The sequence below is a fragment of the Vipera ursinii genome (assembly GCF_947247035.1).
Source record: "Vipera ursinii genome assembly, chromosome: 5".
NCBI classification, from domain to species: Eukaryota; Metazoa; Chordata; class Lepidosauria; order Squamata; family Viperidae; genus Vipera; species Vipera ursinii.
This window is the reverse complement of record NC_139518.1, coordinates 80,860,003-80,932,091: the sequence shown is the minus strand read 5'-3', so window position 1 is coordinate 80,932,091 and position 72,089 is coordinate 80,860,003. Positions and strand designations below refer to the sequence as shown.

The 72,089-nt window shown below is 40.8% G+C and overlaps 2 protein-coding genes across 2 annotated transcripts in view; one reads left to right on the top strand and one right to left on the bottom strand.

The window, feature by feature from the left end:
* The window catches only part of CDH23 (cadherin related 23), a 375,051-nt gene extending 332,587 nt beyond the window's left edge, over nt 1-42,464 (top strand). Inside the window, exons 39-60 of the mRNA XM_083364767.1 lie at nt 288-746; nt 3,883-3,999; nt 4,148-4,372; nt 5,553-5,722; nt 7,800-7,937; nt 10,246-10,365; nt 12,378-12,555; nt 14,330-14,541; nt 19,060-19,254; nt 19,984-20,094; nt 22,425-22,554; nt 23,978-24,241; nt 24,508-24,669; nt 27,673-27,929; nt 28,045-28,142; nt 29,969-30,089; nt 31,237-31,316; nt 32,182-32,222; nt 32,992-33,052; nt 35,986-36,115; nt 37,037-37,159; nt 41,410-42,464. Coding sequence (XP_083220893.1) covers nt 288-746; nt 3,883-3,999; nt 4,148-4,372; nt 5,553-5,722; nt 7,800-7,937; nt 10,246-10,365; nt 12,378-12,555; nt 14,330-14,541; nt 19,060-19,254; nt 19,984-20,094; nt 22,425-22,554; nt 23,978-24,241; nt 24,508-24,669; nt 27,673-27,929; nt 28,045-28,142; nt 29,969-30,089; nt 31,237-31,316; nt 32,182-32,222; nt 32,992-33,052; nt 35,986-36,115; nt 37,037-37,159; nt 41,410-41,739 — 3,722 coding nt within the window. The 3' untranslated portion in view covers nt 41,740-42,464. The remainder of the gene's footprint in view (nt 1-287; nt 747-3,882; nt 4,000-4,147; nt 4,373-5,552; nt 5,723-7,799; nt 7,938-10,245; nt 10,366-12,377; nt 12,556-14,329; nt 14,542-19,059; nt 19,255-19,983; nt 20,095-22,424; nt 22,555-23,977; nt 24,242-24,507; nt 24,670-27,672; nt 27,930-28,044; nt 28,143-29,968; nt 30,090-31,236; nt 31,317-32,181; nt 32,223-32,991; nt 33,053-35,985; nt 36,116-37,036; nt 37,160-41,409) is intronic.
* Nucleotides 42,465-45,832: 3,368 nt separating this feature from the next.
* Nucleotides 45,833-70,505, bottom strand: LOC310640818 (prosaposin-like). The gene is made up of 13 exons (XM_083363334.1): nt 70,238-70,505; nt 67,394-67,468; nt 66,759-66,884; nt 59,396-59,593; nt 58,568-58,720; nt 58,327-58,386; nt 52,969-53,082; nt 52,042-52,137; nt 50,868-51,051; nt 49,340-49,545; nt 48,736-48,816; nt 48,114-48,215; nt 45,833-46,644 (listed from the first exon to the last, which is right to left on the bottom strand). The coding sequence occupies exons 1-13, from the start codon at nt 70,256-70,258 to the stop codon at nt 46,609-46,611; spliced, it is 1,452 nt and encodes a 483-aa protein (XP_083219460.1). The 5' UTR covers nt 70,259-70,505; the 3' UTR covers nt 45,833-46,608.
* Between the last annotated feature and the right edge of the window lie 1,584 nt (nt 70,506-72,089).

The following is a 72,089-nucleotide window of genomic DNA, read 5'->3' as shown; positions in this document are numbered from 1 at the left end:
TTATGTTTTCCACATATCTTTTACAAATAACTTGTGGAAAAGAAAAAAAAAGTTATTGCAGCATCACAATGGTGCACATCTTGGTCTAATGAATTAAGTTTTACAACTTTCTTTGCATGATATTGGAGAACACTCACAGAAACGTAGGGCATTGCTGGAGATCAGCTGGGTTAAATTGGAGAACGTTGGAGGTTAAATGGACAAATTCAAAACGTTCACTTGTTTCTTCTGAAGTTCCAAATAACTGAACTATCCTCTCTGATAATACAGTCTGGGGTTCCCCCTAGGTTTTTCTGTGCTTCAGGTAATTGCAACTGATCTGGATAGCGGCCTCAATCAGCAGCTGACCTACCGGATAGAAAGTGGAGCTCAAGATAAGTTCTTGATCCATGCTCACACTGGGGTCATCAGCGTGGCCAACATAACCATAGACCGAGAAGAAAAGGACAACTACCGCTTGACAGTGGTTGCTACAGATCAAGGCACGCCGTCTCTCTCTGGCACCGCCACCGTGGGCATTCAGATTGACGATATCAATGACTCTCAGCCAGAGTTTCTCAATCCCATCCAGACTGTCAGTGTCCCTGAATCAGCTTCTATAGGCACCATTATCGCTGAAATGACAGCAGTTGACAAAGATCTCAACCCCCGGTTGGAATACTACCTCATTGAAATCCTAGCCAAAGATGATACCGATGCTCTCGTGCCTGATCAGCAAGGCGTTTTTTCAGTGGATTTTCGAACAGGTACCAGAGTCGGAAATACAGTAGATAACCACTGTGTACAGGATTTAACGAATACTGTCAAAAACAGCAGAAGAGGGGGGGGGAAACCTAGTGCTTTGTACCACATTAAAGCTGAAAATAATATTATTGGCCCAAAGTAGCAATTATGGTAAGCCGTGTATCAAATGTGCATTCCCAGATTTTAATATATCGGGGCTGAAGAAAACCAGCCACTTGCCTTTAAGGGTCAGTTTCCCTTGGAAAATGGGAGTGTTATCAGAACAACAAATGGCATGGGAGATGCTCTCCCAATATCTTCTACGTTGTTTTTTTTCTTTCCTTTTCATATTCTGCTCTTTTTTTTTTTTACTTTCTTATTCTCCCTTGCTTTCTTGGGCACTCCCAGACTCCAGTCTTTCCACTGTGCAAATCCTCTGATTGTACAATTTAAATGTAGCAGGGATTGAACTAATTCTTCTGACTATTTAAGACTCATAAAACACCCTAGGGCAGGGGTAGGCAACCTCGGCTCTTTTATGACTCGTGGACTTCAACTCCCAGAATTCCTGAGCCAGCCACGCTGAGGGGAAAGGGAGAGGTTTCCAAGCTGAGCCACGCTGGCTCGGGAATTCTGGGAGTTGAAGTCCACGAGTCATAAAAGAGCCGAGGTCGCCTACTCCTGGCCTAGGCCTAGGCCGCTTTATGACTCGTGGACTTCAACTCCCAGAATTCCTCAGCCAGCCACGCTGAGGGGAAAGGGAGAGGCTTCCAAGCTGAGCCACGCTGGCTCAGGAATTCTGGGAGTTGAAGTCCACCAGTCATAAAAGAGCCGAGGTTGCCTACCCCTGCCCTAGGAATTAGCATTGAAGTCTTTGTGACTTGAATATGATCACAGAGAACCAGCCAATGACCAAACAGAGCAAAGGACAAGGACAAAAATTGGCTATCTGCACTTCAGACCAACCCCTCAGTTTTACATGAAGACAATTTTCTTCTATCTCATGAGCCACCTGGGCTTCTACTGCCTCAATTTGGGGACAGAACATCAGTTTTCTCCCTTCCAGTGGCGTAGCGTGAGGGGTGCAGGGGGGGCTGGCCGCACCGGGCGCAACATCTGGGGGGGCACGCTCGCACTGAGCTGCTCAGGGAGCCCCAAGGGCTGCACAGAGTCGGCTTGGCTCCGTTCTTGAGCTGTTCTTTCTTGCAAAGCGAAACGAGTCCGGCAGGTGAGATGGGCGGCCACATAAACTAAATAAAATAAATAGAAGCGCCCAACTCTCCGCCCAGGCTCAGGCCAACCACAAGCGCCCGGCAGGCGCCCCGGCAGGCTTGGCCGAGCGAAGACGGACCGGCCGGCCGGCCGGCCTAGCTTCGTGCGCATGTGTGGCTTTATTTAGCGGGGCTCACGTGCGAGCTTGAATGCAGCGGCTCTTGCAGGTCGGAGCCCCGCCCAGCCGCCCTTGAGAGGGACCCGGAAGCATCCCGCATGCGCGCAACTCTTCTTGGAAAGTCTACGCCACTGCGGGGCACGTCTTTTCGGCGGTGCCGTGACATCACTTGCCTTGCCCCGGGTGCTGACAACCCACGATACGCCACTGCTCCCTTCCTACCTTTATGAAGAGGAAGGAAAGGAAAGGAAAGGAAAGGAAAGGAAAGGAAAGGAAAGGAAAGGAAAGGAAACCATAACAGTTCTATATTGAACTTTTTGATAGTCCTGCCATCACACCTCAGCTGATCCATAAGAGGTTCATTTTGATTAAATATCGTCACGTCTGGAAGAGCCCTCTGCGTTTTTCTATGCACTTTTGGTGGATAGTTGCTTTAACTAACTCTCTTTTTTGCTTTCCTTATGGCTCTCAGACCTGCAGGTTTGATTTCTGTGTTTCTGTGCCTATGCTCCGTGTTACCTTTGCCTCTCTGTTAACGCTCTGTTCATTTTCATCATCCTTCTCATCGTCATCATTCCTGGCTTAGTGCTGGTTTGTGTCTGGCTAGCAAACTATACCTTGTGCCATAGCCTTCACAGACTGAATGGTGACCGCCCTCAGAAGCACCTAAGCATCTAGGGAATGGGAGGGGCAAGCATTTTTAGGGTAAGTGACCTTTTGTCTTGTGTTTTGGTTTGCAGGGCAGTGTAGCAAAGCTCTCTACATCCAATGACGTGATTTTGTGATCTTCAAAATTTGCTCCTGGTTATTTGCTCACAATTCACGTATGATTTTTTTTGGGGGGGGGGGGAAATCATGATTTCCCCAAGCGATGAAAGTTCTATATAGGAATATTATTGTCCACAACTTTGCTAGGTGGCTTAGACCAGGGGTAGGCAATTTCGGCTCTTTTATGACTCATGGACTTCAACTCCCAGAATTCCTGAGTCAGCATAGCTGACTCAGGAATTCTGGGAGTTGAAGTCCATGAGTCATAAAAGAGCCGAGGTTGCCTACCCCTGGCTTAGACGGAGAAATAGTAATTTCTCAAAATCTTTTGCTAAATTTCACGGCTGAGCAGAGATTTCATGAAACTGTTCGCGGAGGGTAAATATAATGCTATTGTTCTTTTGAAGTTTGCAGTGGTTTAAGAAAAGAACATATGCATGCTGCTCAAACTCTCCATAAATGGAGCAGCGTAGGTAAATTGTAGCAATAAAGTTCATAAAAACAGAATATTAATCACGGGCCCTTAAAAGATACGCTAAAGCAAATGTATAGAATACAGCACCATCTTAGCTGACGATGGGAGTTCATTTGGAACCCCTGTTCTGAGGAAGCCCACTTTAATATTTTTGTACAGAGAGAAAAGCACATTTCATTAAAGCGCTGGAATCCATTTAGTTTAGAAATCAATCATCTTTCCCACAGATGCCCTTTCTCTCAGCTCACAGGTATGTTTTATTGTTTATAAATACTGCTTGTAAAAAGTCGTAGAATACAAAGACTTTTTAAATAAATAAATAAATAAATAGGGCACAGTAAGAATGGATATATGTAGAACAAAGTGTATTTTGTAAATGGCTTGCTAGTAATTCACTTAGGGAAAGATCCTTGAGGAGGAAAAAGAGATCAGGACGAACAATACACTCCTCAGCAATTCTCCGTAATTTTACATGCTACTGAATTTGGAAGTCTTTTTTTTCTCCTCTTCGTTTTGTACTTTTTAGGAGCGGTGAAAGTGAAGGCTACTCTAAACCGGGAACTGGTGGCCACTTACGATGTCACAATCTCTGTCTATGATAATGCTAGTGATGTGCTTGAGCGCTCAGTCAGTGTGCCAAATGGTGAGAAAGTTTCTACTTCAGATTAGATTAATGGTGATGTTATTTATTTATTTATTTATTATTTTTTAAAAATGAGATAGAGACAGCAAACTGGTTAATATTCATGTTTTCAATATTACTTGTACTTGTACTTCCCTCTCTCTCGCAGCCAAGCTGACAGTAAATGTTTTGGATGTCAATGATAACGCTCCTTGGTTCCGCCCTTACGGGGCAACATTTTTCACAGAACGGATAATAGAAGGAGCCACCCCAGGGACTACCTTAATATCTCTGTCGGCTGTAGATCCTGACAAAGGTGTTAATGGGCAGATCACCTATCAGTTGCTCAACCTCTCCCATGAGGGATATGTCCAGCTTGAAGACAGCTCGGCAGGTAAGACCTAAGGATGGTGGTTCTTCCCAGGATATTTTTAAGAGAAGAAAGAATACATGTAATGTAAGCCGCCCTGAGTCTTCGAAGAAGGGTGGGATATAAATGGAATTAAAATAAAAATAAATAAATGACTCTTCGTATGGAAATTTAAAATTAAATTACTTTAAAAACAAATGTGCTGATTTATTTCATATTTATTTTTGATAGTGCAGATGATCTCTTTCTTTGCAGAGACGGCCAGAATCATCATCCCCCCCTTTGTAAAAGTATTCAGAAGTTTTATTGACGGATGCTAAAATGGGCTGGAAAGTTAATTGGGGTCAGGTCTGGATTCGAGGGGTGGCATTTAGGAATCACTTGGCTATAGACTAGAGAGGGAACTTTTTTGAAAGAGTCATGAAAAAAGTTAGTGAGAAACCACTTCCCTATTGTTGTCAAGAAAACTGTACGACATATGAAATCACCAGAAATCAAGGAAAACTTCTTATGAAAGTAAAACGGAATGATGGAGGATCTTGAACAGCTAAGCTGCATCCTATTTCAATTCTGGCTTTTGTTCTTATCCAGCCATGCCACCTTTCTATTTTCATCAAATGTATTCTTGTGGAGTCAGACTTTCACAACTGAATATTTAGGCCAACCTTTTTTAAAAAATTTTTTTTAAAAAATGAGTACGCAAACATCTCCCAAACTCTAATCAAGGAGGCTACATCATTCGTTGCCTTCTTTTTTAGTTACAACCAAAAATTAAACTTTTGGAACCTGGACAATAATTAATTTTTGGTTCTTTTTTTTTTGGGGGGGGGGGTGAATATATAATCTTTGCATGGGTTTTATGATGTAGGAATATGTATAAAAGACATTAGCCTCCAATAAAATGAAGGTCAGTGGTTCATGATCATCTGTTTCCAGACACAGACTCCATTTCTGACATTAAATATGAGAATAATTTTCTGGTTTCCTTATCCCAAATAGTCCAGAATATTTATTTTAAAAATAATCCCAAGGGCCTTAACAGCATACAGTATTATGCTTTGATATTCTAGCAGCAGAACCTGGATATGTATAAAGTCCTTGTATCCTTTTAAGTATATTGTAGAAATAGAATGAGGGTATAGGACCTATTTCATAGAAGGATGATGGACAGTAACAATCTTCATGTTTGCCTGATCACTCTTAGGAAAAGTAATTTCAAACCGAACAGTTGACTATGAAGAGGTCCATTGGCTGAATTTTACTGTTCGGGCCTCAGACAATGGGACTCCACGGAGATCAGCTGAAATACCAGTTTATCTAGAAATTGTGGATATCAATGACAACAATCCCACGTTTAGCCAGCCATCTTACCAGGTGAATTAAAGCAAGAAATATTTATGAGAAAATAGGAGGAAGAGACAGACTCGGGGAAAGGGATATTGTATTCTTCTCGGTTGTTTTTCCTGTTTGAAATATTTTTCTTTTTGCAGCCCTGTGGTTGAAATGTAGGGTTGGATGATCAGGATTACACTAGGTATTTTGGCAGAGGGAGGGAGGGAGATTATCCAATATAATCAGTGAATGTGACGTATATCAAAAATAAGCAACGCGCAGTGGCTAAAATTTTATCATAGTTCTAGCATATTGCATTAATTATATTTTGCAGCATGGGTGAAACTGTTGTAAGAACTTAAAGGTACAAGAATTGACTTGCAACTCCAAATGTTTAGAACCCCCTTTGATGAGACAAAAGCTCTTGAGAAATGTAGTAGTAAGATGTAATGTTGAAACAACTTCCTTACTGTCTGTCCCCTCCATCTGGTGATCAGACTCATACTGTCTCTGAAGGACAATTGTTTTAATGGCCATATCTATTACGCTTTGATAAACTTGCGGTTATCTTCACAAGTTTGTTTCATCTCTTTAAAAGCAGTTTTTAAAGTTGGTAGTGTAGTACTTAGTACTGTAATTAGCAGATTAGCTGTTTGGTTGTGTGAATTATAGATTGAGTTTATCGTATCATTGTAATAATATTAGTTAAGACAATATATCACATCGTATTATTCATTTACATATCCACTGTTTTTCAAGTAGGAGGATTCATCTAAATCATTAGCTAAATGTGTAAGAACTTTATTTGAAACAATTAAAGCATGCTGACTGGGGGATTCTGGGAACTTAAGTCCATGCTTCTTAAAGTTACCAAGTTTGAAAATCATTGGTCCAAAGTAACATGACACAAAGAGCAAAAAGGGAAAGTGCAGAAGGCAAAGAAAAGCATTCTTGTAATGTTTATCTGAATCTGATAATGACATTTTTGGACTTCTTATTCCAAGTATTTAGGAAAAGAGGAACCCAAAATAAATTGTTGGTAAACAGTAATGAACAATTGTTATATATTTATTTATTTAGAGAATTTATATATAGAGAGAGTTACTGAAAATTTATAATTTTCAGTAACTCTAGATCAGACATGTCAAACACAAGGCCCGGGGGCCAGATCCGGCCCGCGAAGTGGTTTCATGTGGCCCGCGAACCCATCCTAGAAACAGGGAGGGAACGGCCCCCACTGCCTTGGCCCTGGCCCAGAGACCCTCCTTCTGCCAGAGACCCTCAGATCTGTGCCACCCCTGCCCAGGCCCCCATAGGCACCCTTGATGCGAACGATGTAGAGCTGGCCACACCCACCCAGTAGGCCATACGCACTCTAGCCACACCCACCCAGTAGGCCACGCCCACCCTGGCCCTACCCACCTGGCCCCTTGACGGCAACCGCAATGCTGATGCGGCCCTCAATGAAATTGAGTTTGACACCCCTGCTCTAGATGGCTTACAAAAAATTTAAAGGACCCCAATATACAAAGAATACAAACAACAACCTCCTGGTGACCACAAGAAAATCAAACTAGCCATTTGATGGGCTCCATCCCACTCTGGTTTCCCCAGGTCCTGTTGGCAAAACCAGATCTTTAGGGCCTTGCCTAATATCTGCAGAGATGGTGCTCCAAAAGGAGGGAGCCACAAAGTAGAAGGCCTTTCTTCTGCTTCTGCCAGGATTGGGGACTGCAACATTCCCTGCCACCCTGCTCTGATGAATCGGGTGGATGTAACCGGGAAGAGACAGTCCTTCAGATAACCTGGTCCCAAGCCATGGAGGGTTTTCAAGGTGACAACCAGCATCTTGAATTGCACCTCTAATTGTATATTAGAAGCAAGGCGAACTCTGAACAAGCTTGCTCCTCAGGATAGAGATCCTAGTTTTATTCACTCACTCTGCTGGATGAGAAGACTTCCAAAATGCCTTCCAACCCTACGATTTTATAGCCTGATCACGCGGGAAAGCTGCTTAACTTACGTAGTAATTGAGCAAATGAAAGAGTATGATGCACCTTTGTAATAATATGTACAACCACGTCTGACTAGTGTTTTCCTCTTCTTTTTTTTTTTACAGAAGCCTGTCTTTGAGGATGTTCCCTTAGGGACCATCATTTTGAGGGTTCGAGCCACTGATGCCGATTCTGGACGCTTTGCTCAAATACAGTATAGCCTAGGAGATGGAGAGGGGAAATTTGGAATTAACCCCAACACGGTATTAAGACCTTATAAATGTCCTGGACTAGAAAGATAATATTCTGGTCTCTACTTGTATCTTTATCCAACTTGTGCTAGGAGTATTGTTAGGCAACATGAAGCAATTAAAGAACAGCAAAAACATCTCTCTGGTTTGTCAGCTCCCAACTATCTACCGGTAGGTCAAGACTAGTATTTTTCACACATGGCAAATTTAAGATGTATGGACTTCAACTTCCAGAATTCCTCAGCCAGGGAAATTCTGGAAGTCTACACCAGACATGTCAAACACAAGGCCCGGGGGCCGGATCCAGCCCGCGAAGTGGTTTCATGTGGCCCGTGAAGCCATCCTGGAAACAGTGAGGGAATGGCCCCCACTGCCTTGGCCCTGGCCCAGAGACCCTCCTTCTGCCAGAGACCCTCAGATCTGTCCCACTCCTGCCCAGGCCCCCATAGGCACCCTTGATGCGAACGATGTAGAGCTGGCCATGCCCACCCAGTAGGCCATACACAGTCTAGCCATGCCCACCCAGTAAGCCACGCCCACCATGGCCATACCTACCTGGCCCCTTGAGGGCAACCGCAATGCTGATGCGGCCCTCAATGAAATTGAGTTTGACACCCCTGGTCTACACATTTCAAAGTTGCCAAGTTTGAAAAAGCACTGTTCTGGATGATATCACTCAGTAGTGTAGAGCATAGTAGAGTAAGAGTAATCTTACTCAGACTAACCTAGTGCTGAACAAACAGCCTTTTCTATCCCAAGCTTGCACTTGCAAGAGAAATTAAAATATTTGCCAGCTGCTGGGAGAACGAGGTTTTGACATATCGATTAGTAAATTTTCATTTTAACTTATATGATGGCTTTGTATTAACTATTACTTCCTATGACATTCCTATTTACCATTAATGTGAATACAGACTTGCCTTAAGCATTATTGTAAGAATAAATTACTATACCCCATATATATATATAACGAACAATGAAATCTCCATGCAGCAAACTGAAAACTCTAGCTAGCAGTTGTTAAGATCTGGTTCTAATATAATATTTTCCTTGGACAGAATTATTGTAAATGGAAAATGGTGAAAATATTTTTAATGTTTTTTTATAGATCTGACATAATGAACATGGGTATTTTTATGCAGAATCCATTTTCTAACTGCAGTTTTAAGGGCTACCCACTCTGCCACTGAAACCAATACTAAATTCTATTAATTATTTTATTAAGTAATAGTAATAATAACCAAGGTTTTAAGCTAAGGTGAACAAGATAGCGTAGATGTACCTTTGGTAATTATAAAAAAAAATATGAGGCAAGAAAATAGATTTTCTCCATCTTGCCTGCCATAGTGGTAATTAGAAACAAATTACTGACTTAGTGTTGCCAAAACATGCTTTAAATATATGTTAGCATTCCCATATCTTCCAGATATGTTTCAATTCACATCAGTTTCTAGAATATCACAAATAGAATAGAATAGAATAGAATAGAATAGAATAGAATAGAATAGAATAGAATAGAATAGAATAGAATAGAATAGAATAGAATAGAATAGAATAGAGCCGGAAGGGACCTTGGAGGTCTTCTAGTCCAGCCCCCCACTCAAGGAGTAGAACCTATACCATCTCAGACAAGTGACTGTCCAGTCTCTTCCTAAAAACCTCCAGTGATGGAGCGCCCACGATTTCTGAAGACAAGCCATTCCACTGGTTAATTGTCCTCACTGTTAGGAACTTTCTCCTTAATTCCAGATTGCTTCTCTCTTTGATCAGTTTCCAATCATTGGTTCTTGTCCTGCCCTCTTGTGCTTTGTAGAATAATTTGACCCCCCTCTTCTTTGTGGCAGCCTCTCAAATACTGGAATACTGCTATCATGTCACCCCTATTTCTTCTTCTCTTTAGGCTAGCCAAACCCAAGCCCTGCAGCCGTTCTTCGTATGTTTTAATCTCCAGGCCTTTGATCATCTTAGTTGCTCTTCTCTGAATTTTTTCCAAGGTCTCAACATCTTTTTTGGAGTTATGGTGACCAAAATTGGTTGCAGTATTCCAGGTGTGGACTCATTAGGGTTTTATAAAGCGGTACTAATACTTCATGTGTTCTTGATTCTATGCCTCTGTTTATATAAGCCAGGATTGTATTAACTTTTTTGGCTGCTGCTGCACATTGTTGGCTTATAGTCAAGCGATTGTCCACTAGGACTCCAAGGTCCCTCTCACAGTTACTGTTTTTGAGCCCAGCTGTGAAATTCTGAGAGTTCCCATCCGACATAGTTGTGTGATGTCATTTTCTGATAACTTTCTGAAGATTTTTGTGTGTTTCAGGGAGATATCTACATTCTATCAACCTTAGATCGAGAAAAGAGGGATCATTATACCTTAACTGCAGTAGCTAGAGATAACCCAGGGGATATTTCTAGTAATCGCCGAGAGAACTCTGTGCAGGTAACCAACTTGTAATAAGGAGAATTTGCTCTGTGTTTTCAAAATGCTAACAAGGTAGCCACTGTTCTCGTCAGATGGAGCTTTCCTTATACCTAATTATGACTACGTCATAAATCCCTCTTCAAATGATAAGTTTCTATATTCCATAGAACAATATGGAGAGGAAGAAGCACCAATATGTTGGTGAATGCATGGATACCCAGAGCAGAAAGGGGTGGAATTACAAAAATTAAATAAAGCAAGGGAAAGAGAAAGAAAGAGAAAGAAAGGGGCTCAGGGCAGTCACAGCAGGTTTGAAAACATCAACACGGTGCATGAAGTATGTGATGAAAGCGCTACCCTTTTTTATGCACATGTGTTATGTATGACACAGGTTAAAAAAGGCAGGACTTCAATTGTATGCTTGCATCTACCATATCTGACCTTACTTTGGAAGTTCCATTAGGGCAGGCTATAAATTTATACCAAATAACCAGAAGTTGTGGCATATAATTAATAACATAATAATATGCAGAAACTGCAAGCAAAGACAAGCAAGATGTAAAGAATATCATATTAATACCAAAAAACGTTTGTGTTCCTCTTACGTGATTTTGCTTGGCAGTGCTGATACTGTAATATAAAATATATCCATGGGGAAGCAGCACTTACAGGGAGTCCTCAACATATGACTCGTTGCTTAGTGACGTTATGATGGATCCCCAGAAAGGAATTTACAACCTATTTCTGAAGTTCCAACAGCTACCCCTCCCTCTTGTTCACACGATCCCACTTTGGGTGCTCGGCAACCGGCCCGGATTTATGGCTGTTTGCAGCATCCCTTACTCACAAGTTAGTGATTGATTATTATTTTTTTGCCAAAAACTGGGAGTTCACTTCCGGTTTTCAACAAAAATGCCCTGTAACAGAGGTAGGCAACCTTGGCTCTTTTATGACTCCTGCTGGCTCTGGAATTCTGGGAGTTGAAGTCCACAAGCCATAAAAAAGCCGAGGTTTCCTACTCCTGCTCTATAGGGAGCCATGGGTTTGCTTAACAGACCTCCAATTCACTAAACAACCCTGATGATTACCTTAAATTTGGTTTTATTGGGTTCATTGTTATGTATTTATTACATTTATGGTTTAATTCTTTTTTTTAAATTTTGTATTTTATGTTTTTTTAACTTTTTATTGTTGTGAGCCGCCCTGAGTCCTTATGGAGAAGGGCCGCATATAAATTTAATCAATTCAATTCAATTCAATGAGCGCTGCAAAAAAAGGTAATAAAATCTGTTTGGACATGTGATTACCCATTTTACAACTTACAACCTTAATGGGCAGGCTCCATTACAGTCGTAAGTCGAGGGACTACCTGTGTGACATTCCAGTACCACCCTTATCCCAATATAGACTTGTTTTTTTCCTGTGGAGAGTTGTAGTGTTGCAGAGAAAAAACTAATTATGTGCAAATAGTAGGCTGTCTGCAGAACCAGAATGCGGAGGACTTTTTGTCTCTTCCTGACACTCCTTCATTCTTTTTCTGCCAGGTCAATCTTCTTAATCAATCTCCTTACCAGCAGGGAGGGAGCAAAATTTATTTTGCCAGAGATTCAAATATATTGCTTCCAATACTTGCAAAGGACTTTTAAGGGTGCATGAAATGAAGCTGGAGGCACAAGGAATATTCTTTTACAACTTACAAAGAACCCCAACAATCTCACTCAATAAACAAAAAGTAATCCACTACAACCAGCATCTTGCATCAGCTTGGTATTTTCCAAATTTTGCAACTTTCAGTGTGCGGACTTCAATTCCCAGAATCCTTAGCAAAGGCTTACTGACTGTAGAATTAACACATGTGAATGTCTGGAGCTTATACATTTGGAAATTACCAAGTCTTAAAAGCACCGGTTAGTGGATGCAGTGTTGTTACACTATACTGAGAGGATGGCAATTCCATTTCAGTGTTGTCCTTCAATCTTCCCAAGGTCTTCTTTTCCTGTAATTTCTTTGTTGATTTGTGTTGATTTCAGGTGTTAATTACAGTTTTGGACATTAATGACTGCCGGCCCCAGTTTTCCAAAAAACAACATAGCACCAGCGTATATGAAAATGAACCAGTTGGGACCTCTGTCATCACAATGTCTGCTGTTGACCTTGACGAGGGAGACAATGGAGTGGTAACATTCAATATTGAAGGACCTGGAGTCGGTGTGTATCTCTAGTAACAGACAAAAGATCTGTCCAAAAAGATGATTGACAAATCATAGAAATCTTAATGGTTCAAAAACTAGTTGCATATTTTTCGCTTTATCAAAAGTAGTCCATTTTTAACTGCAGAGATACCAATCAGTGCACCCTAAGACATATCTGCATTGTGTGCTTATTAGTATTACTAATATAGATTTTAGTTTTATGATGCGTATGTTGCTTTCCTTTGCCACAATCCCTACTTTGCAAATAGGCTATTGAGTGTTGGTGGTAGGGCTTTCCAACAGATGCCCTTCTCTCCTACATTTACTAATTTACATTGACTAATTGTTTTCTAATGGAGCACAGATAAAATCCTGATACTGGTTTCATGCCCACTCATTGGCATGAAATGTAATAGTATTTCCCTACTAACTAACCAGTTGAAAGTGACTTGGTAAAGAAGAGCAAATTTCTTGCACTGTCTAGGACAGGAGTCAGCAACCTGAAACAGTGAAAGAGCCACTCGGAACCGGTTCCCTCACAAAAGGAAAAACTGGGAGCCGCAAAAAATGTGTGCACATGTACATACTTGCGCGCATGCGCAGAACAGGGTTTGACTGAAGAGTGGAGCCAAGGCGAGATATGCACCTACCCTGCATATTTGAATTGATTGTTTGAACTTTTTTAGTCCCACTTTTTTTGGGGGGGACTGCACATGGCAGGGGACTGGGAGCCGCAGGAGACGGCTGAAAGAGCCGCATGCGGCTCCGGAGCCGGGGGTTGCAGACCTGTGGTCTAGGATCTTGAAAGATAAACTTGGTTTGAAAACAAGATCTGATCTATAGAACTTGCAAATAGTCCTCTCCACTTGAAAACCCACATCTGTAGTTAGTCTTTAACATGGGTTGCCTTCTTTTCACTGTAACTAACTTAAAGCCTAATTACTTGTCAAGGAGGTATTTTTCTGGACCATGTTTGAATGTTGACAAACGAAATGCATTCAGAAATGTTAAAATGTTTAAATGTTAAAAATGTAGAATTGGTTTCCATTTTTTCCATATGAATAGTGGCAGATAGAGCAACACAAAGATTATTTCTACAAAACATACAGTATGATGGTCAATTAATTTCATTATGGGGATTCAGTGTATTGTTAGAATGGTTATTTGTGCAGCGACATTTAACATGAGTGCCTTGTTATATAGCATCATAGATGCTTTGTTTGCATAGTAATTCATTCTTTTTAACTCCAGGCTTCCAGCAATTTTTCTTGTTTATGTTGTGCCATTAATAACAAAAAAGGCCCCTGCAATCATTCACTGTGGTGCTTCCCTTGCAAGCAAACTGAGCCACTGAATCTGAAGCAGCCACAGTTCAGTCAGAGATCATGACTGAACATGCATCAATCACATTTGTACATCCACATGTACAAATATGTGGAAGTGTGGGTATGCACAGAGGACCTTGTATGGCAGAGGTCTTCAAACTTGGCCCTTTTATGACTTGTGGACTTCAACTCCCAGAATTCCTCAGCCAGGCACGCTGGCTGAGGAATTCTGGGAGTTGAGGTCCACAAGTCATCAAAGGGCCAAGTTTGAAAACCCTTGTTGTATGGTCTTCCAAGGATCCAAGCAAGATTTCAGATAGTCCCAGTTACTTCACAAAGCTGAGGAGCAGATCCAGAAGCTGTCTTTAAACTGCCTCATTGAAAAATTTGCACCACTGTACTATAAATCAGTTTTTGTAGATTTCATGCCGTATCAAAAGTGAGCCTTATCTCTTCTGTCTTCAGAGGCCTTCAGAATTCATAAAGATTCAGGACTTGTCACAACGCGCAGACGTCTACAGTCCTATGAGAGGTTCAACCTAACGGTGGTAGCTACTGACAAAGGAAGGCCACCGCTCTGGGGGACTACAATGTTACAACTGGATGTTATTGATATCAATGACAATCGACCAATATTTGTCCGCCCTCCCAATGGCACCATTCTGCATATTAAAGAGGTAAATCCTCATGTAGCTTTTCTCATACTTTTAATATAATATGCAGCAATCCAGAGCTAAGCTACTATAGTTATTTCCAGATAAGAACAAAAGCAATTTTCTTTGCCTTTCTCACCTTAACTGACCAAACAACCTAACTAGGCTCTTGGCTGTACGGAGAACCAGAAACAATACATGGGAATGAAAGACTTCTAGAAACTTAAAGAGGAAATGTCTTTCAGAATGAGACAATGTTAAAGCTTACTCTTCAAAACCCCATTTGTGTTGTGCCACATAACAACCTGACCAGACTGTCAAAACCTAACGAATTCTGTTCTTTGTGACAGAATCTGAGATAATAAATGAGTCCATCAGATGGCACCATACATACATACATACATACATAAAATGCATCTATATTTATGATGCTGTTCCATGATAGAACGAGCACTGATATGCAAAGCATTAAAGAGTAAAAACTAGCAATAAAAGAAATTAAGTCAAAAGAGAAAATGTAATTAAATTTAGTGTTCATGAACACCATTCAATATACCTCTTTATAAAGTCTCCATCCTTGCAAACAGCCTGTTTCCACCATACTCTGATGATTCTCTAATTTTCTGTCTTCTAGAAGTAAACTTGAAGCCTGTCTCTAGTCCAGGGGTCTTCAAACTTGGCCCTTTTATGACTTGTGGACTTCAATTCCCAGAATTCCTCAGCCAGACACGCTGGTTGAGGAATTCTGGGAGCTGAAGTCCACAAGTCATAAAAGGGCCAAGTTTGAAGTCCCTGCCTCTAGTCTTTCCTTTCACTCAATGGACTTGCTCTTTCTTAGTGTATTTGTTTTGCATTGATCTTCATTCTCTCTTTTGATTAAACCACCACAAAGTACTTCTATTGTGCTGGTCCCTTACTTTTGTACAAAATACACATTCCTTCAACTCCCATTCATTCTTGACCCTCCTTTTATTATCCATATTTTTAAATGCACCCTTGCATTTTACATTTCTCTTGACATGGCCAGCTCTTATTTCTGTATATCAAAGTGGGTAGAAGCATGTTGTTACGCATGATTTTTTTTGACACTCCATACAAGAGACTGCGTATTAAGCGTTATCTTTCTGCCAATACATGTACATCTTCCAATGCCTCCATTCATTTCTTTCTTTTGTACAAAGTACCGGTTAGCCAGGAGCTATTTCACTCTATTTTGGCAGTCACACACAACTATCTTGATCGTTTGTGTATTTCTTTTCCAATCTGTTTAACATTAGTTGAAAATCAACTGCAGCATGTCTTCATGTGAAAGTACACACTCTTTTATATCCCCACCTCTAAACTTCACCAGAAAGAAATTCTTTTTACATTTATTCCAAAATATATTGGACACTCAAGGGAATATCACATAGCCCCTACTCCTTGCTGAGTGAATGAACCATTCACTAAGCATTTCACTTATAAAGCTTTACTTCCACCAGACATTACTCTTTGGCACTAAGCAATTAACCTTCAATTTCATATTCATGTAAAACATTGCATAACTGACACCATTCGCCTTATGGATATGATTCCTTTAAATCAATAAATGTACAATAACTTTTCTTTTTCACGCTCAAATAATTCTCAATGCTCTACGGAAGAACAAAAGTCTATTTTGCACACTGTTGAGTGATATAAAGTCATTCTGTACATTCCAGCTACTGTTCACTGTCATCTCTTGAATTTTTTCATTTAGAATTCCGCTAAACACCTTTCCAGACACACCTCACAAACTCATCTTCTTGCATGAAGGTTGGTTCGTGGAACTGGACTTATTTTTCTTGTTAGTGTGAGATGTTTCACTAGTCATCCAAGCAGCTTCATCGGTCAGAGCAAGTTAGTTAAACGTCTGCCTGTATATAAGGGAACAGCTAGTTGTCTGCCAGCCATGTCAAATTCCATGCACATATCAGACAAGTTATACAGTCATTCCCTGCATAAACTCTACCCACATTTTAATAGTTCCCCTGTTCCATCATGTTCATCTGCATTTTTACCCTGGTTCTTCTTTTTTATTATTTGTCTAGCTAGCTAGCTAGCTCTCATATTTTATCACAATTGATTCTCAACAGCTTCCAAGTTATGAGCAATTAATTGAAACATATGTAATACAGTTCAGCTTAAAAAATTAAATCAGCATCATAAAATCGTAGCCCAATAATTCAACCTCTACTTCTTCACAGAGGCAGAAATAACAAAACATGGAAAAGTAGAAGATGGGAATGCTCTCTGAAAGAATTTCAATTTCTGATATACCTTGGGAAACCTTTCCAAAACATTGGCATCCTTCTGGCAACTAGCCTTTTCTCTACATTGACAATTTGCAATTTATCCTCATTTTTGCAAATGTTCATATTTGCACTTTTTCCCCTCATCCACAGCCTAATTCTTTTTCATACTTATTATCAGGGTAGCTCCACATATTTCTGTATATTATAATTATTTTCACTATGTCCCAACCAACTTCCATGTTATCTTTCCTTGTGTCCATTTTCTATTTCCATTTCCAAAACCATCTATTTTCTAAATAGACTCGTATTTCTCTTTTTCCAGTCTCTCTTCTTTCATTCTAACTTCTTTCTTGCTATACCCTAAATTCCATTCTTTTTTTATTAAAGAGTTTTACAAAAAAAAGATTTTACAATACATATCCCCAAAACCCATCCACCCCAAACCACCCCCCTTCCCCCCACTTCCCAGGGTTATAGATATAATAATCATATTCTAACTAAAAAATCTGTAATATAAAATTAACCAAATTCATAGTGTGCTTTAACTCCCCTTTAACATAAATACATACAAAGTACTAACACTAAAATTAATAACAATATCCCTCTAAAATCTACTCATAAGCTAAATGGAACTTTTTAGTCCCATATTTATTCTGAATATAATCTATCTATCTCCTCCAAACTGAAATATATCTTTCTTGTGAATGATCCTTCAAATAAGCAGAAATCTTAGACATTTCTGCAAGATTCGATACTTTAAACACCCATTCTTCTATAGTAGGCAAACTATCCTTCTTCCAGTATTGTCCCACCAGTACCTAAATTCCATTCTTGACATCACCAACAGGAAGTCTGGATAGCATTCAGAATCTCTCATCAGCCTTGCAGCCTTCACTAATTCTCTCAGTCTTTCAACATAATCCAATTAGCCATGCTTCTTGGTTTATTCTTTTTTTCCATGTGTATACATGAATTGCTTTATGCTTACTAACAAGCAGGCCTTTTTCTACCCACCAGTTACAATTCCCATTCCTCTCAAGAATGGTATATTTAAATACTTGAGTAATTTTTCAGCACTCTCTCTTCTTGTTCCCACCTATCCCTACATGTGACCCATTGGTACAATTTCCCACCCCCATTACATTCATTCAATATGTTGCCCAGATTTTCCCAAAACTGTTGCTTTGTACTTTCATTATCACCCATTCAGTAGAGTGTGTCATGCCCCAGTCACTAAATCAGTGGATTCCTACTTTCGTAGGCACCCACCCCAACCAAGAGGACACCAATTCTATATTCTAGCCTTTATATTCACAATTAAATCCATATCTTAACTTTCCAGTTTCTAGTTTCTCAACTCCACAAGAATAGATCTTATTCAGATCAGTTCAGCCTTCCCATCCATTCTCTTAGTTTCACAATAACTACCAGTCAGTTCTGGCACACTTGGGCTGGTACAACACAAGTACAACCAACACCCAATTGCCTAGTTTTAGCCCATGCCTGTTCTCACCGTCTAGAAGGTACATGGTGTGTACTGACACATTCAAGATACTCAGACGGCTCTGAGTTCCAAAACAGAATAGCTGCTCTATCCAGAGAAATACAATACGTAGTGTTCAATTTTAGCTAATGTTGCACCTCAACTTGTACTAGAATTGGTTAACACATTACTTTCAGTTATTAATCTCTTCACTTGTAGGAACATATATATTTATGCAGCAGTATGATTAGTGAGTTTTGAGCTGATGGAGTTTCCATTGTGGCAAGTTCTCAGAATCATCAGAAGGCCAAATATGTGAGCCTGCATTCCAATTAACCTGAAACCCAGCTTGTAAATAGACTATAAATATTGTCTACTTGGTGGGATGCAGGCAACAATGTGTTGGCTTTCAAGGTAGCCTCTCAATGAATGATTCTGAAATTTAGAACTTAGCACTGGTCTTTGGTGGCATTGGCTGGTCTACTGGCCAAAACTGACTGGTGTCATGTGTTTTTTTTTTACACAAGCAGAGAATCCATGGGTACAATTAAGGCGAGTAACTTATTCTACTATTTCTGTGTCTTATTCAGAAGGATTGTGGGAAAATCTTGATTGATTAAAGCCATGATCTATGTGGTGATGACATTTGGAAGTTTGTAACTTGGAATTCTCAGATCTGCATGCAGTGGTTGTTCATTAGGAGATGTGATTTTCCCATGTTCCCCTGAAGTGGCCTATATTTTAAACAGCTTTTTCTGTATACATGATCCTTGTATCCATAAACAGGAAATCCCCTTACGATCCAATGTGTATGAGGTATATGCTACTGACAAGGATGAGGGCCTCAATGGAGCTGTGCAGTACACCCTTCTCAAAACAGGTGCTGGAAATAAGGATTGGGAATATTTTACCATTGACGCAAACAGTGGGCTCATTCAGACAGCAATGAGACTGGACCGGGAGAAGCAAGCCATGTACAGTGTAAGTCACAAAGCAGAAATATTGTGACTTTCATAAGAATATGCTACATCAAGGGTCCCAACTCCCAGTCCGTGGACCGGTACTGGGCCACGGCATGCCAGCAATTGGGCTGCACAAACAAGCAACGCCCCATCCGTGGGATGCATGCCGCACACAAAACCACGCCCCCTCCGGTGGAAAAACTTCTCTCCATTTAATCGGTCCCTGGTGCCCCCAAAGGTTGGGGACCTCTGTGCTACATGATGATTTGTCCTTACCCAGGCAGGTGTAGAATGCTTTGTCCCACATTGCTCAGAAGTTTCTCAAAACTGAATAGTTAAATCAGCCCACCACATTCATGAATTAGCAAGTCAGATGTAGCCACAGATGAGACATTTCAGAGGACCAAGAAATTAATGAGTTCCCTTTCTTTTCAAGCACTGCACAAGAGTTGAACATGTGGGTTGAAAGAATGAAGTCAGCACCTTCCTACTCAATTTTTCCCCCCTGACCTACGAGAGAATCTCAACAGAACAGTTTTATTTTCTCTGCTCTGTTACTACTTTTCACCACTCAGTTCCTTTCTTGAAAAGTTAAGCAATCATTTTTCTTAGGCAATGGAGACATTCTTTAAGGTTGCAGACCCCTGGTGTAGCCAATAAAGGAATTCAATTGCCTGGGTTTGGAGCCTCTGCCTTTGCCACTGACAAGCCCCTTGTATGACTAGCCTTTCGTATGTTCTTCCCATAGTTAATCATCGTGGCGTGCGATCAAGGTCAACCAGCGTATGAGACCATGCAACCTCTCCAGGTAGCACTGGATGATATTGACGACAATGAACCTGTCTTCCTGAAGCCACCTGTAAGCAGGTCTATCTCTTCCCTTCTGGACTTCCCTGGAGCTGGGGCAGATTAGGATCCAAAGCAGAGCAAGTTCCAACATTTTTAAAAGAGTAGCTGGCCTGTTTCCTCCAAGATGCCCAAGGATTAACATTTACTTGGTCACTTATCTTTAGAAACAGATTCATTTGGAGAAAATGTTTACTGACTTCATTAATTGTAAAGGAAGTTTGTTGTCACTTTATGACTATTTCCAAGTCCTTAAACTAAAGCAGAAAAATAAAAATAAAATCTATTTTTCAGCATAGTAAGAGGAAGATTGTTTATATAAAAATAGTAGTATAAAACAAAGCCTTATTACTGTTCTGACCAATATATCACTAAATTTTATTCTATACTACACACCCAGAGTCGTCTTGAACTCTCAGTTGGGCAGCAAATGAATTTGATAAGGAAATGAATAAATGTTTTCACCTGGACTGCAGGTGAAACTAAAAACCTGCTAAGAATGGATTCCACAGATCCATGTGTACATAACTATGTACAAATGATGTTTCATAAAGGCCAAAAGAAATTAAACTTTTGTAAACTTCACTTACAAATGTTGCCAGTAACCATTGATATTGGTTCTACTGAATGTATTTTTATTGGTCAATGACCAAAATAGAGTTTTTCTCTGGTCTCAGAAAGATAACTAAAAAAGTAAGAGAAGAGACCTAGAGTGGTGCAGCAGTTTAGGTTTAGGATTTAAAGGTTAAAACTAGAGAGATTTGGGTTCTAAATGACCTCAGCCCTGGAATCTGCTCTGGGCCTGTCACTCTTTCTTAGCCCTCCAATCTCAAGGGTTGTTTTATGGTGGAAAATTGAAAGCAGAAACAGTATAGCTCCTTGAGCTCCTGTACATAAAGGCAGAACAACTTAAGAACAACTAATTATAATAGCAGGATCCCAAGAGAATGAAGATAAGACTTATGCTTCCTCTCCCAGCAATCTTATATATTTATGTCACGCCCTATGTAACTATGGAGCAGTGCGGTAGCTCAGCGGTTAAGACACTGAACATGTTTTATATTACGGAGTGGAAAAAGTGGATTGATTACATCCAGAACAAATATGGGACCAAAAAGTTTCATTTAGCATTTGAATAAGTTTTGATATGATAATAGTATTGCTTGTAGTCATTTTATATGAGCTAGAGTGCGATAGACTTAATAGTTTATTGTTGTTAGCATATGGTTGTTTATGATTGTTTTTACTTTTATACCTTGTATTTAGCTCTGGGAAGTCGGGGATGGGGAGGGGGGAAGGGGAGGGGGGAGGGTTAGGAAGGGCTGGGTAGGGGGTGGGGGGAGGGGTTGTTAAAGATAAAATGTATTGAAAAACTTTTCAATAAAAAAAAAGACACTGAACATGTTGGCTGGAAAGCCAGTAGCCCAGGTTTGAGACCTGGGCACCTTGCATCCAGGCAAGCTCCCATTCTCGCCTCAGCTCCTGCCAACCTAGCAGTTTGAAAGCATGCAAATGTGAGTAGATGAATAGGTACCACTTTGGCGGGAAGGTAACAGCACTTGACCTTATAGAAATGTGTTTAGACTGCGCTAAGTCAATGGCCTTGAAACGGAGATAAGCACCACCCCTATAATCAGCTACGACTAGCAAAGTAAAATACTTTTTTTAAACCTATATACCTATACCAGCTGTTCTGTACCAGCCTGCTACCAGCCCTGCAGAAAAGGCAACCCCTTTACAAACGGCAAGAGGCTGGAATTACGTCTGCCAAATTTATTACTACAAAAAACAAACAAGACACGAACCAAGATACCGGAGCTTTGAAACACTATCTGAGCGGTTGCTTTCAGCAAACCAGCCCTCCCCACACATTCCCTTTATAAAGAGTTCAGGGCATGGCCTCTCTCTGCCTCCTTCCGAGAAGCCCCATTGCCTTCCTCTGTTTACTCCTAATTGACTGCCTCCTGCGTCGGGCGTCCTTGAACAGGGCCAGCTGTGGGTCATCTTCATCCACGCTGTCAGGCTCACACAGCTGGGTCTCCGTGGTGACCAAGTGGGAGGGGCCTGCCTGAGGGCTATCATCAGCAAGATCTTCAACCCCCTCAGCAAGGTCTTCAACACCCCCCTCCTCCTCTGAGTCGTCCGACCCAACTGCCGAACCCACAGGCTGACCCTGAATCACAACACCAGCTCACAAAGTAACTTCATTGAAATTTATATTGCTTATGACTAGGGAGGGATTGTTTATTCTCATGAACATAATTCATATAACGTGCATAATGCATAACGTGATTTTTAAAAAGCTGTTGCCTTGTATCCCCCCCCTTTTTTTTACTCCTGCAGAAAGGGAGTCCCGTTTACCAGGTTCTTTCTGTACCTGAACACTCACGCCCGGGCACTGTGGTAGGGAATGTCACGGGCGCAGTGGATGCTGATGAGGGTGCCAATGCTATTGTGTATTACTTCGTTGCAGGTAGATTTCAGCTCTTCTCATCATCCTTCTTTGGATAGTTTTAACACTACATTCCCTGTTATCCTCATCACCTATAACCGTGGTGGCGAACCTATGGCACGCATGCCACAGGTGGCACGCAGAGCCCTCTCTGTGGTTACATGCGCTGTTGCCCCAGTCCTAGGCCTTCAGCTGGGTTTTATAAAACTTTTTCACTTCAGGCCTCCGCCGCCATGTGGGGAAAAAAAAGGTTCAACCAATCAATCAATTTCAACTTCTTGCGGGGAAAAAAAAGATCTCGCAAATTTGGAATTGAGTGTTTGAACTTTTTAGACCCACCCAGTCTGCCGTTACCATCGCAGCCACGCCCACCCAATTGGCCACACCCACCCAATGGGCCACACCCCCTGGCACCCGATGATACATAAGTGGGTTTGGGCTGCAGTTTGGGCACTCGGTCTGTAAAAGGTTCGCCATCACTGACCTATAATATGCATTTTGCCTTTTTAATGCGCTTTGTAAAAAATTACTGCTTAGGATAAAGAAGCAGTAGTGTTGAGATCCATCGGTCATTAACTGAGCAACGTACCTCTAGATGGCTTCTTAAGAAACGGAATTTACAAATGACTTGGTGTTTCACTTCCAAAAGTGAATCTAAACATTTCTCCTCAACAGCTGGTTAGCAGGGATAAATAAAGAAAGACACACTTGAACTCCTTTCCCTTTCCCCCTCCCCCTCCCTTTCACTTTCACTTTCCCTTCTTTCCCTTTCCCTTCTCAAATTAAAAAAACCCAACCCCACAACAACTCTGGGCAGAAATATTAAAAACCATTGAAAACTCTACAACCGAAAAAAATGACAGATCAAGGAGAGCAATAGAAACATAACCCTTAACCCCACCTATTCCCCAAAGGGTCCTGGCACCCTCCTTCATCCAGGACTTGGGAGAAGAGCTTGGTTAAATATATTTCTTGCTTAGATTTTTATTACAGTATAATTACCACCTCATAGGGGATGCGGTGGCTCAGAGGGTTAGGACGCTGAGCTTGTCGATCAGAAGGTCAGCAGTTTGGCGGGTCGAATCCCGAGTGCTGCGTAACAGAGTGAGCGCCTGTTACTCGTCCCAGCTTCTGCCAACCTAGCAGTTCGAAAGCACGTAAAAATGCAAGTAGAAAAATAGGGACCACTACGGTGGGAAGGTAACAACGTTCCGTGCACCTTTGGCGTCTAGTCATGCCGGCCACATGACCACGGAGACGTCCTCGGACAAACGCTGGCTCTTCAGCTTTGAAACGGTGATAAGCACCGGCCCCTAGAGTCGGAAACGACTAGCACGCATGTGCGGGGGAACCTTTACCTTTACCTTTTACCACCTCATAGTAAAACCCCATTTTGGAAAGCAACCAGTCTAAAGGAAACCTGACTAGTCTTCTCTTTCTTCAGCTGGGAACAGAGAGAACAATTTCCAACTCAGTCGGGAAGGGAAATTGCAGGTTCTTCGGGACTTGGACCGAGAGAAACAGGGTTTCTACTCCATCATTGTCAAAGCTTCCAGCAATCGAAACTGGAGCCCTCCTCAAGGTCGCCGAGCAGCTAGACTCCAGGCGATGGATCTCAGCACCGATAATACCCTGCAGGATGTCCGGATCTTTCTGTCTGACATTAACGATCAGCCTCCCCGGTTCACCAAATCAGAATACACAGCAGGTAGGGAGAAGTTCACTGTGGCCAGAAAATAGTCTCAAAGCTGACTCATTTTTCTGAATGACCTTGTGTGGGGAAGACATAAGGATGCTATCTCCTGTAACTGCAATGTTTCACTTCTATTGCAAAATAAAAGGCTAGCTTCAAGCCCCAATTTTATTTTATTTTTTAAAAAATTCTTTGGGTTTATTCCGAAGGCCCAGAGGTGAATGCACTATTTCCAAATGGGATTTGTTGGTCTTTGTCGTTTAATTTCCTTCTTCTGCTAGGGGTTGCAACGGATGCAAAAGTGGGTTCGGAGCTGATTAAACTTGTTGCACTGGACGCTGATATTGGAAACAACAGCCTAGTCTTGTACAGCATTCTGGGAATTCGCTACATCAAACAACACTCAAATGATTCTGACGAGGTGGCCAACATTTTCAGCATAGGTAAGGTTGGCAACAAGGTGCTCAGATATCAACTGAATAGTCTAGTTTACATTCCAGTTTGTTGCATGCATGAGACCTAGAATGCTAAATGGACGCAAGATCAAAGATCTACAATATTTTGAGGCTTTCTGTGACCCAGAGGTCCATTTCACAGTGATATTTCAGATGAAGAGTTAACAGTTGTTATATGGATAATGGCTTGCCTGAAAGGCATTATGGTCTAGGGCAGGGGTCGGCAACCTCGGCTCTTTTATGACTCGTGGACTTCAACTCCCAGAATTAAACCAAGTTTTCGAAGTTGCAAGGGTCCATCTGCTAAGATTTTACATGATCTGGCTAAATGTGTAGTGCAAACACAGCCTCCAATATTTGTCTCTGTTTCACAATTGTTTAAATAGATCTTGGTCAGACGAAAGATAAGGAAGTTGTGTTCAGTTCACTTCAGAATGAGGCAGCTAATTTCTTATTTTATTCATAATTATCAGCTCTCTTTGGATATCATTATTTTAAAATGCAACTGCTAGATTGTATACTTAATTTTTATCCCTTCTTTGAAAAGATATCCTGCTCTTAGAAAAGAATATCTAAAAGGTGGCTCATATTAGTGCTATAATGTGTTGATTCCAAATATGTTGGCAAATTCCGCTATGCCACCCCTCACCGCTGGGCTGCGGAACCGACCAGGTGGTTCCATCCCAGGCACCTAATGGATCTGGAACAGTTCCAGACGGCGCTTGGGTCTATACCTATCTCCCTCACTCACAGCCCAGCCGACGCCTTGGTGGATGCCTGGGAAAGGGCTGCCACCAAGGCGCTCGACCGTGTTGTACCCTTGCGACCCCTGACCTGGCGCAGATCCCGGTGGGCTCCATGGTTTTCTGTGGAGCTCTGGGAGATGAAGCGTAGGACACAGGGTCTAGAGAGCTGTTGGAGATCCAGCCAGTCTGAATCTGACCGATTGCGGTTAAGAAGTCTACGAGGTCTTATCTCTTGGCGATGATGACGGCAAAGTCTAACTACTTCGCTGCCCTCATCGCGTCCACAGATAATCGCCCGGCTGCCCTGTTTAGGGTGACTCGTTCCCTCCTTAATCAGGAGGTGAGGGAGGAGCCCTTGCAGGGGCGGGCCGAGGAGTTTAGCCATCATCTGACAGACAAAATCACTCAGATTCGGGCCGGTTTGGATTCTGACTGGGCAGAGACTGACGAGGTGGAATCGAGCGGTCTTGAGAATGTTATCTGGAGTGGATTCGATCCTGTGACCCCGGATGAGGGGGACAGGATCATGAGGAGACTGAGTTCCACCACGTGTTTATTGGACCCATGCCCCTCCTGGTTTGTGTATGCAGCTCGGGAGGAGACACGAGGCTGGTTCCAGGCAGTAATAACTGCTTCTTTGAGGGAGGGTACCTTCCCTGCCGCCTTGAAGGAGGTGGTGGTGAGGCCCCTCCTCAAGAAGCCTGCCCTGGATCCGGCTATTTTGAACAACTATCATCCGGTCTCCAACCTTCGCTTTCTTGCGAAGGTTGTTGAGAGCGTGGTGGCGCATCAGCTTCCTCTGTTCCTGGAGGAAACTGATTATCTTGACCCGTACCAATCGGGCTTTAGGCCCGGGTACAGCACGGAGACGGCATTGGTCGCACTGGTGAATGATCTCTGGCGGGCTAGGGACAGGGGTTGTTCCTCTGTCCTAGTCCTATTAGACCTCTCAGCGGCTTTTGATACTATCGACCATGGTATCCTACTGCAGCGTCTCAGGGGGTTGGGAGTGTGTGGGACTGTTTTACAGTGGTTCTCCTCCTACCTCCTGGGCTGCTCGCAGTCGGTGTTGACGGGAGGGCAGAGGTCCGCCCGAGGCCTCTCATTTGTGGAGTTCCTCAGGGGTTGGTCCTCTCTCCCCTCTTGTTCAACATCTATATGAAGCCGCTGGGTGAGCTCATTCGTGGTTTCAGGTTTTTTTTTTCAGCTTTTTCTTTCCACCCCGAATCAACCCAGTGATGCCCTCGACTTGATGTCCCATTGCCTGGAGGCGGTCCAGGTTTGGATGGGGAGAAACAGGCTTCAACTCAATCCCGCCAAGACTGAGTGGCTGTGCATACCGGCATCTCGGATTAACCAGTCTTTTTCATCGCTAACTATGGGGGGGTGAGTGTTACCCCCCGTTGATAGGGCCCACAACTTGGGTGTCCTCCTGGACTCACGGCTCAGTTTGGAAGATCATATAGGAGCCGTGGCCAGGGGGGCTTTTGCCCAGGTTCGCCTGGTGTGCCAGTTGCGGCCCTATCTGGACCGAGATGCCCTACGCACAGTCACTCATGCGCTCGTGACCTCCCAGATAGACTACTGCAATGCTCTCTACATGGGGCTGCCCTTGAGGACCACATGGAGGCTTCAGCTGGTGCAGAATGCAGCTGCGTGAGTTGTGATGGGAGTCTCCCGATACTCCCATGTAACACCTCTTCTCCGCGAGCTGCATTGGCTTCCAGTTGCCCTCCGTGTGAGATTCAAGGTGCTGGTGATGACCTATAAAGCCCTAAATGGAATGGGTCCGGATTATCTCAGGGAGCTCCTGCTGCCAGCATCAACTTCCCATTGTCCTGTGCGCTCCCACAGGGAGGGTCTCCTCAGGGTCCCGCCGGTCAGGGAATGACGACGGGCGATCCCCAGGGGGAGGGCGTTCTCTGTGGGAACGCCTGCCCTATGGAATCAATTGCCAGTGGAACTCCGGATCGCCCCCGACCTTTGTTCATTTTGCTGGGACCTAAAAACCTGGCTTTTTCAGTTAGCTGGCCTGGACTGAGGGGTTTTAAAGTTTTTAAATTCTAATTTTAAATTTTGGGGCTATTGATTTAATTTTATTTTAATTTTTATATTGTATTGTTTTAATTTTGCCCTGTAAACCACTCTGAGTCCTTCGGGAAAAGGGCGGTATATAAATTGAATTAAATAAATAAATAAATAAATAAATTCTAAACCTGGAGTCTATTGTTGACTTTTCTTAAAGGTAACACAGATGGAATTCTTCGAACTTTTGATCTGTTCACTGCTTACAACCCTGGCTACTTTGTGGTGGATGTCATGGCTTCCGATCTAGCTGGCCACAATGACACTACAGTTGTGGGCATTTATATACTGAGAGATGATCAACGGGTAAAAATCATAATCAATGAGATCCCTGATAAAGTACGGCAGTTTGAGGAGGAATTCATCAGCCTGTTGTCCAACATAACAGGGGCCATTGTCAATACAGATGATGTGCAGGTATGTTTTGTGTTAATGGAACACACGAATTTTCTAATAATTTGTGCTCTTGATCCTTGAGCTAAAGGAAAGCAAAATCTTTGCCAATTGTCTGGTTTTCATTTTCATCCTATAGTTCCATGTTGACAAAAAAGGCCGTGTGAATTTTGCCCAAACGGAATTGCTGATTCATGTGGTGAATCGGGAGACCAATAGGATACTTGATGTAGAACGGTAAGCATGTTGCCTTCCATCCTTCCGAGGTAGGTAAAATGAGGACCCAGATTGTTGGGGGCAATTAAGCTGACTTTGTAATAATGCCGCTTGGGGGTGTGTGTGAAAGCCCTAATAAGCAGGCATATACATAGAATGAAGGCTACTGCTAAGCTTGTAAGCCGCCCTGAGTCTTCGGAGAAGGGCGGGATATAAATGGAATTAAAAAATAAAAAAATATACATTGATAAACAGATCCCAAATTAGTTTAGCTTATGCCAACATGAGCAGACTCTTCTGATTGTAAGAAATATTTAATCAAATCACTTTTCAGGTCAGACAGTTACTTTTTAAAATTATTACCGCATTTCCCTGAAAGTAAGGCCTACCCCGAAAATAAGCCCTAGCTTGATTTTTGGGGGTGGGCCTAATATAAGCCCTACCCTCAAAATAAGCCCTAGTTTTGGGGTGAAATGCATGCCTAAAAATCAAGCTAGGGTGGAGGTGGAAGGGTGGAGCTAGTACTCGGCTGCAGAGGCCTTCTGGAAAGGCCTGACTGCAAAATACAGGCAGAGTTCCATTCCTACCTGCATAATGAAACTGCTCCTTCGGACGCAGAAGTGGACCAGCTGGGTGGGGCTGTCAGTGCCGGAGGTGACAAAAAAAAAGGCCCGGTCTTATTTTCAGGGAAACCCGGTATGCCTAGTTTAATAAAGAGAAGGACTAGGGGTGACATGATAGCAGTATTCCAATATCTCAGGGGTTGCCACAAAGAAGAGGGAGTCAAGCTATTCTCCAAATCACCTGAAGTTAGGACAAGAAGGAACAGATGGAAACTCATCAAGGAGAGAAGCAACCTAGAAATAAGATAAATTTCCTGACAATTAGAACAATTAATCAGTGGAACGACTTGCCTCCAGAAGTTTTGAATGTTCCAACACTGGAAGTTCTTAAGAAGAGATTGGACAATTATTTTTCTGAAATGGTTTAGGGTTGCCTGAGCAGAGGGTTGGACTAGAAGACTACAAGGCCCTTCCAACTCTTATTATTATTATTATTATTATTATTATTATTATTATTATTATTATTATTATTATTGTTGTTGTTGTTGTTGTTGTTGTTGTTGTTGTTAATATAACAACAACAATAATAATGGGTGCAATCCCAAAACAACTGGAGCACCACTTGAACACCATTGGCATTGACAAATTCGCCATTAGTCAATTGCAAAAGGCGGCCTTACTAGGAACTGCTTCCATCCTGGTATCTGTAATACCATCAAACATCCACATCTACCTATCCCATGCCCTTGGTAAGGACTCGATAGGTAGACAAAAATGCCAAATCCAGTCTGAACATCTGGCTGACTGTGCGATGATCAATAATGATGATGATGATGATGATGATGATGTTATTACTGTCTTCTGCACAAAATCTGTTCTCTTGATTTTAGCTGATCCTTCACCACGGATTTTCACTGCTATTATAGATTGCAAACCAAATAAAATCACATATAGATTATTCAGTCTATTTTTTTCTTTTGCAACTTAAATGAGTTTCTGCTTTTGAAGCCTATTGTGTTGAACTTTATAGAACAGGGATGGACAACTATGCCCTTCTACAACCTGTGGACTTCAACACCCAGAATTCCTGAGCCAGCCATGGAATTCTGGGAGTTGAAATCCAAAGGTTGTAAAGAGGCCACAGTTGCCCACCCCTGTTATAGGGTATATATCAATATAGGGTATACAAGGAGGAGATGGTTGATTGCTTGCATAATAAAGAACTTTTTATTTATTAGCCTTAATGATTGGTAAAAATTAAGAAATGTTTAACCATCTTTTCAGAGTCATACAGATGATTGATGAGAATAAAGAACAGCTAAAAAATCTCTTCCGAAATTACAATGTTTTAGATGTTCAACCAGCAATCACAACCCGAGCTTCAGAAGACTTGTCAACACTGCAGGTATATTAGTTAACTTTCTTTATATTACTATATTGTACACCCATTATAGTTGAGAAACTTTCATTCTTCCTTTATTGACATGTTTTATAGATCATAATGAACTTTTTTATTCTTGATTTTCTGCTCTCACATACAAAACTGTTTAGACTTTGACTAGCAGCAATTAAAATCAGCAAGCAGATAATTAAGGGTTGTAAATGTGGTACACTCACTGATCCCTCTATTTTAGTTTTCCCTATGGTTCGTAATTTCCTTGGTACTTGTAGATTTTTCCTAAACAACATGTGCCCTGTTGGGTCATCATTTCAGAGATATTTCCTGACCTAAACAGAGTAACAGAATGACCAAAAGGCTGTAGGAGCAGGACCAACTTCAGATTTCCTACTGGCTTCCCCATTAAGTTTCCCTGTAGAAAGCTTGCAGAAAGCGTTGGACATTTTCCTTCCTTCCTTCCTTCCTTCCTTCCTTCCTTCCTTCCTTCCTTCCTTCCTTCCTTCCTTCCTTCCTTCCTTCTTTCCTTCCTTCCACATTGTGTAAGTTAGCCATTTGTGGTATCCTATTTCAAAAGGTATTGCACTATGATGTGCCCTTTCACCCCATTAAAGGTGATGACAATAGTTGTGGTGGTATGTAGCTAAACATCTTGGTCAATTACTATAATGAACATGAACTGTGTCCTACCCTAAGCAAAATTTCAAAAACAATATTGAGATAATTAAATTATTATATTACTAGTGTGCTAAAAGTCACATATCTTTAGCATGAAGAAGCTAGAAAATATACAGCTTCAAATGCTAATGAAAGCTAATAGAAGTTATATGTGTAGGAGGTATCATCTTTATACATGAAACGTTTATACATCCAGGTCTTAACCCCATTCATATTCCAATAGATGATGTTAAAGGCAGAAGATGGTTAGATGAAACAATTCATACAGATTAATGGAATCTGGCACCAAATGATTAATTGGCCATACATTACGTTTCACTTTCCCTCAGTGTCTTGGAAGTATGATAACCCTCCAGTCAGGGCCATAAGGCAGGTGAAGTTTGATGGCCAAGACTTTTTCTAGAAATTCCAATCCCCGTTACAATGGTTTGCTTTGTTGTTTTTTTTTGTTTTTTTCCCCATTTCTTGTCATTTCTAGATGGCAATAATCATTCTGGCTATTCTCCTCTTCCTGGCAGCCATGTTGTTTATCCTCATGAATTGGTACTACAGAACTGCGTGAGTAGCCATCTGTCCCTGGATGGCAGAATATTTCAAATACCATATATCAAATGACACAATAAAAATAATAATAGTAATGATAATAACAGAAGAGCAAATTAAGCGTTCCCAGAGTAAAGCCAGGGCTTTCTGTGGGATATTGTAGGAAAATCAATATGGTAGCCACATTTCACATAACAAATAGGAGGAACTACAATTATTGCATTGTGGCCACGTTTTTATTATCAGGCTTTCAGGATATTCTTGAGTGGCTTCTTTTAGTGCTCTAACCTTGAAATAGTATTTTAATATTCTAGCCACAACTACTATCCCAGTCTTTTGCCAGTAAAAGGCTAAATAAGATTGGAGCCTACAAAGTTGATAGTTACTGCTCTCTGAAACAAAGTCATTACTGTAGCTGGATAAAGTTTGTGTGCAGTTGGAGAAAATCTTCAGATGTTGTGCTGATCTACACATGATTTTAAAATGATGGCTTTTAGAACAGTTGTGCTACACTAGAAATTGGGACACCATGAATTCTCATCACAGAAACCATCTGGGTGACTTTGGGCCAAGTTGCTCTCTCTGAACCCAACGCACATCAGACAATTGCCTGTTGTGGGGAAAATAGGGGGAAGCAACATGATGTACACCACCTTGATTTGTATATAATAAGATATGCATCTAGTAAATAAACAAATAAGTAAATAAGGACAGTCTTACCTAAAAAAAACTGCCAGTAGCAAACATTTTGTCCTTTTCTATTTTGGAAGAGAGCAGTGGATGAGAAGCCTGATAGAATTCATGTAAAGCTAGGAAGAAATATCATGATATTTATATTCTTGCCCATTCCAGTTGATTACTACTTTTATTTTTTTTTCAGACACAAAAGAAAATTGAAAGCAATTGTGGCTGGTTCTGCAGGTAAACAGTATTGAAAATGTATATTTTTCATCATGGGGAAAATGCTAATTGATGGATATCATAATTCATAACACTGACATAAAAGGATTCCACACTGTTTGTCTCTTTGGTTTTATTAAGCATTGTTTTTCCAACTTTAATTAGACGTAGATTTTCCACAACAATGTATAAAGTGCTGAATTATCCAGTAATACTTATCCTTCAAAAGGCTAAAACAGAATTAGAGTCTATTAATCAGAAATCCACTGTAAATATTGAATAACTTCACATTTGTAATTACAAACCTATTCTTCCCTCCAGGTGACTTGCGCAGCCATTTATTAATTGCTTGCTTAGTTTCTGTTCCTTGTAGCAGGTTTATTATTATTGTTTGTTGTTATTTTCTGTTTATCTGTTGGACAATAGAGAAAACACAAGAATGCAATAAATGTCACCAATATCATCTAGGTGGAGCAAAGTTGCACACTTCAGGTTAAACTGTTAGTGTCGAAGTAACTAAGCAGAGGTTGATCTGTGAAATTTCCTTTGACATCCTAAGAACTGGCAGGAAAAAGATTCACTACTAAATTTTTGGTGATAAGAGTCTACTTTTAAAATCATACTCCAGAATGCTCATATTAAAAAAAATACAAAGAGATAAAACTCTAAACTCTAAACTGAGTCCCTTTGGGAGAAGGGCGGTATAAAAATCTCAATAAATTAAATTAAATTAAATTAAATTAATTGACATAAATTATGCTTGGTAAATTCAATACATTCTGTTTTGCAGGAAACCGAGATTTCATTGACATAATGGATATGCCAAACACAAATAAATATTCCTTTGATGGGTAAGTTCATATTTTAGAAACAAGAGGCCCAAGTTAATTCTAATCTTTGACATATTATGTAGAAATAAGTTCAACTAATATCTTCTCAGCTTACTTGTTTCTGGACAAGATTTAACAATCTCATACAGGACTATTTTATGTATGATATGATTAGAGATGCAGGTGACCATCAGATCATCACTGTCATGGAATGGAATCCATTCCCAGTTAAAGAAATGCTGTCTTCAAGAATATTCTGAGAAAGAAAGGTACAATTAGAACAGGGGTCTTCAAACTTGGCCCTTTTATGACTTGTGGGCTTCAACTCCCAGAATTCCTCAGCCAGTGTGCCTGGCTGAGGAATTCTGGGAGTTGAAGTCCACAAATCATAAAAGAGCCAAGTTTGAAGACCCCTGAGTTAGAAGACATGATCTCTTGTTCTCATTAGTCACATCTCCTGAATCCCCATTAAATTTAAAGGTTCATTAATTGCCTAAGTTGCCTAGTGTGAGAAGGGGTTGAAGCAGAACATTTTGCAAAGAGTAATTTGGAATTTGCTGAGAAAACCCTGACTTTGCCGTTGACCTGAATTCTAGACCCCCTAAGCTACTATTTTTTCAACTTCGTCTGAAAGATAAGCCTCCATGGCAGGTATCTGGTAATAGGTAAAGGTAAAGGTTCCCCCGCACATGCGTGCTAGTCGTTTCCGACTCTTGGGGCCGGTGCTCATCTCCGTTTCAAAGCCGAAGAGCCAGCGCTTGTCCGAGGACGTCTCCGTGGTCATGTGGCCGGCATGACTAGACGCCAAAGGCGCACGGAACACTGTTACCTTCCCTCCGTAGTGGTCCCTATTTTTCTACTTGCATTTTTACGTGCTTTCGAACTGCTAGGTTGGCAGAAGCTGGGACGAGTAACAGGCGCTCACTCTGTTACACGGCACTCGGGATTCGACCCGCCAAACTGCCGACCTTCTGATCAACAAGCTCAGCGTCCTAACCCACTGAGCCACCGCGTCCCTTATCTGGTAATACTAGCCACAGTAAAGTTCCACATACCTCTTCCAGCAAAAGAAATGAAACATGTCAAGTGACTTGCCATATTTAAGATTGTTCTCAAAAATCAGTCTTGCTTGGCTGAGATTCGGCATGCACATACAACACCACCTCCATCCCACTCCCCACCCTGATATATATATATATATATATATATATATATATATATATATATATATATATATATATATATATATATATATATATATATATATATATATATATATGTTTTCTGAGGTTTTCGCGGGTGCCTGTATGTGGATCCTTGGTTTTTCGGGTTTTTCCCCGCGTAGAACTAAAGGTGTAGGCGCAACGTTTCGACGAAATCCCATCCGTCATCATCAGGCTAGTGGTTTCTGCTTCCTTCTTCTGGGAGAAACACGAAGGCAAACAAAAACAGCACAACTCACCAGCTCAGGTCTAAGGCTGGCAGCTGAGACCAGCCCATCCACTCAAAACACACCCCCACCCAATCAGAACACCCCCACCATTCAAAACACACTCCCACCCAATCAGAACACACATAATCCCCACCCAATCAGCACACTTCCACTCACGGAACACACCCCCTCTGGCAGTTTAAAAAAGAAAAACAAACAGCCACATACTTCTCCCAGAAGAAGGAAGCAGAAACCACTAGCCTGATGATGACGGATGGGATTTCGTCGAAACGTTGCGCCTACACCTTTAGTTCTACGCGGGGAAAAACCCGAATATATATATGTGTGTGTGTGTGTGTGTGTGTGTGTGTGTGTGTGTATGTATATATGTATTTATATATATGTATATATATATATATACATACATATACTTGTGTGTGTGTGTGTGTGTGTAAAAATTTTTTTTGCTTGCTAACAAAGAATAAAGGGAGACCGATATGATCATTTCAAACTTATTTGTTCTCATCAGTCAGCCATACCCTTCTGAGATTCGAACCTGGGCCGACTGCATCTTAAGCAGTTTTAACCCCTAGGCCACAGGCTCTTTGTCTCTCTCCCTCTGTCTGTTAGCTGAGAAGCAAGGAAGATATGTGTTAAATGTTTGTTAAGCATTCAGAATACACTTGCTTAGTCCCAGACACGGGACAAATCTTATTTCCTGTTTCAGCCTAGCCCAAGGCCATCTACAGGCAGTCGCCACAGCAGTGGCAGCTCATATATATATATAAATAAAAAATAGGGACCACTATGGTGGGAAGGTAACAGCGTTCCGTGTGCCTTTGGCGTCTAGTCATGCCAGCCACATGACCACGGAGACATCCTCGGACAAGCGCTGGCTCTTCGGCTTTGAAACGGAGATGAGCACCGGCCCCTAGAGTCGGAAACGACTAGCACACATGTGCGGGGGAACCTTTACCTTTTACCTTATATATATATTCATGTACTTTTAATACTATACTATATAACAAAATAACAGACTTGGAAGGGACCTTGGAGATCTTCTAGTCCAACCCCCTTCTCAAGCAGGAGACACTATGCCATTTCAGATAAACTTAAACTTAAAACTTAAACTTAAAAACTTACAGGGTTGGAGCACCCACAACTTCTGAAGGCAAGCCGTTCCACTGGTTAATTGTTCTCGCCCTTAAGAGATTTTTCCTTAGTTCTAGGTTGCTTCTCTCCTTGATTAGTTTCCATCCATTGTTTCTTGTCCTGCCTTCTAGGGCTTTGGAAAATAGGTTGACCCCCCCTTCTTTGTGGCACCCCCTCAAATATTGGAACACTGCTATCAGGCCACCCCCACTCCTTCTTTTCACTAGACTAGACAGACTTAATTCTCTTTATACCATTCTAACATATATTTATATATTTTCTTTAAAAATCCTGTTTTATTGGTGTGTTTTTTTAAACAGTGTTCCAAATTGACTAGAGTTTTATTCTAGCCTTCATCTGTCTCTGACAGAGCAAACCCTGTGTGGCTCGACCCGTTCTGCAGAAATCTGGAATTGGCAGCCCAGGCTGAACATGAAGATAATCTACCTGAAAACCTGAGTGAAATCACAGACTTGTGGAATAGTCCCACCAGGACCCATGTGAGATGATAGCTGCTTAGTATCAGGGTTTAAAAGCCCACCAGCCTAATGGCCTAATAACTCTGTCAAAAGTATCAATAGTAGGGAAAAATTGGACTAATGTGGGCATGAACACCTGTGGGGAACAAGGAGACACAATGTGCAAAATCACTATGCATATCACAATTGTTTTGTGCTTGTGTTAATCGTTGAAGACAACTACAAAAGGTGGAGTATTTTCATTAAAGTGTTATTTTGCACATTTAATCCTTTAAACAAAAACTCTATTTGCTGCAGAAAGTCATAAAGCAGGACTCTTCAAATTTGGCCCTTTTATGACTTGTGGACTTCAACTCCCAAAATTCCTCAGCCAGCATGCCTGGCTGAGGAATTCTGGGAGTTGAAGTCCACAAATCATAAATGGACCAAGTTTGAAGATCCCTGTCATAATGAATAGTAAACAAATTCTTTTTACTATTATACTATGATTCCATGCAATTTAAAATTGTCTTTCCATGTCAGACTTCACTATCCTGTTCTGTCAGAATATTTGTTATAATTTTTGTAAGCCTAAATCCTGGACCAAAGCAGAAGGGTTGTTTTTTTTAGTTCAAAACTAGGATAGTAAATTTAGACCACCTTCAGATCAAAAATGTTGGAAATAATAAAGTTGACTGTAAGATGATATGATGCTATATTTGCTGGGAAACCCAAAGGCTATACACCTCCTTTATTTTTATGTAATTTTATTCAACTTGCTGCAGGTCTCCTTAATAATTAAATTTGACCAAGGAAGTTGGCCGCTAGAAAGCAAGAAGGGATTTATGTGAAAAGTTTCTAACACTTATGGAACTGAATAGAATTCTGAGAGAAGAATCCGTTAGGATCTTTCTTTCAGGCCTGCTGAGACCACAGAAGTCCCTCTAATTTTCTTCTTTTTAGGGAACCTTTGGACGAGGTCCTTCAGCTTCCAAGCCAGAAGAAGACCACTATCTGAGGGCAGCTATTCAGGAATACGATAATATTGCAAAGCTAGGCCAGATCATGAGAGAAGGGCCTATCAAGGTGCGTACTTATGTCATTAATGATCTTAACATCAGAATCTGCAGCTTTCCAACAAATATCATCTGTTGCCGTGTAGGCTGTAAGAGACTTTTGCTTAAAAAGTCACAGGAAAAGAACTATTTTTTAAAAATAAATTGACTCCTCGACACTATTTGGCGTATATTTAGTATAGAACTTTTGAGTATAGGGGAACTTCTCATGAGGATTCCCTAGGCCAGTTAGTTTCAGGTTCAGTCCAAAAAGAGTCCAGTATAATGTCTCCCATTGCCCATCCCCTCCATTTTTCCAGGCATCTCTTTTAAAGGTAGTCTTGGATGATTACATGCGGCTGAAAAGACTGCTTGCTGAGCGGATGGTGCATAAAGCCACCACCAGCCACGGGGACCACTCCTCAGTCTCCGAGGTAGAGTCTGTGTGTGCATGGGGTTCAAGAAAATGTTTGCAGTGCCCACTGGGTTGGAGTGTCTAGTTTTTCAGAGCTGAATCCTTCTGTACATATTATACTGTATGGTGCTTGTAGCACTTTTCTCTGGAGTTCTAAGTTTCCAAGTGCAGAGGTTTGCCAAATATTAACTTTATTTCTGCTCTATTGAAGTCAGGAGTTCTTAACACTCTTCATTTGAACAGGTGAAATGTTATTTTCCGTGTGTGTGTGTGTGTGTGTGTGTGTGTGTGTTACCATTGGTTACCACACTATCCAGAGGTTTTTTTGTCTGCCATGCTAAAATGCCAGAAATTAAGAAGAAACCAAATTAGACAAAAGCAAATGTCTTTTAGATCTCAGTTGAGTGAATATAGGTAAAGGTAAAGGTTCCCCCGCACATGCGTGCTAGTCGTTTCCAACTCTAGGGGCCGGTGCTCATCTCCGTTTCAAAGTTGAAGAGCCAGCGCTTGTCCGAGGACGTCTCCGTGGTCATGTGGCCGGCATGACTAGACGCCAAAGGCGCACGGAACGCTGTTACCTTCCCACCGTAGTGGTCCCTATTTTTCTACTTGCATTTTTACGTGCTTTCGAACTGCTAGGTTGGCAGAAGCTGGGACGAGTAACAGGCGCTCACTCTGTTACGTGGCACTCGGGACTCGACCCACCAAACTGCCAACCTTCTGATCGACAAGCTCAGCGTCCTAACCCACTGAGCTACCGCGTCCCTTCCTTGAGTGAATATGCAGCCTGTCTTTCCCAGGGATTTATGCAACCTGCTGTTGTTCATGTATTGTAAATCTCACCATCCAATAATCCCAGTCAGTTGTGACAAAGGATTGTGGAACTGTAGCCCCAAATAGATAGGATAGGTGTTTTTTGGGGGGGGAATACCAAAATACAAACCTGGGATCTTGATAAAGGATAGAGACACTACGTCCCATTGGATAGAGTCAATATAGAATTGCCAGTAGTTTGAGCCAATGGGATAACATGAGGGCTAATTCTGCAGGTGCTTCATTCTTTGGAAAATTCAATACAAACCCTACGTTGCTGTGTCTTATACTGCTCCTGGATGTCTCATAAATCAACCTCAGAAATCTCAATCCCAATTGCTCTGAGTTGGCAATTCAACCAAGCTAGGCCTGATTTGTCGTTTCCTTGCTTCTGGTCCATCCATGAAGAGAAGGTAAATCATACTGGCTCTGCCAGTTCTGATCGCCTGATCTAATAGGACCAGCCTTTTCTTTCTGCTGATTGTTCCCATGTTTTCTTTTGCATTCCCAGATGCTTACACACATGGATGTCCTGCCCTCCGGCCCTTCCCACCTTATCTTCTTTGATATTTATTTTTCTTTCTTCTGTTTATGATACCAGCATATCAAAACATCCAAGGAACAGATTGCTCTTTTATTCCTGTTCCTCTGTAGGTCCACGGAAAGTGCAGCAAGGGAGAACTGATAGTTAAACTTCATAGCAACACATTAGCCATGTCCCTGCGGTGCTTTTATTTAAAAAGGGAAAGGAAACCTGTGGGCAGACAGTAAAAGCAGGAGAGACTGCTTCACACAGTTTGGAAAGACACCAAAAGGTTGTCTACTAGAGCTGGTTTTGTAGGGTTTAAAGGATAGTTTAATAATAATAATAATAATAATAATAATAATAATAATAATAATAATAATAATAATAATAATAATAATAATAATAAGAAGAAGAAGAAGAAGAAGAAGAAGAAGAAGAAGAAGAAGTAGTTGGAAGGGACCTTGGAGGTCATCTAGTCCAACTCCCTGCTCAGGCAGGAAACCCTAGACCATTTCAGGCAAAGGGCTGTCTGGGTCTCTTCTTAAAAACGTCCAGTGTTGGAGCATTCACAGCTTCTGGAGGCAGGTTGTTCCACTGGTTAGTTGTTTTAACTATCAGGAAGTTTCTCCTTAGTTCTAGGTTGCTTCTCTCCTTGACTAAGTTTCCATCCGTTGCTTCTTGTCCTGCCTTCAGGTGCCTTCAGCTTGTCTCCCTCTTCTTTGTGGCAGCCCCTGAGATATTGGAATGCTGCTATCATGTCACCCCTCGCCCTTCTCTTCATTAAACTACACATACCCAATTCCAGCAACCGTTCCCTATATGTTTTAGCCTCCAGTCCCCCAATCATCTTTGTTGCTCTTCTCTGTACCCTTTCTAGAGTCTTGACATCTTTTTTACATCGTGGTGACCAAAACTGGATGCAGTATTCCAGGTGTGGCCTTACCAAGGCATTGTAAAGTAGGGTATTATTACTTCACTTGATCTTGATTCTATCCCTCTGTTAATGCAGCCTAGCACTGTGTTGACTGAATGAGTTGGAACATCCTCCATTATTGTTGTTTTTTTAAAAAAAGAACATCACATTGACTGAGATGGACAGCTCCAGAAACTGAACAAATAAAATGAATAAATAAAAGCAAAGAACATAGCAGCTCAACCCAGGGCAGCAACCAGCCAAAGGGAAGGCTATGCTAGATACTGCTGGATCACCTACTAAGAGAGAACAACGTTCTAAAGAACATCCAAATTCGTGGGCCTAAAATGGTTCTGGTTCTGGTTAGTTTTGAATCTAATTTGAGATTAGTAAGGAGTATATTTGCAGGCTGAGAACGTGAAGAGGATATAGTACCCAGTCCTCTGGACTGGACTGGTCATGGGCCAAGTCTGGTTTGTTTGTGTTGTTCAGGCCTACCATCAGGTAGAGAGCTACGATGCAGGTTCTTTAAGACTGTTATGTAATAATTTTATAGGAAACAAGGTTTTCTTGCCTATTAAGATTTAAGAAATAAGTGCTCATGAAAAAACAAGGCAAAAACATGTTTAATAGATCCCATTGATGCATTTTAGTCGTATCAGTTGGAAACTCCTTGCTAGTAAGGTTATAGTACCGTATTTTCCGGCGTATAAGACGACTGGGCGTATAAGACGACCCCCCCAACTTTTGAGATGATTTTCAAGATTTTTCGTCTTATACACCAGAAAATCAGCGAGCCCGCGAAGGCACGCCCTCCCCTCTCACTGCGGAGGAAGCAGGGCAGGCTGGCGTCTGGCGGGAGCCGGCAGCGCAGTCCTGCGCACGCGCGCGCTCCCCGGCTCCTAAGGAGTCCTCGGGGAGCCATGGCAGGCGCCTCACGCTCTTCCCTCTTGAAGCAGCATTGGCGGAGCCGTCCGGCGTCGGGCGGGAGCCGACAGGGCAGTGCTGCGCACGCGCGCGCTCCCCGGCTGTTAAGGAGCACGAAAGGGGCTTTTCCTTCCACCCACCCTTTGGAATAGACGCAAGAGCTCCCGGGATCTGGCATTTGCAAGGGGGAGGGGAAGGGGCTGAGAGGCTCTTGGAGGTGGGAAGGGAGAGTCACATTGGAGGGGGGACTGGACTAAGGAGGCTTGAAATTGCTTTGCAAGAATGGGGGCGCTCAATTGATTTATGTACTATTTTCCGGCGTATAAGACGACTGGGCGTATAAGACGACCCCCCCAACTTTTGAGATGATTTTCATGGGTTAAAAAGTCATCTTATACGCCGGAAAATACGGTATATCTGTTTTGAAAGGAAAAGGAGGATCTAATTTTCTGTTGCTTTATAAAATTGCTTGAAGAAAGAGATTCACACTCTCTGCATGTGCAGAGATGGGAGGTACACCTTGGATTCTAGATATAACCAGGATTTTCAGAAATAGCTCCAGCAGGAGTCTATTCTAATTCACGTGGAAAGGCAATATTCTTACTGTTGAAAACAGTGGGGAAATTGAGCTTGAGGAAAAAACCCAAAATATATGCTATGTTGATTTCTATCCTGGTCTTTTTCCAGCTGATCCAGAATGATCTGGATGAGGAGGAGGAGGAGCAAAGGAGCCCTAGTCAAGGGAGCCTTCGCTTTCGGCATCAGCAGCCTATTGAGCTCAAGGGACCTGATGGGATCCATGTGGTCCACGGTAGCACAGGCACTCTCCTAACCTCAGACCTCAACAGCCTTCCTGAGGATGACCAGAAAATACTAGCTCGCTCTTTAGAGGCACTGACTGCTGAAGGTGGGTCCTATTGTGACAGAAACGCTCGTACCGAATCGGCCAAATCCACCCCTATGCACAAGATGAGGGAAGTGATCATGGAGAGCCCACTGGAAATCACAGAGTTATGACTAGAAGTGGCATCCCTGGTTTAGCCCTCCAAGGAATCCTGGGCCTATGTGGACTCCTGCAGCAGGAGGAGCAGCGGACTAAAAGACAAGAGAAGAAAAGAGGGCAGGGTCACCAATGCCAGGCCACCGCCTGTTCCAGAGTAAATCTAACCAAGATAAGACATTCTTTTGTTACAAGCGGTCCTGAACAGCCTAGCTCCAGGGATAAAGGTTCTCAGGACCCAGACGCTCAAAAGATTTGACTCGCTCTCTTAATTTTGTTTTCCAGACATATAGTGTTTCAAATAAAAGCTGTGGGAAGCCCTGGGATATAAACCTAAAGCTAGAATTGCAATAATCATGGTGCCATGTTCCATCAGTAGGGTCCTTGACTGGATCCATGTGTTCTCCTACCACCACGGTAGCAGGGAATGATGGCTACCGAGCGAATGCAGCTAAGATGATTCTACGACGATCCATTTGGTCTCACACAATAGTTGTGTGATCAAACTTCAGGAAGCTCCATAAATCTGTTCAGCATTAATCTGTGTTGTCATATTTCCCGGAAAAGAAACCTGAAGCCATGTTTTCATTTTGCTGGCTTACAAAAAGAGTTCAGCAACCAAGCAGAGTGACTAATTAAGGTTCTGGATGTCAGAGTGTTGGTGTGTAATTTTTTTTTCTTCTTTTATTTCAAACAATGATGTGTTGAGAGTTTTTGGAATGGTCTGTTAAAGGAACCAGAAATACATTACACATGAATTTGGTTAATCTGTGTGTACTTTTTTCCATCCCAAATGTCACGTTAACCATTTTGACATAGGTTTCATAACTACTTTAGACTGAATGCACACACCATGTCAGGTGAAAAATCAGAATGATAATTATATTCATCAATAAAAGTAACATATTCCTAAGACTACCAAGGAAAGGAATTAAAAGTGTCCCTTATGGATTATGCAGCAATCTACAGTATATATAATGAACTAACACCATTCTGATGTGAATAAATTAAATCTAAGGAAACCTATTTAACCTGATATTTACATGAATCCATTTAGGAGAAGTTAAGATAACACGACAATTCTGCATGCCCCAAAGCAAAGTTTGAAAAGAACCATGACAAGGTGGATGATCATAATGCATAGAAAAATAGCAATAACGATCAAGAGTGGACTGTTTTATTTGCTGGAATTTATGGGCAAGAAAAATCATTACTTACCATTCATATATAGTAATTGTATTCATAAAACATTTAGCTACAGTTGCCAGCCTTTGCACCACAACTGTTTACTGAGATTTCAATTTTGCTATGTCTTATTGGCTGAAATGGCTGCTGTTTTGGATTATTATCAGTAAATTTGTGATCTCAACAACTGGTACAATATAAGAGGATGGAAATAGTAGCTCCTCACAGGAAGTTCGTAATTGCCATTAAATAGCAACATGCAATAGTGTGCTGTCATGCACTTGCTAAGCAGGATTCTCAGCCACAGCTGTCAAGCATACATTTCCTGCTGAAGTAGCAAATTATCTTCTTTAGCTTCTAAATCTCCCTTATATGCTATCAGTTTTTCCTGAAATGTTCAGGTGACTTGAAATTAGCATTCAAAAATCAAAAAACAGTATTTTCAAACTGCTGAATTGTGGGTTTCTTATATGCTTACAGGTGGCTCTATAAATACTATAAATTTGCATAAGCCAAGTACAACTTTTGACACAACAGGCCTGTCCATTTCAGATGTGGTTTCTCCAGATGTTGATCTGGGGGAGAAAGGGTAGATTTTGCTCATGCCTAGTATTAACCCTTTGCCAGCACAATTTGACCGAAAAGAAGTCAGATATGTACACTATGATAGTTACTCTCCAGAGCTATAAAACTGAAATCACCAAGATTGGATCTAAGACTAACTAATTCTACTTAAAAGTAGTATTTAATCATTTTGAAGTTAGATTATGTTGTGAAAGGAAAGATTTAAAAATAACAGGTTATAAAAATTAGAATAAAGATTATATATATATATATATATATATATATATATATATATATATATATATATATATATATATATATATGTGTGTGTGTGTGTGTGTGTGTGTGTGTGTGTGTGTGTGTGTGTGTGTGTGTGTAATGAGCTCTTCGACCACATAGCAAAATTTAATGTTTTCTTCTTTTCTTAATTCATGTGTCAACTATAATACAAGAGATGCTCAAAACTAATGGGAAGATTTTGTTCATTTTTTTAAAAAATCAAGATTCTGTGTGAAGCTTGTATGAACTCTTTAATGTTTCTAAAGCCAGAAGGTTTGGAAAATGCACAGAGTAATGTTCTTTTGGGAGTATATTTTTCATAATATAATTTTTATATTGAATGATATCCAAAGTCATTTCTCTGTCTCTCCCATCTCTTTCTTTCTCTCATCCATCTATGTAAATCACGTGTTTACCAAGAAATTTACATTCTGTTGCTATTGTTTGTGCCCAATACTGTTTTTGATTCAGAGAGATCTTCTGGGCTTTTCTGGTGGGAAATGATTATTTTCACTTCAGCGTAACATGAAAAGGCAAACCTACTTTCTATTAAAGCAAGATACAGTATATAGATAATAAATGATGATAGATAGATAGATAGATAGAAAGATAGATAGATAGATAGATAGATAGATAGATAGATAGATAGATAGATGATAGATAGAGATAGATAGATAGATAGATAGATAGATAGATAGATAGATAGATAGATAGATAGATAGATAGATAGATAGAGCAATAATAGATGAGAGAGAGAGTTGATAGATAATAGATGTTTCAGTGCATACCAAAAATATGGCATCTCTACAACTTTGAAAGATCATTTGTTGAGCCAATTGAAAGAGGAGTTGTGGAACAGTGCAGGTTACATTCAACCACATAGAGGTGGAGCAGATCTCAATGCTCCCCAATTGTCAGGCACAGCGCCACTGTCATGAGGGCCACTGATTCAGAAGCTAGGATTCGGTAGGCGATGGATTCTACTCACAATGGGGAGTGGGAGTTCTGAGAATTGAGGTCCATGTGCCAAGCTTGGGAAACCCTGTTCTTGAGGAACCTGGTATCAGACACATTTTGAAACAATCAAACAAGCTTTGCAAAAGGCACAATTGTGTTAATGACTCAAGGAGAGAAGCTTTATTCATGGATCCATGTCATACAAAGTCCCTCTTTCAAATGCTTTGCACCCCCCTTACCAATTTTACATGCCAATGTTTGTATAGTTACAAACTGTAATCAAAGCCAATTGCTTCAGAACTTCTCTTTGATTGTGTGTTGCATAAGATTGAGACAAAGCATGTATCCATTAATTAGGGAAAGGCTTGGATGATGCTTCCTGAACAGTTTGTTTCTGAAATCTGCAGAATTCTAAGTGAAAGCTTTGCTTCCTGGATTCACTAATTAGCATCCCATCATATTATAAAAGAATAAGATGTTGCACTTATTCCAGGAAAGTGGATAAGAATTGCAGCTTTAATTAACAGAACCCAATACACTGAATTATTCTGATCTGAGAAAGGTTGGCATACAGATGGTTACTTCTGCACATACAAGAAAAGGGAATATATTTATTCTTGCTTTTCATATTCCTATATTGGTCTTCATCATAACAAACTTTGATGGTCATCCTAATTCTCACCTGTACCTTCTGAACTAGCTTGGATCACATTCAGCTGTATGCTATCAGAAAAGGACTAGTTCAGGGGTCTTCAAACTTGGTCCTTTTATGACTTGTGGACTTCAACTCTGAGGAATTCTGGGAGTTGAAGTCCACAAGTCATAAAAGGGCCAAGTTTGAAGACCCCTGGACTAGGGTGTGAACAATATTGATAGGAATATCAGGCTGGAAAGCTTTGTATCCGCAGTCTAAATTTCTGTTCATTTTGGCTTCTCTGGGATGTGGGCAAGTCTCATTTCTCTGGGTTTTTTCCCCCTACAAGTTTTAATTGAAAAAGAATTTTATTTGTATAAAATGCAAATCTATTAGTCTATTCAGCAGCTTGGCTTTCCAAGATGAAAGTTTTATCAAATTTTATACAGCCGCCCATCTCACAAGAAGTTAATCCAACATATGCATTGGTTCAAGGATCAAGGTTTTATTTAGCATCCAATCAGAAAATACAGGGTTTGTAAAGGTACTATTGCCAGTTAGATAGTCAATATCAAATAGATCAATTTTTTTTCAGCTGATACAATGTGCATAAGCCTTGAAGAGAAAGCCCCACTGCTTTACTCTACATTTCAAGAATAGCTATAAGGGTTAGCATTCACATTGCTTTAATTCAGAGCTTCTTGAGAAAAAGTAGGAGAATTGTTCCTTGACATTTTTTAAGAACACATTTATGTCCTATGTGAAGAATAAATGCTCCATTGGTGCAACACCTTTTCACATCCACTATCTTTGCAGCTGTCGTTGCTTTTAAACTGCTTTGATCAGCAACATCCTAAAGCATCTCCCCACTTAGGAAATCTTCAAAATTCAATATTCCTATTTATTTGAAAATCTCAGTGTAAATTACCTGTTCCGATTATTTTGACTACTGTATATAGTTGTTTCATCTTCCTAAAACTGGATATTGCTATTATGAACACAATCCCAAGAAATTCTTAATCCTTCCACCCGCTTCTTCTCAATTACATTCTTTTCTCACCATAACTCAAAAAAAAAGGGATTCAAGAACTCGATCAGCAAAGGAAACAGTGGCCTCCTTTGATGCCGGGAGCTTAAGGTGGGAAAGGAAGATGGGCTTTTGCCAAGATTCAGATTTTTCACATTTTTTTTTCCACCCAAATCAAGTTTCCAGATGTAATTCAGCGAACATCACAGCCAATGTTCTTCCACTGCTGGACCGCCTCCTCTAGTTCCATATGTGGTGTTTGCAGTATTCAACGGCCTACAGAAAAAAGGAGAGAACATCTATTTTCAGTTCATATCACAACTGACCATAAGAAAAAGTTGAGAATCTGGAGACGCAGCCAACATTTGAACCTCAAGAGGCATCTGTCAACTTGTCTCAGTTTTTAATCCATTTTCAATAAAAACGGAAGGTTCTTGGAGTGAACTACAGGTAGTTCTCGACTTACAATCGTTTGTTTAGTGACCATTTGAAGTTACAACAGCACTGGAAATCGGATGCTTATTTATTTATTTATTTATTTATTTATTTATTTATTTATTTATGTCGGTGGCAGTGTCCAAGGGTCAGGTGATCCCCTTTTGTGACCTTCTGACAAGCAAAGTGAATGGGGAAGTCAGATTTGCTTAACAACTATGTTACTAACAACATGCAGTGATTCACTTAACAACTATGGCAAGAAAGGTGGTAAAATGGAGCCAAACTCACTTAGGAACAGAAATCATGGTTGTAAGTCAAGGACTACTTGTTTACTAGTGAGATTTGCTCTGAAGTGGGATGAGTGAGACTAATTATTCAGATTTCAGTGAGACGTCATCCAGCTCTAAGCCTTTCCTATCAGAGAAGTTGCTTCAGGCAACTCTGACAGACCTGAAATTGTGAATATAATGCTTTCCCCTCCCATCTTTTTGATATGTACAGTATATGAATATAAAATAAGATTACTTTTCAAACAAGGGAACTGGTTCACTTGCATTGCGTAAAAATGTGTTGGCCATCTGACCTCTTCTAATGAAAGAAGTAGGAAAGCTATTTTGAACAAATAGAAAAGTTCTGTGTTTCATCGAGTGATCCCGTGCTTGGCACCTTATTGGTGGCTCCATAAGATTGTGTGTCAAGAAAGTGACAGTGAGTTTAAGAGGATATTATTAGTCCAGAAGCTCTTTCTATAAATGAATTCTGCTTTTTTTAAAAAAAAATATATATGCTTATGATCTTATTCTCCAAGTTTTTCTTTTATTCCTTCCTTGGGTTTTGATTTTTATATGACATTGAGTTATTTGTTGCTTTTTCTCTTTGCAGCAGTGTTTGGCTGAAGAAAGGAAAGCATTAGTTTATAAGGAACAAGAGTAAAAATCCATATTTCCCCTCAATATTATTATTATTATTATTATTATTATTATTAATAATAATAATAATAATAATAATAATAATAATAATAATAATAATAATTTTATTTGTATACCGCCCTTCTCCTGAAGGACTCAGGGCGGTGAACAGGGCAATACATATTGCCTTCTTTCTACTTGTTTTGAAAATGGATTTTTTTTAAATGAAATCCATTTTCCTTCCTTCCTTCCTTCCTTCCTTCCTTCCTTCCTTCCTTCCTTCCTTCCTTCCTTCCTTCCTTCCTTCCTTCCTTCCTTCCTTCCTCAATATTTTGCACTAAAGACTTAACCCTCTCCTCCTCCTCACTTTCCCCCCCATCCCCCGAATCGCTTGATTACCTGGCACTGCTCCGCAGTCTCAAGATTCTTGCACCAGAAGGTAGGGCCCCGAGAACAGGCCTCCATTCCCACAAGATGGGATTCAGGACAAATTCCTATTTTCTGTATGTCAAAAAGGGTAAAATATTACTTTCTTAGAAAGAGCTTTATAAAACTATTTCAAATCCACTCTTCTCCCCCTCCCATAAAAAGAAGGAATGTTTTGCTCTGTATGAAAGCTGTCTGGATGGGATTTCACAAGGCCATCTGACCCCCCCCCCTCGTCCTTTATGCTTTCTTAATGCATTTGCAGAGGGGTGGGCATAGCCACTACTATCTCCCCGCCAAACCCCCTTTCCTGCTTCCTCTCCTTCCGCTTCACCTTCAGTTTGTATATTGTGGAGGGAGAGTAGTATTTGGAAGCCTGAGGCTTTCTTTGTTATTGTTTCCTTTGTTTGATTTAGCCGCTCACATTCATTTTTGAGTCAGGTGGCCTCCAGAATTTATTGTTCTTCAAGGACTGGCAAGTTACAGAGAGTTAAGTACTGTGAAATGAAGAGTTCAATGGCACTTAAGGTTTTGCAAGAGCAGGGTTTAAACCGCTCACCCATTGAATATAAATCAATTTTACAACATGACTTACCACACATACAAAGGATGGTTGCAGGATTTGTATCACCAGACGGACAGCAGCTGGTTCATATTGGACCACCAGTTGATCACACTGTAATAAAGCAGAAGGACGTCAGACCAAGGCAGGTGCCTGGTGGGGTCCTCTAGCTTCAAAACCAACTGAACCTTTTATCATACCAATTAAATGAATTAATCTAAATCATGGTAACTAGAGCAACCTGCTTCATTCTGGTATATTCTAGATTATCCCCAATATGTTGATGTCCAGCCCAACTGAAGGACTATAGGAAGGAGAGAGTTGGTGTAGAAATAGTGCCTTCACTCCAACTCCCAAAGAATTTCACTGGTTGCCCAAAATCTTGTTGATCTGGAACCTCAAAACATTCCTTTCAACTTCTCAAAAGTGGTTTAAGTTCTGCCCAACTAATGTGAAGGTTCCAACCACTTGGAAAGTGGTCTGCAACTCTTCAGGAAGGTTATAACTCATAACTCCTTTTTTTCTACCCATCCTAACAGGATGGGGAGAGCGATAAACAATTGGATTTTCCCATTTCTTTTTTTTACTCTTCCATATCATATTAACTCCTTAGAAATTCATCTACAGTACTACTTACTGGATATACCAAAGCTTCGGGGAGTAGTTGGCATCCTTTAGCAAGGAAAGATCCAATGTGGGCTTGTGTTTCGTTCTTCTCCAGTTCATCATCAATATAATTAACAAGAACTACACACATGCGACATATTTGACTATCCTTGTCTTCTGATACTTTCTCAAGAGCTACTTTCTTTTCAGGAGCTATTTTCTCAAGAGCTATTTTCTCTAAACATCAAACAAATAAACCAACATTAGAGTGCACAGCTTGACTTAATGCTAGTTCTCATACATATGTGTGTAGAACAATTAAATTATTTTTAAGTCATTTCTGAGACATTCCTAATGCAGTACAGAATGAGCTCTAAATGAAACACAAAAGCCAGTAAACGAACCAAAATTAGAAGCAGTTGCAAGAAAGCAAATTTAAAGGTATGAGCAATATACAAAGCCTAAAAGCATCGTCTAGTTTGAAGTCTGTATCTGATCTTTAGAACAGGATTAAGCACATTTTAAAGGCACAAGGCTACAGTTTAATATCATCAAAAGGGACAACTTTTATTTCTTTGGCCCGTTTTTATGGTTTTAATTTGGGAACTGAAGCAAAGGATTTCTGGAAGGCAAGTTCCCCCATCCCTACCTAACTCACTAAATATTCCCCTCTAAAAGTCAGAAACCTATATTTTGCTTTTAAAAATGGACAAAAATCTGTTTCCCAGGAATTGGGTCATTTTGCCACCCAATTTCAGAAGCACAATCTAGAACTGCTTATGAGCAGAAAATGAAGTGGGGGGGGGGCAGGGAGAGGGCAGGGGGGCACATGGAACTCCTGAGTTGCTCATCCTTGGTTTAAAGACAATTAATTAATAGGCAGCAGCCAAGCATTCAGGAAAAAGTGATTCATAAATGGGATATCCCCTTCAGATCGAGAGATCTGAATAGTTAGGAGGATTGAGTTTGCGGATAATGATTGATTATCAATCCTCAAATGCTTCTCTGAGAGTCTGTTTAGCGTGAAAAGTCCATCAGAAAGATGAAATCGCTTTCAAGTCAACTTTGATTCTTGGAGACTTTGTGCGTATGTCTGCATGTTTGGCAACAATAATGAAATGCCTACTTCCAGGTTGTCGTTTTTTCAGCTTCTTAATCTACTGAGAGAGCCAGTTAAGGCATCAGGCTAGAATGCAGGAGACCATTTCAAGTCCCAGCTTAGGCATAAAGCCAGCTGGGTGACCTTGGGCCAATCACTTTCTCTCAGCCCTAAGAAGCAGGCAATGGCAAACCACTTCTGAAAAACCTTGCCAAAAAAACTGCATTTATCCAGGGAATCGGACATGAGCGAATGGGGGAAAAAAATCTACAGATGCCGGTAGGTGTTTCCTCATAAACTCCTGTTCATGTATGAACATGAACCAACCTTTCTGAGATTGGATTTTATGAAAGTTAGATATGTGCTACAGGATATGTGCTATAAATACAAAGTTAAAACCAATAAAATGAATTTCATTCCCATCCTGAAGGCAGATGATGTAGAACAAACAAAAACCTACTGGTGCTTAAAGATACATCTTTTGGGCAAAAATTGAGCATGATGCACACGGCTTCAGGCTTAGTAGCGTCCAACAGCATAACGAGAACTGCCATTCCATAAGAATTCACAAAGTCCCTGCACTGAGGAACGACTTCATGAGGTAACATGTAACAAAAATTCATCATCTGATGGACTATTTGCTCCTGAAACATAGAAAGATAAAAAAATAGATTAAAAGGAAATCAAGCATCTAATCTGCAGAGAGTGCAAATGAGGGAGAAGAGAGCCATTACATGTAGTCCTCAGCTTACAACAGACCCAAAAAAGGGTGCTTACAACTTGGATTCAAAGTTCCAATGGTCACTCCCCTATGGTCATGCGATCACATTTTGGTTACTTGGCAACTGGCCCGCACTGATGGCCATTTGCAATATCTGTAGTCAAAATGTTGTGGTTTTTTTCTGGAAACTGGTATTTACTTCGTGTTTCTGACAAAAAAACATTGTGAACAATGGGCTCATTTAATGACTGTAGCTTAACGAGTCACAGAATGAGTGGACAGCCATATACTTTTTCTTAAATGAAAATAAAATAAAATAAGATCATGGTGATTCACTTAATGACCACTACAAAAATATTGTAAAATTGAGTCAGGCACATGATGACTTGCTTAATGATCAGCATGACCTACCATTATATTTCTGAGCTCAATTATGGTCATAAGTCAAGGATTCTTTGGACTTCTTTATCCCAGTAACAGCAGAAATGAAAGAAGTGAAGTTAATTTGCTGAAATAATGTTCACAGGTGAAGACCATTTTAGTCATTCTTGAATAGCAAAGGGAAAGGTGACAAATGCAGGAATGAGAAATATGAGAGTATTTTTTTAAGTTCTCTCTGGTTATCTCTTCAAATGTTCTGCATCTTCCCTAAATCTGAAATAATTTGCATCCAGCCAGCCTGAATCCACATTATGATTGGACTAAATGGAAAGCCTCATAGAAACAAAAATCAAATTTTGATTTCGTTGCTCGAAGTCAAGAAAGTCTATGCTTTCGTCTTCATAATTTCTTTTCATAATTTCAGAGATGAAGACTTTGAAAATTAATTCAGTGTATAGAAGATCCCTTCAAGAAATTCTCCTCTATCACCATTTCCCGCAACATAATAACACACTAATTCACTGTTTCTTACTTCTGTGTTATTGTTCTCCACCAAGTTCTCTGCCACTTGTACGACTTTTTTGCAGATATCACAAAGCAAATGAGGCTTATCTGCATCTGAAATTGTCTACATAATAAAGTTGAGAGAGAGAGAGAGAGAGAGAGAGAGAGAGAGAGAGAGAGAGAGAGAGAGAGAGAGAGAGAGAGAGAGAGAGAGAGAGAGAGAGAGAGAGAGAGAGAGAGAGAAGAATTAAACAAAACAAATGTAATAAAATCATATTTTTAGGGTTAAGCAAAAGTAAAAAAGATATAACCAGGACGCATTGCTCTCATACTAAATTTTCATTGGCCAGACTTTAGACAAGTTTTCTTCTCAACTACAATAATTTGAGAAAATTTCATTGAATGAATTACAATTAATTCTCCTTTGCTAATGATCCTTAAATGGTGGTTACATTATGATTCTTAAATTTTCTAGACTCTTTCCATTTGTCACCTGCTTAGGGGCAGCATCAGTGGAAGTGATTAATGGCTAAAGATATCTTTTGTGGAAGCCATTGTTAAGACGATGCTACCTACCATATATGGGCTGCACAAATCTGGAAGACCCCCAGATGGAAACAAAGAGTCAGTTTCTGCATATTTTTTTTCCTGCCATTTAGTGATCATCTGCATTTTTTCAGCTCTTCACCTTAGGTCTCAGAGATTTTCCTTTTTCCTGATTTTCTATTGAACCTCTTAGCTGTTTCTTCTTCTATCTATGCTCTTACCAATAAGGTTATTTTTTTCCCCCATGAAATGCCTTCTCAGTTTTACCCAAGGATACATTTCACATTCTACTTGTTTTGGTTTTGAGCAAATCTCAGCCATTCTCCAATGGCTTGCTTGGACAATGTTATTAGCTTCTGTCCTTCTGCAGACCGTGCCTTTATATGTGTATGTATATATGTTTACATACCTTAACTACTGCTCCATACAGGTCAGAAATGTAGTCCATTGCCTTCAAAGGATAAAAAGGCTCTGATTTTGTAGTGTCACAGAATCCAGCTTTACCGCAAATTCCCATTGGTGGCTAGAAGAGTAAAATGTTCCATTAGAAGCTAATGTTTCATTTTTAAGAAGGCGATAGCATTGCATACTAACCATATCAGGATTTTTCGTTTGCTATTTTTGGTACTTGGTTGTGATACTCAGACGTTAAGACATGACAGTATGAAGTTAGCACATATGCATTTTTACATGCATCCCTTAAAGAGATAGAAAGTTGCAAAGGTCCCACATGTTGCTCCTTTGATGTAGGGCAGGGGTAGGCAACCTTGGCTCTTTTATGACTCGTGGATATGCTGGCTCAGGAATTCTGGGAGTTGAAATCCATGAGTCATAAAAGAGCCAAGGCTGCCTACCCCTGATAGGGAATAGTCTCCTTAAAGTGGCATGAATTCCATCTGAAACTGAGACAAGATTTTGCAACGCCAAGCCCCCTATTATCACAGCCTACAGACCCGAGATTGTCAGTGTTTCTTCTAACAAAACATTCCTGTCATTTCATTGAAGACTACAAAAAATATAGCATAAACCTTCACTGGAGGTGTTTAAACAAATGCTGGATGACCATCTGTTAAGTTAGCAATATTACTGGATTCCTACACTGGGAAGGCAGTGATGATTTCCAGGTTCTCTTGCGATCGTACAGTCTATGATCCTGTGATATTAGAAAAACGCAGACTTGATTCACGTTACGTGGGGATCACCATGTGGGCTTGTACAAGGAACTGAATTCCAAATTAACTAAACAGGTTGAAGTCATAATTAGCAATCCTAATCAAGGTTAGCTAAATTTTACAGGGTTTAGGTGATTGGCTTCAGTAAGTTGCACAAAGTAAAAATTTTAAAACTCTAGAACTTGCTGAAGGGAGGAAAAATAAGAGGAAAGATCTGAAGTTCCTGGCTTCATCCACATATGTCACATGACCACACCTATTAGTAGTTTTTCCCTGCCTGATGAAATTGCACTGATAGGAAGAGGTTGGCCTGTGGTCAGTTTTTCTTAAAACAATAAAAATTAAACCGTGCAAAGCTTTTTGGAGCTGTTTAAGTACCTGGGAGGTAAGAGAATCCAGAATCCCTGATTCTAGGAAAGGTAAGCTCACCATTCAGTAGGTTAACTCTGGTGTCATGAGAATATAAACCTATTTCTTTTTAAATAACTTTGGGTCTTCTATTTTTTTCCCCCAGTAAACTGCTCCAATGTTCAGACTGTTCACATACAAAGCTTGTGAAGGCTTCCTTTTTTACCTTTGTTTTGGGAACTGCAAAGAAGAAGTTTTGTCTATTGTACTTTCTAGGTAAAGGTAAAGGTTCCCCCGCACATGCGTGCTAGTCGTTTCCAACTCTAGGGGCCGGTGCTCATCTCCGTTTCAAAGCCAAAGAGCCAGCGCTTGTCCGAGGACGTCTCCGTGGTCATGTGGCCAGCATGACTAGACGCCAAAGGCGCACGGAATGCTGTTACCTTCCCACCGTAGTGGTCCCTATTTTTCTACTTGCATTTTTACGTGCTTTCGAATTGCTAGGTTGGCAGAAGCTGGGACAAGTAACAGGCGCTCACTCTGTTACGCGGCACTCGGGATTCGACCCGCCAAACTGCCGACCTTCTGATCGACAAGCTCAGCATCCTAATCCACTGAGCCACCGCGTCCCTGTACTGTACTTTCTATTTCCCTCCAAACCCCAAGCTCTTTTCAGTCAGACAATATTGTTTGCCATTGCTTAACACAAAAATGTTCAACATGAAAAAGTTTGAAATGGAAAAGCATACATACCATATCCTGTGGTCAAACAAATAGGGGTGAGGAGAAAAGAAAAGAAAAGACAATAAGACAAATATTCATAACTTAAATTCTACTGACTGAACAAAAACGCCATATATTAGCTAGGTGTCTTCCTTACTCCATCAGATTATTCTCTCAGATTCTTTTAATGTTCTGCCACCAGAACGTAAAATTAAAAGAATGTGTTAGAATCCTCTCTTAGATACAAATTGCCTTCATCTACTGAGAAGGATCACATTGGCATCATAATGGTGTAGGGTTTGATCACAATGAAGCTGAGCCCAGCCAAGCATGAGGCAGTGTGAGGCATAGCAGTGGTTGTCCTTCAGGAGGAGGGGGTTGCATCTGCTGACCAAAATGATCCCTAATCTGGTCTTCTACTTTCTGAGCATTTGCTTCAGGACATCACCCTGGTGGTCTACAGGTAAAATAGACTGTGGTATGCCTCCGCCACCTTTGAAATGAGATTTAATCACAATGCCATCATTCGTTACAAGTGGGGTGATGAAATGGACAATGCCTTGCCTTTTGACTCAGAAATTAGACCTCTTTGACTAGCCCTCTTATGCAACTGCTTCAGAATAACAGTTCACTGAACCAAATCTGGCCTACTTATCCCCCACCTCAAACCAGCTTATCTTGTCATTCATTTAAAGCAGGGGTCTTCAAATTCGGCCCTTTTATGACTCATGGACTTCAACTCCCAGAATTCTTCAGCCAAAATGGGTGGCTGAAGAATTCTGGGAGTTGAAGTCCATGAGTCATAAAAGGGCCGGGTTTTGAAGACCCCTGATTTAAAGATTACATTACTGTGATTAAACAACCTATCAAAATCAATCTTCAGTCATTTTTAATGATGTTATCGTTATTTATAATGCGAACTACTAGAAGCACAGTGATAAAGACTTCAGGATCGTAGAGAGAAGTCTTAATGCCACTTTTCTAGATAGTTAAACGTGATAAGGAAGACACAAAACTGAATGTTGTGATAGTCGTAAAGTAATCCCACATGATTGCTCACCTAACCACAGCTTTGCTGGGCCTTATTTTTCAAATACCATACATTCTATTGCTCAGCAACCAGTTCCTTAAACCTCCTGATCTCTGTATTTTAACACCAATGGTTCTTGCATTGGTTTTCCTCTTGTAGCACTCAAAAATAGGTAGAAATCTTGGTTGTGTCATTTAAGTTAAAAAGTTCAATCAATCAGAGTAGAGCAAGAAGGATTTTGGAGGTCTTCTAGTCCAGGGGTCCTCAACCTTGGCAACTTTAAGACTGATGGACTTCAACTTCCAGAATTCTTCAACCAGGTTGAGAAATTCTGGGAGTTGAAGTCCACAAGTCTTAAAGTTCCCACAGTTGAGGACCACTGTTCTAGTCCAACTCCCTGCTCAAGCAAGAGACCTATACCATTATAGACAAGTGATTGTCCAGATAACATATCTGCCTAATTTGACGATCTGGTATGCAGACTAAAGTTTCTGCTCCCCTAACAATTGAATATCCTATCACCACTAGTCGCCTTTTTTTAACGAGGGAAATCGGGGATACTTTCCTTTCTGTCATCGGAATGCTGGGTTTTGCCTCTTTTTTTAGAAACTATTGATGACTGCTCTTTTACAGGTGTCTTTCTTCCAGGGGGAGGCTATGAAGGCGATTGTTCAGTTCCCGAAGAACTTCATTGGAATGGACTAGGGTAGATAGTAAGGGCTTTGCTCTGGGTTATTGTTTTCTTCTAAAAGTGACGTGTTTCCATCAGTCTTCCTCTTTAGGTTCATCTATAATTTTTTTTTATGGAAGCTGTTTATTCCCTACTGTGTTCAATCTGGATGGATCGATTTTCTTCTTTAGGTTTTTTTTTTTTTTTAGAAGCTGTTCGCTTCCTATTGGGTTTAATTTTGGTGTCGTGTTCCTGTTCTCCCTGTGGTTTACTTAAATCCTGCCAGTGAGAAAAGGAAATGGCAAAATCCAGGATAATTGGAAGTAGGTTATTCAAACATTGCCAATGAGCAGTGACCTACACAAATTATACATCTTAAGATGGGTGATCGTGTCTTGAACACAGTGATTGTAAGAGCTAGGCAGGATGTTAGATTATATACTCTTAATACATTTTACCAATTATAATCAAATGTATGGGGCTCTGAAATTCATCCAGTGGTGGGATTCAGCCAGTTTGCACCGGTTCAGGAGAACTGGTAGCTAAATTTATCTGGCTTCTGGAAGTCCAGTCTAGGCCTCAGAGGCCTCCCAGGCCTAGAACAGCCCACCGGAAGTGCATGGATACCACTTCCGGAAGTCCGTTCTAGCTATTGGAGGTCTGGAGTAGCCCCAGGCCTGTATCACGTAATAGAACCAGTTGTTCAAATGTTTGAATCCCACCACTGAATTCACCCATACTTAAGTGCCATTTCCATGCAGTTTCCCTGGGCTACGCTTATTGATCAAAGGGCAAGGATTTTATGTGCAATGAAATTGTTTTCTATTTATTTTTATTTAAGTAAGTCTATAGTCTTGGAATCTTCTGCACTGGTAGGGATTTGTTTGCAGGACAACACATTCTAAACTGTTAGTCTTCTTTGTTACGTTTGTAAAAAGGTAAAGGTTCCCCCGCACATGCGTGCTAGTCGTTTCCAACTCTAGGGGCCAGTGCTCATCTCCGTTTCAAAGCCAAAGAGCCAGCGCTTGTCCGAGGACATCTCCGTGGTCATGTGGCTGGCATGACTAGACACCAAAGGTGCACGGAACGCTGTTACCTTCCCACCATAGTGGTCCCTATTTTTCTACTTGCATTTTTACGTGCTTTCGAACTGCTAGGTGGGCAAAAGCTGGGACGAGTAACAGGCGCTCACTCTGTTACGCGGCACTGGGGATTCGACCCGCCAAACTGCCGACCTTCTGATCGGCAAGCTCAGCATCCTAGCCCACTGAGCCACTGCGTCCCTGTTACGTGTGTAGCAAAGGTTGAAAAACCATATTTACATAGATATTCAATTAAGATTTTTGCCCATAGAGTTCTATGCCACTTAAAAGATTTCCCCAGCTCATTACAAGTGTGTTGTAACTGTTTAGGTATCTAAGAGTTTTAGTCCAGCTGAATTTTAAAAGAGTCTTGTGTCTAGAATGTAGCATTTGAAAAATTACAAAAATTTACTATCACAAACTGGACCTTAAGAATTTGTTTATAGATAAGAGATGGGATATGGAACAAGAGTTCATTTGTTCTATTTTAAGAGAAGGGGATAAGTTACTAAAGTTCTTGATATTATTTGTGATGAAGGGGGAAGTAATTTCTTCAGGTGTTTCTTTTTTCTTTACTATATTTTTATTTTTTTATTTTTAGCACTTGTGTTTTTTTCTTTTTCTTTTGTTTGCATTCATTTTTATATTTTTAATTGTAATCTAGGATAAAATTATTATCCACAATAAATTGGACCTTAACCATGCATTCTTGCTCGCAAAAGACACGAAGATGCAATCAACTTACCAAGAGAGACATGAGGAATTGCACAAAAGCATGTACGTATGCAGGGACATATTTCTTGCACTATAGAAATTAACAAAAAAAGACCAGCTTGAATAATACTCGAAGATTAACCCATGAGATAATAATCAATAAATTATTTGTGAGCAGCTCAGTTAATTCCGTTCTGGCTCCTCATTGAGATGCTCCTCATCCATCGTTACCAAGGTATGTTTCCCGTTAAGGGAAATGCTAACTGAATTACCTCATCTGCCATGTGGGTCCCCAAATCTTCACACTTCTGCTTGGCATAACCCTCCAAAGTCTGGATAAGGAAGGGGCTGTTCTTCAAGATTTCGTGTATTTCTACAGCCACCATCTTGCATTCATGACAGGGATCTACATTACTCTGCCAGAACTAAAGATAACAGAGGAGAACACAGGATTAACATACCTACTAATTTGTGTGGCCAGAGCTTATCTCATAAAAGGAGGTTTCTGCGGAAAGGGGCTAATACATTAACACCTCCAGAAACACAGTTGAGTTGGGATGAATAATTTTACCAAACAGTAGGAATAATATCCACCTTGAGTGCTAGCTACACCCCTCACAGGCATTTGGCGATCCCAAAATAATGCCTCCCATCCAACTACGTGGGCTGCTGAAGCTCCCACAAGAAACAAATAAAGTAGACATGGATAATTTCTAATCTGATACTTTCCCAACTTCTCAGCTACCATAGGAATTGCCCATTTCATCTGCCAAGAGTCTCAGAGAACTTTATCTGAAGGAGCCAGCCCTTAGAAGTCAAATGAAGATTGGTTCAGGTATCCCAAGCCTCTTAAGGTAGAATGGAAAGCCCCCCCAGGGCTTTTTTTCTCATAGAACGCTCAGAACGGAGTTCCGGCACCTTTTTTGGATGGAACCTTGTAGGATAGGCAAGGCGGTTTGTATGACATGTGTGAGTTCCGGCACCTTTTTGTTTTACAAAAAAAGCACTGCCCCCCCCTCGCAATTTCTTTGAGATCTTTCTGTCCTGTCCTGGTTGAGTGTTTGACTGGAGGGGACCAATCATCCCAGCTGTTTCCTCACCAAAGACTGTCTTTGGGGTTTATCTTGAGGACTGAAGAGAAGAGGCACATTAGCTATGAAGGGAGACAGCATGTCACGAAGTTCTGTTATTGCAGGCCATTCTTCTGATTTTAGTTGGTTCTGAAACTTCAGCGCTTTGTCAGGACTATCTGGCTGACTGCAGAGTAGAAAAGCACCACACACAATTTCAGGTCTATCCTAAAAAAAAGCCAAAGAGAGAAACCATTTCACAAAAGGAGCCTCCCAGTCTTTAAAATACAGGAAGTCTTCGTCTTACGAGCACAGCTGAGCCCAAATTTTCTCTCGTTAAGTGAGACATTTGCTAAGTGAGTTTTGCCCCACTTAACGACTTTTGTTGCCACAGTTGTTAAGTGAATGACAACAGTTGATAAGTTAGTAACCTGGTTGTGAAGTGAACCTGGCTTCCCCATTGACTTTGCTTGTCAGAAGATTGTGAAAGGGGATCACATGACCCCAGGACACAGCAATGGTAATAAAACAGGGACCAGTTGCCAAGCATCTGCATTTTGATGACACGATTCTGGAGACACTACAAAGGTTGTAACTCTGAAAAATGGTCATAAGTCACATTTTTCAGTGCTGTTGTAACTTTGACCGTTCACTAAACAAACTGTTGTAAGTCGAGGATTACCTGTAAAACACTGTCTTCCAGCTCAAAATTTAGCAGTCTTTATAGACATCCTGTTCATTTCTCAAAAGAAACTTTTGGTTTATGGACCAAATAAGTACTATTCAGCTTCAAAAACTGATGAATCAATTTCCATTTCTATTTCTTATGCCCTCGTTTCCCACCCCCCCATATTTTACGTTAGAAATCTATATCAAGGACTGATTGCAAAACAGCTAGGAAATATTTCACTTCATTACATGTGAAGTCTTCGCTTTTTTCCCCAATAGTTATTAAACAATATGAAAAAGATGAACACTAATGCAAACTTTAAAAAGTAAAACCAATAGAATGTGCAGAAAAGAAAAAAAAACAATGAAAAGAAAAATAGAAAAGAATAAAATAATATAGTAAAGAAAAAGAAAACAAATTTATAAAGAAGTAACTTCTCCTTTTTCACAACCATTATAAACAATTTTAATAACTTATCACCTGCCCCTAAGTTCCCATATCTTATCTCTTAGCTATAAACAACTATAAACAAAATTTTAAAGCCTTTTCATTCAGTCCTGGTCAGCAAAAGTCCATTAAGAGTTATGAGAGATATCTATTTTAACCTTGATCCAGTAAATCACCTTTTGATTCTTTCCTTTATTTCTAGCACTCTTGGTCTTTGATCCCTTCAGATAATATCCAAGAACTCAAAATCCACTATAGGAAAGTTATCTAAGTCACTCTTCTGATTTTTAATTTGTGTGTCCCTTTTACAATATCAGCTGATCTTCAGAATATCACTTTTTTTCCAAATCATGTTCATAACCTCCTTTTTAAATACACGTTCAAATCAATTTCAGTCTTGACCAGTAGAATTTGTTTCTCTTCCATAACATCATTAACCCCCAGTCTAACTTAAAATGGCAGATATTCTTTGTTATGTATGCAGGCACCTGCATAGCAACAGCCACCAGGGGGCGTTGGCCTGGACGGTTTCGGCGGGAAACCCAGTTTCAGCGGGAAACCTAGGGCCAACCCCATTGGCTGTTAGCTTACCTGGCCAGGTATATAAGGAGGCCAGGTAGCCCTCATTCCCCAGTTCACTACCCCCTTCAATAAAGAGCTGAACTCACACACCGGCTGGCGTCTCTTCCTTGCGTCGGACCCACTACACAATATTCTTAAAATTAACTTCTGACTCCATTGTTCGTAAATATCTTTCAGTACATCCAATGTTAAAGTATTTTAATCCATTCTTGCTAATAACTCAAATTAAAGTGTTCTTCTCCTTTCTGGTTCCCTCTGGTGTCCAGCCTTCAAAGTCCCATCTTATTACAACTATTTTCCAAATTCAAAACAAAACAAAACAGCTGTTTCCCATGGGCAGGATTCTTATAATCAATTTTAAAATCTCATTTCAAATCTATTCTAGACTCTTAGCCCATTTGTAACTTCCCAGAAACAGCATTCTAAACACTCTTTTTTCCTAAATCCTTAAACTCACATTTCAAACATCTTTTGCTAAGGACTGAAGGAAACTCAGCCAGTGAAGCCTAAAACTCGCCTTTTCAAAGATGCTTAGATTTTCAAAAGCAGCAAACAAGTAATTCCATAGACTATTAAGAAAGAAGGCTCAGCTCAACTTTATAAGGGCTACTTTACTGTATGTCTGTAAGCTTAATTGAAATTCCTAGACTCCCAGTCACTTGTTGGCTCGCTAGCCAAGAGCAAAAACTTGGGTTCCTGAAGTCTACTCACAAGGGATACATGAAGGCAATCTCACAATCTCTCCTTTCTCCAGATTTAGCAGTTGAGGATCCACCTTCCAGCTCCCGATCTCTTCTACTATGTCTTCCCCACTTTTTCAGGGACATCTAGCTCACCACGTGCTCACTGGAAGTCCCCCGCATGTGAAGTTTTTGAATGGAGATAGAACATTTCTCCCTTCCCCCCCCCCAAAAAAAATAAAAGGTAATCTGATATCATTCTTACTTATTGCATTGTGTATGCTAATTACATGGGTATTACCGGTCAAATGGGTTTTGCAGGTTTTTGTAGCAGTTCAAAAGCCTGGAAAACCAGTTTGATCAGATCAGATATGAAAGGGAGGTGGCTTTGGTGACTTTCAAATGCTTTTAAAAATAATTATCTCCAAACCTGACTGCAGAATTTTAATTTTAATAAAATATTTATTCTGCTCCAAACAATCAACTCTTACTTAAACGCACACATACCAGTCAAATGTGAGTATTTTCAATATTTCTAGAAAAAGAGGTCATCTTTTGAAATCACTGAAACATTCAACTAAAATAATCCTGTAAAGTGTTCTAGCTGGAGGACATCTAAGGGTGGCGTGCACAATCATGAAACAGAATCATATTTTGAAATGAATAGAGTGACATTCTGTAGTGTATGCTGCTAAGCATACACAGGAAATACCAGCACAGCAGGGGGCTGGACAGCTCTAGGCTATAACCGCTTTGGCGGGAAAGCCTGAATAGAGTGAGTCATTGACAGCCCCAGGCATGGTCAGCTCTGGCGGGAAGCCAGGGTTTAAACCTATTGGCCACCTGCACTGGCGGGAAGCCCAGGTTCAAATCTATTGGTCACCATTCACCTGGGCAGGTATAAGAAACGCCAGGTAACCCCCTTTGTCTCAGCTTCATTCCTGATCCAAATAAAGAAGTACTACCCAGCTCAAGTGTCCGTCTCTCTGTGCGACCACGCGACTTTGCTCATTCAATTCTTAGAGTACAGATGGATCACCATTTGGGTTTTTTGCTATCAGAGTCTCAGGAAAAAGGCAAAGATCTGGAAAATCATGAGTCTAGAATTTGCTGTGACTTGTGATCTCAGTCCTTCAACAGGACATACGTTCCTGGATATCATCACTCCTACCAAGAGCACACAAACTCTAGTCCTCTAGAAGTTATTGAGTCACTCATAGTGGAAGCACTACTGTAGAAGGCAAGACAAGAAACAATGAATGGAAACTGGTCAAGGAGAGAAGCAACCTAGAGCTAAGGAGAAACTTCCTAACAGAGAGAACAATTGACCAGTGAAATGGCTTGCCTTCAGAAGTTGTGGGTGCTCCATCGCTGGTGGTTTTCAAGAAGAGACTGGACAGCCACTTGTCTGAAATGGTACAGGGACTCTTGCTTGAGCAGGGGGTGGGACTATATGACCTCCAAGGTCCCTTCCAACTCTGTTATTCTTTTACTTAGATCCAATCAGCACAATAAGTGATTTTAGGGCCCAGACTTGAACAATAGGCCCTATCCAACAACATGAAATTTAATGTGGAGAAAAGCTAGGTTTTACACTTAGGCAGAAAAAAAAACCAAAGGTACAAGTACAGATTACGCAAAATCTGGCTCAAAAACAGTAACTGTGAGAGGGACCTTGGAGTCCTAGTGGATGATCACTTAAACATGAGCCAGCAGTGTGCAGCAGCAGCCAAAGCAGCTAATACAATCCTGGGTTGTATAAACAGTCATATAATCAAAATCACGCGAAGTGTTAGTACCACATTATAAAGCCTTAATAAGACCACATCTGGAATACTGCATCCAGTTTTGGTCACCATATTACAAAAAAGATGTTGAAACTTTGGAAAAAAAGTACAAAGAAGAGCAACTACGCTAAGATGATTAAAGGCCTGGAGACTAAAACATATGAAGAACAGCTGCAGGATTTGGGTTTGGCCAGTCTAGAGAAAAGAAGGACTGGGGGGGGGGAACATGATAGCAGTCTTCCAGTATTTGAGAGGTTGATACAAAGAGAAGGGGGGGGTCAACTTATTTTCCAATGCACCTGTAGGCAGGACAAGAAACAATGGATGGATACCAATCAAGGAGAGAAGCAATCTGGAACTAAGGAGAAACCTCCTAACAGGACAATTAACCAGTGTGTTGTGATTCAGGGTCAGCCTGTGGGTTCGGCAATTGGGTCGGACGACTCAGAGGAGGAGGAGGGGGTGTTGAAGAGCTTGCTGATGATGGCCTTGAGGCTCCGCAGAGCCCTCAGCCGGGCCCCTCCCACCTGGTCACGACGGAGACCCAGCTGTGTGAGCCTGACAGTGTGGATGAAGATGACCCACAGCTGGCCCTGTTCAAGGACGCCCGACGCAGGAGGCAGTCAATCAGGAGTAAACAGAGGAAGGCAATGGGGCACCTCGGAAGGAGGCAGAGAGAAGCCACGCCCTGAACTGTATTTAAGGGGAATGTGTGGGAGGGCTGGTTTGCTGAAGTTCCTGTTTCATAGCTCCTGTTTCATGGTTGGTGTCTTGTCTTGCTCTGTTTTATGTTAATAAATTTGGCAGGCTTTATTCCAGCCTCTTGCCATTTGTAAAGGGGTTGTCCCTGCTTTTTCTGCAGGGCCGGTAGCAGGCTGGTATAGAACAATGTGGAACAGCTTGCCTTCAGAAATCATGGGCGCTCCTTCACTGGAGGTTTTTAAGAAGAGACTGGGCTTATCTGAAATGGTGTAAGATCTCCTGCTTGAGCAGAGGGTGGGACTAGAAGACCTCCAAGGTTCCTTCCAGCTCTATTCTGATTGAGTGATGGGAGCTGAATTCCCCCCTTCCTGCTATATTACATTTTGGGGTGTGCGTTTTGGGATTTGGGGGAATTCATATTATTTTCTGTGGCCAAACAGCTGGGAGTCTGATGACCATTAGCTATTAACCATGATTAATAGTAGACCTCATTTTGGAATACTGCTATCATATCCCCCCCCCCCCCAGTCCTTTTTTTCTCTAGACTAGCCATGCCCAAATCCTGCAACCGTTCTTCAGATGTTTTAGTCTCCAGGCCTTTAATCATCTTAGTTGCTGTTCTCTGCACTTTTTCTGAAGTCTCAATATCTTTTTGTAATGTGGTGACCAAAATTAGGTGCAGTATTCCAGGTGTTGTCTTACTAAGGCTTTATGGTAAGCCAACATATTTAAGTGATCGTCCACTAGCACTCCAAGAACCCTCTCACAGTTTCTGTTTTTGATCCAGGTTTCGCCTAATCTGTCATTGTACTGTTGATTTTTCCTGCCTAAGGATGAAACCTTGGTTTTCTCCACATTAAATTTTATTTTGTTGGATAGGGCCCATTGTTCAAGTCTGTCAAGATCCTTTTGGATACTGAGCTTGTTTTCTGGAGTGTCGCCTATTCCTGCCAGTTTAGTGTCATCTGCAAATTTGATGAGTTCCCCTTCAATTCCCTCATCTAAATCATTTATGAAGATATTGAGGAGTACTGGGCCTTAGATGAAACCTTGTGGTACCCCACTGGTTACCTCCCTCCATGTAGATGTAGTACCATTAATGACTCATTGAGTATGGTTTGTCAACCTGTTACAAATTCACACTGCCATCTATCCCTTTTTCTAGCTTAGCAAGAAGTAGGCTGTGGTCTACTTTGTCGAGTGCTTTACTGAAATCAAGGTATACTATGTCCACATCATTTCATTGGTCTACTAATTTAGCCACTTTATCAAAGAATGAAATAAGATTGGTTTGGTATGATCTGTTTTTAGCAAACCCATGCTGGCTTCTACTTATAGCTTTGTTTCTAGATGTTCACAAATCTGTTTTTTGATTACCTTTTCCATTATCTTTCCAGCTATTGGCGTTAGACCAATTGGTCTATAGCACAGGTCTGCAACCCGTGGCTCCGGAGCCGCATGCGGCTCTTTCAGCCGTCTCCTGCGGCTCCCAGTCCTCTGCCATGTGCAGTCCAAAAAAAAAAAAAAAAGTGGGACTAAAAAAGTTCAATCAATTCAAATATGCAGGGTAGGTGCATATCTCACCTTGGCTCCACTCTTCAGTCAAACCCTGTTCTGCGCATGCGCGTATGTACACACATGCGCACACATTTTTTGCGGCTCCCAGTTTTTCCTTTTGTGAGGGAACCGGTTCCGAGTGGCTCTTTCACTGTTTCAGGTTGCTGACCTCTGGTCTATAGTTTCCTGATGCTGTTTTTTTCCCCTTTTTTGAAGATGGGAGCCACATCAGCTCTTTTCCAATCCTCAGGTAGTTCCCCAGTGTTCCAAAATTTTTGAAAGATATGGTACAATGATTCTGAGATAACATCTGCCAGTTCCTTTAGAATTCTGGGATGTAATCCATCAGGTCCCCATGATTTATATTCATCAAGAACAGACAGTTGTTCTGTTACCATTTTCTTGTTTATTTTAATATTTATTTCTGATCTATCTTCTACAGTTATGCTTTTGGTAAGCTGGGCTATGGTTTCTTTTTGCGTGAGCACTGACGCAGAGTTAGTTAAGCAGTTCTGCTTTCTCTATACTGCCTGTTATACTTGCTTGCCATCTTCTCTCCTTAGTGGACCGATTGTTTCCTTGACTTTTTTTTCTTGTTATTTATATATTGAAAGAAACTGTTTTTATTATCTTTGACTTTTGTTGCGAGCCTTTGTTCATTCTGAGCCTTTGCTTTTCTGACTTCATTTTTGCAGATTTGGGCTCTCTGTTGACATTCTGCCTTAGTTACGGTATATGTCCCCCTTTCCATTTTTTTTTGTACTCGTCCTTTTTCTCTTTCAGTTTATCAGAGAGATCTTTGTCCAACCATGCTAGTTTCAGACTAACGAGCAACCATGCTGGTCGCAGAGTAAATAATGAGATCAACTACCAGAAAATGGTTGACTTGAATCTGATCTATTATCAAAAGTCACAGTTAGAAGCATCAGCACCAACCAATTCCCACAGTATTTCCAAAGATAATTTACCTGAACTTGTTTACCAAGCTCTACAAGAACAATCACTCCAGTGTCCACCATCTTCTTGCATTTGACTGACCAGTCCTGGAAGGGAAGATACTGGCATCCTCTCTCAAAAAACTTAGCAAGTCTTTCCTAGAAAGAGGAAAAATATAGAGAAGGACATAAGTTGTTTTGTTTTGTTCTGTTCTGTTCTGTTTCAGATTCTTTATCATTTTTCCAATAAGCTACAGCAATCTGTGAAAACAGCATTGGGAGGAGTAAGAATGAAAAACTCACTTTGAATAAAGCTACGTAATTTAGTGCCATAAAGGGATCCTGAGAAGTTCATAGTAATGTTTAAGCCATGGTTAGTTGGATTACTATTTGCTGGTTAAGTCATAGGGGCCTAGTTCACATAGCATGCTAACTAAATTATTATTTATAAGCTACATTACTTTAAGTGACACTAAACAAGCCACATTATGGCTTAGTTTGATGTCTAAATTAGAATACAGCCCAGAAGATTTCTTTCAAATTTCTTAAAAACAATTCCTTCATTAATAAATAAATGAATAACCATGTCCCCACTTTTTTTTTTTTTAAATTTATATCCCTCATCTAACACTTTTAGGTATTACAATTCCCAAGCCTAAAGTACTTACATCTGTAGAATTGTCTTGAACAATCTTTGCCATCAAGACTACAATGAATTTACAAAAAGTACATTTCAAGTTTTTCTGAGGAAAAAAGAAAGAAAAGAGTGTTACTAGAAGAACATTTGTATTGTATTTTAATCCTTTGTTCGCACTAAATTAGTTGAAACAAAACTAAGAACTAGTTAGTTGAAGCTGTGGCACTGATTAAAATAAGAATCCTATCCAAATTATTTGCAATTTGGTACAATATTGAAAAGAAAGTCTCTACAATGGTAGAGAGAAGCAGGGTCATATTTTTGCTTTTCCCGTAAAGAGTAATAAAATGCTGCCATTGTTGCTAGGGGTGATGATATAATCTCTTACTGCCAGAAAAAAGATCATGCATTAATTACAACAAAGCAAGGATAGTTGGTTGGGGGCAACACCTTACATCAGAGGTCCCCAACCTTTTGGGCACCAAGGACCGGTTACGTGGAGAGAGGTTTTTTCCATGGACCAGAGAGTGCGTGTTTTTGTGAGCTGCCTGCATCTCGTGGATGGGGCTTTGCTTGTTTATGCAGACCAACCGCTGGCATGCCGCTGCCCAGTACCAGTCCACTGACCAGGGGTTGGGGACCCCTGCCTTACATAAATGTCACTAAGACTCTAATATATGGTAATACAGTGGCCCCAAAGCTTTTGGTCACCAGGGACCGGTTATGTGGAGAGAGGTTTTTCTGTGGACTGGAGGGTGTGTGGTTTTGTGTGCTGCCTGGAACTTTTTCCTTATGTAATAAACATTCTACTGTATTTCCAGAATTAAAATCTGCAAGGAATATTGGGAAGATGGATGGACAGAAATATAATTATAACTCTCATTCACATGACAAATTCATAATCTGGGATAATACTAATCTGAAAATGTAAGAGATTTTTTGTTAGTTTTGTTGCTCATATAGGGTCTGTTTATTGCCATTCAGGTTTGTTTGTTTTTTTTTTTAATTCTTGTTTTTGCAAGAATTTGGATTGTCTGAATTGTCACAATGGCAGTATATCCATTAAAATATATTTCAGTTTCATTATTTGGCCAGACAGATTGGAAGCATCTAAAACTCTTGAATTACTATCAGCAGTGAAATGTCTTATGAATAAATCCAAACCTATCCTATTTTCTATCTAGATCAGGGGTGTCAAACTCAATTTCACTGAGGGCCGCATCAGCATTGCGGTTGCCCTCAGGGGGCTGGGTGGGTGTGGCCTGGGTGGGTGTGGCCTACTGGGTGGGCGTGGCTAGAGTGCGTGTGACCTACTGGGTGGGTGTGGCCACCTCTACATCATTCGCATCAAGGGTGCCTATGGGGGCCTGGGCAGGAGTGGGACAGATCTGAGGGTCTCTGGCAGAAGGAGGGTCTCTGAGCCAGGGCCAAGGCAGAGGGGGCTGTTCCCTCACTGTTTCCAGGATGGCTTCGCGGGCCACATGAAACCACTTCGCGGGCCGGATCCGGCCCCCGGGCCTTGTGTTTGACATGTCTGATCTAGATAATTAAAAGGTGAGGTCAAGGCGGATATTAGTTATTTGCATCTCTTTGAATCGTAGGGCTGGAAGGTCTTCTAATCCAACCCCTGCTCAAGGCATGAGTCTTACACCATCTCAGATAAATGGTTGTCGAGTCTATTATCCTCCATTATCCTTCTCTTCGATAGGCTAGCCCAGGGGTAGGTAACCTTGGCTCTTTTATGACTCGTGGACTCAGGAATTCTGGGAATTGAAGTCCACGAGTCATAAAAGAGCCAAGGTTGCCTACCCCTGGGCTAGACATACTTAGCTCCCTCAACCATTCACCATACAATTTAGCCTCCAGACATTGTTGTTCTTCTCTGCACACTTTCCAGAGTCTCAACGTACTTTTTGTATCGTGGGGATACAAAACTGGATGCAATATATAAATGCTGGGTTCTAGTGGTGGATTAGTTCCAACTTGGATGCACAGCATAGGCTTGGCTTAGCTATCAATGAATAGTAAGTTAATGTATTTGAAATAAAATTAGTATTTATTTATTTTTTGAAAAAAAGTGGCTGAAGCTACAAAAGATTCAGTTCTATCTGAATTACATCTTGAAGAGGTCAAAGGAGAAAGACAAACAAGAAATTCCCTTTGCTTCTAACTGGGGACAGTGAGTGAGGACCCTAATTTTCAACTATTTCTTGCATGTACCCTGGGTACAAAGAGATGACTGCCTCTAGGATCGTGTTCTCAAACCAGTTTCACCGCAGGTGTCCCAACCAAAATTTCTAGTGGTCTCCCACTTTTCTGAGGTAAAAGTCTCAGAGGTCCAGTTGTTTAGCTATGGCACTTACTTAATGGAATATTCCTCCCCCAAGATACAATCAGGTTCCACTTTAGTGGCATTTTGTAGACTTCTTAAAACAGAATTATTTGGAAGAGTATTTGCAATGTGATTGCCCCCATCTATTTATTTATTTCACTTATTGGTTTTATTTTTATTTTTACTACACCTATTATACATTTAAATGTATGTATATTTGAAGTTCAATTTTATTTTACTATTATACTATGGAAGGTATCAAGTAATGGATTGAAAAATATTGTAAGCTGCTGATAGGCATTCAAATACAAAGGACATTTATTTATTTATTTATTTATTTATTTATTTATTTATTTAAGTAAATGACGCAGTCTTCAGTGCATACACAGACACAGATCTAACTATATGAGGAAATCTGGGAGCTGAAGTCCACACATCTTAGATTTGCCAGGTTTGAAAAACACTGATCTAGACCTTAGATACAGTGAAATGGAAATGTTAAGAATGAAATGGAAATTTTATTATAGTGTCATGTATACTCACAGGGCTATTAACTTGCAGCATCTGATAACAGCGCTCCAAACTTCCACACTTCAGAGCTGTACCAAAATCCTGGCACAATATTGATGGATCCTCGGTACATTCTTTCTGTAATGTCACAGGAGTTCCAGCAGCTGCCCACAAGGAGAAGAGAGGCAATAGATGTCAGATGCTCAAGAAAAAAATAGCTTTATCTCATATAGTGAAACCAAGTGCTACTTCCAAGCATGGATTTCAGCCCTACCTGGATATAGATTTGATCCAGGAAGAAACTTTTAGAACCACAAACATGGCCTCAAAACCTAATTCAGCCATGCAGGAACCACATGGAGAAAGAAACCCACTTCTAATGCCCACTTGGTGATAATAACAGCACTTAGACTCATATACTGCTTCACAGTGCTTTATGGCCCTCTCTAAGTTTACAAGGGACGTGGTGGCTCAGTGGGTTAGGACGCTGTGCTTGTTGATCAGAAGGTCGGCAGTTTGGCGGGTTGAATCCCGAGTGCCACGTAACAGAGTGAGCGCCTGTTACTCGTCCCAGCTTCTGCCAACCTAGCAGTTCGAAAGCACGTAAAAATGCAAGTAGAAAAATAGGGACCACTACGGTGGGAAGGTAACAACGTTCCGTGCGCCTTTGGCGTCTAGTCATGCTGGCCACATGACCACGGAGACGTCCTCGGACAAGCGCTGGCTCTTTGGCTTTGAAACGGAGATGAGCACTGGCCCCTAGAGTTGGAAACGACTAGCACGCATGTGCGGGGGAACCTTTACCTTAAGTGGTTTACAGAGTCAGCACATTGCCCCCTAACAATCTGGGTCCTCATTTTACCTACTTTGGAAGGATGGAAGGCTGAGTCAACCTTGAGCCACTGAGACCCGAACTGCTGGCAGTCAGCTCAAAATGGGAATAACAATAACTGACTGCATAATGCAGTAGGAAGTGAACACAAGAAAGAAAGAAAAGCACAGATGATCTATAAACACAGAATGTAAAAGCCAGCCAGTCATCTAAAGATCATGGTGAGAACAGGGAGATATAACGTAAACTTGTTTTATCACGAATGCCAACCAAATCTTGCTTTTTTAATAACGGTTTTTATTGTTGTAAGCTGTCTAGAGTCACCCCTGCTAAGGGGCAAATAAATAGATAGCAAAAGAAATTAACAAATAAATGTACTGTAAATAGCCACCTGGCAGAATCTTAGCCACTAATAGTCAAACATGCACTAAGGGTCAACATTAACTGGTTTTAGAGTGTACATGCCAAGTCAGGTATTGTGTTATGTTTTTTTCAGGTTTGATGGGGGTCTATAAACTGTAAGAGATGTTTTAAATTCTAAAGTCCCATGTGAATAATTTTATTCTTTTATTTTTCAAATGTGTGTCTGTGAGATGAGTTGGGTTGAAAGAGAATGCCTGGCTCAGCTGGCCTTGATGGCTAGAACTCACAATCTCCTGGTTTCCTGGCCAGTACCTGAACCATTACATCAAACTGGCTCTTTTGTTCTTTTAATTCAGCTGCAAAAAATTCTGAAAAATATGCAGCACCACGAGTGGCGCTTTATGAGCAAAAGTGGCTTTATCCACACATAGATCTTCTGTGCATTATTATTGCAGAAACAGAAATACAAATATTTGAAAAGATCTGAAGATAGTCCTTTGGCAGCTGCTTACTACAGATTAAACTGCAATCGGTGGGGCCAATCAATGAGTGAAATTAACTGTCTGACACAACATTCTTTAGTCCAAGAAACAATATATGATATAAATACTTAATACAGTACAAATGACTTCCAATCAGAGATGAATTACAGGTACCGGATTTGAACTGTAAAATTCCAGATCACCACTA

Bases quoted from the DNA above. Each gene is read 5' to 3' on its own strand.
- LOC310640818 (XM_083363334.1), bottom strand. From the start codon at position 70,258: ATGCTGCAAGTTAATAGCCCT. The intron at 59,594-66,758 runs GTAAATTATCTT...GCTTTTTTTTAG, and splicing joins AGCTTGGTAAACAAGTTCAG to GATAGACCTGAAATTGTGTG. The intron at 53,083-58,326 runs GTAAGTTGATTG...TTACTCTTCTAG, and splicing joins AATTCCTCATGTCTCTCTTG to CCACCAATGGGAATTTGCGG.